Source organism: Rhinatrema bivittatum, chromosome 1, assembly GCF_901001135.1.
Source record: "Rhinatrema bivittatum chromosome 1, aRhiBiv1.1, whole genome shotgun sequence".
In the NCBI taxonomy this organism is placed as follows: Eukaryota; Metazoa; Chordata; class Amphibia; order Gymnophiona; family Rhinatrematidae; genus Rhinatrema; species Rhinatrema bivittatum.
Window position 1 is genome coordinate 517,463,040 of NC_042615.1, and position 72,089 is coordinate 517,535,128.

General features: G+C 44.1%; 1 protein-coding gene across 5 annotated transcripts; it reads left to right on the plus strand.

The window, feature by feature from the left end:
* Positions 1-26,680: 26,680 nt before the first annotated feature.
* ZFAND5 (zinc finger AN1-type containing 5) lies at positions 26,681-58,908 on the plus strand. Of its 5 annotated transcripts, none has more exons than XM_029612417.1 (6): positions 26,681-26,864; positions 31,377-31,534; positions 32,416-32,527; positions 33,002-33,099; positions 56,623-56,748; positions 57,241-58,908. In XM_029612417.1, exons 2-6 carry the CDS (start codon positions 31,384-31,386, stop codon positions 57,387-57,389), a joined length of 636 nt encoding a protein of 211 aa, XP_029468277.1. In that variant the 5' UTR covers positions 26,681-26,864; positions 31,377-31,383; the 3' UTR covers positions 57,390-58,908. The 5 variants fall into 5 exon arrangements, with proteins under 5 accessions (XP_029468277.1, XP_029468264.1, XP_029468256.1 ...); XM_029612404.1 differs by having other exon boundaries at positions 26,688-26,913; XM_029612396.1 differs by having other exon boundaries at positions 26,690-27,210.
* Positions 58,909-72,089: the final 13,181 nt, after the last annotated feature.

Genomic DNA, 72,089 nt, shown 5'->3' on the forward strand with positions numbered 1-72,089 from the left:
TGGTCGGCCCCTGTCACATGGTAGGAGCACAGGAGCCGACCAATGGCACCGGTAGCCCCTGTGACATCGTAAGGGCAAAGGGCCATTGGAGCCATTTTGATTCGTAGCAGGCCCGACACCCCAACGGCCCGGAGGGAGAGATCGCTCTCGAGACCCCGCTGCCTACTGCGGACCTCGCCCGCTATAAGCTGAGACCCCCACCTAGATCTGCCAGCTCCGGCACCCAAAGGCTCAACCTGAGGAGAACGAGGGCTGGTATAGGTGAAGGCCCTGATGGGTCTCTGCTTCGCCTGGATTTGCCTGCCAATGGTGGGAACCTACAGGTAGAGCCTGCAGGTAGAGCCAATCCTGCCTCGGCTCAAGGGTCCACAGATACATCATATTTGTTTAATATTTCTGTCATTTCTTTGTCTCTCTCCACACATTGCTCCCCTTCACCTTTCAATGTCATTCATTATACCACTTCGGGCCTTCCTTCTTTCTCTGATATATCTGAAAAAATGTTTTTCTGGCTCAAAACATGCCAAAGAGTTACTTTGGCAATCCTTTCTTCCATTTGATCTTTTGCTTTCCTGATTTCTTTCTTCGTCTCCCTGAGTTTCACCAAGTATTCTTTTCTGTGTTCTTCTTTTGGGGATCCTTTATACGTCTTCAATGCTTTCTTTTTGCCTGAATTTTTTCAACCACCTCCTTTGAGAACGTAATCGGATTCTTTTTGTTTACTTTTTTAACATATAGTTCTGTGCTTTGTAATAACTCCTTTTAATTTGACCCTCTGTTGTTCCACCTCACCCATTATCTCCCAGTAACAGTCTCATTTTGACAAAGCCCATATTTTTGAAATTCAAAACTCGGGTCTTTGTGTGACTTCTCTGCATCTTATTTGTGATATCAAACCATACAGTCTGATGATCACTGGAGCTCAGGTGGGCATCAACCTGGACATTAGAGACATTATCCACATTTGTGAGCATCAGATCGAGAATCACGCCCTTCCTTGTGAGTTCCATTACCATTTGTTTGAGCAGAGCCCCTTGAAGGGTATCCACTATCTCTCTACTTCTTGCAGATTCCGCAGAAGGGATATTAAAATCTCCAACAAGCAACATGGTCTCCCTTCTTTCCAACTTTTTGGATGTCTTCAACAGATCTTTGTCCAGTTCTTCTGTCTGAGTCAGAGGTCTGTAGTCCACACCAATGTATATAGAAGCACCATTTTCTTTATTTAGGACAGTCCAAAATCCTTCTTCCCTGTCCCACATCACTTGCATTTCAATTGCTTGGATATTTTATTTATTTATTTATTTATTTATTAACTTTTATTTACCGACATTCGTGCAGCACATCATGCCGGTTTACAATGAACTCAGGTGGAAAATACAGTGTAACGATAAAACAATATTTATAATAATGATAGTAAAATAAATAACTGGCAATAACAATTAACAATGTGGGGATGGGGAAGAGAGGAGAACAAAGGCAGATAGAGAGATGAGAAGTAAAGGAATGAAAACTATAGGAATAGAGGGAAACTATGTACAGATGACAAAGAACTACTTCTCCCCTTTTTCTGTCCTCTCCGTCCTTCCTTATCAAGTTAAAGCCCAGGATGGCCGTATACCAATCATGAGAATTGGTGAACCATGTTTCTGTAACAGCACAGATTTCAAAGTCTTCCTCCATCATCAAGGCCTGCAGATCTGGGATTTTATTGCCCAGACTACAAGCATTTGTGGTCATAGCTTTCCAACCTTTCTTCCTTGGCATGCTACTCTTCCTAGTCATCTTTGAGCTGATCGATTTTATTTTCTTCTCCCAATTTCTGTATTTCTTGGAGTGACATGGCAATTTCATTGGCCACCTCCTGCCACTCCTGCCTTCTAGTTTAAATGTCTGATCATATATGACCTAAATTCCTCACTTAGCCAAGAACAAATGTAGTCACTTAGCCAAGATCAAATGTAGTCCATCCTTACCATATAACCTTTTACTGTTCCAAATATGGCCCCAGCTTCCAATGTATCCAAAACCACTTTCTTTACACCATGTTTTGAGCCAGAAATTTAAGTTACATATATGGCAGAGCCTTTCCTTCCCCTTTCCATGACCAATCCAATTCTGAAAAATCCATGCTATACTGAGGTTTCAACTTATCTTACAACTGTGCAGGATGACTTTCTTAAGCATCCACTGGTCTTTTGGTTCCATATTCTCTTCTGTTGCCCTTCTGTTCTGTCGCCATCACAGAACATGCTGTATGACAACACTGGTGTAGGAGCTGCAATCACTGTTGTGGAGTGACAGCACAGAGAAAAACAAATAACAAACAATTGTGAATTTTCCACAAAAGAAGTAGTGGGATTGACTACATTACAAGTCCTGGACCTTTCTGTCAGCACGCTACTGCTCTGCTGCAATCCCTGCTCTGGCTGCTGTAAAATCTCCATGGTGGCACTACAAGCACATTCAAAACTCATGGGTCAGCACTTTCTGATCACACTCAGGCCTCAGCAAAAAAATTGTAATTATAGTAATGGCAACAGGAAAGTTTTAAGGAGAAGCAAGGAAAAACTATGGACCTCACATACATACCAACTTTACGGGACAAGGCACGCCAAGAAAAATGTAATGGCTCCTATCATGAAAAGGCCAAAGGCTCCTTGAAAGATTACCTTAGATTCAGAGAAACTAGATTTTCATGATTCATGAGAGAGAAAGAGAGATTTTTGAAAATCAAAAGTTTTTAAGTTATTGTTGACAGAAGGAAACCCAAAATAAGATTTAATTTAATTAGGTATTTCTATTCTATTTTTACAATGGCCATTCAAGTTCAAGGAGTATTAGAACAATAGCATAAACATCACATAAAAATAATCTTAATTCAACATAAACATCCAATACAAACCAACCTACATAACAACGCATCGGTAGTAATTCACTAATGCGCTCCTAATTTCTTATCAAGGAGTTCTTGCTGCTACCAATTTATCAAGAGGCTCTTGCCACCTCAGTGCCACTGGGTGAGACACTTTTGTGTTCATAGTATAATTTAACAAGAGGCTCCTGAGAGCCCCCAAAAACCCCTCCAGCACATCACTGCAGTACATACACCCCCTATAAGTGTGAATACATAACCCCCCTTTATGACAGTCCAGGTCAGACTTGCCTGGGCTATCCCTTCTTGAGAGCTTTGAGCTAGTGGACGCCCAGCCTTGTGCCTCACTAATCGCTAGAGGCATGGTGAACTGGCCAGGTAAAGCACTTCCTGTCATCTCTTACTGCATAATTATTAGTGGATATGATGTCATTTTATTATTCATAGATGGGCAGTGGTCATTTCAGGGCTTGAAATCACAGGATTTCTGTAGCTGCCTCCTATGTAATCAGGTTTTAATCTGAGATATGTATAGATAGTTTTTAGTAATGTTTCGTATTGCATTTTATGATTTATTTGTAAAACTGCCTTGGAATGTTTATAGAAAAAAAAAATGGTGGTATAAAAATTATTAAATAATGAGCAAATAAATAAACTTTCATTTGATGGTATTTTACTTCCAAAAATATGTAAGAACTTCCTACAATTAGAGGATAGAAGTATGTGATTTCCAAAGCTTATTATTTTCTCTTTAAAATCTGAATCGTGATTTGATTTATATTCTGCTTTTCTTGGTATTATTTTCCTTCCAAAAGCATGAGAATATTTCCAAATTTACAAACATAGGATAATTATTTTTACTGAAAAATCTTAAAATGTAACTGGCTGTATGAGGGACCTTGAATATTCCCTTATGTTCCATGCACCTGGGTGACTACCTCCTCCTGCTTTCTGCCTGCATGCCTTAGCATGCGCACCCTTCTCATGGTGCCTCCAGCTAGTCCATTTCCCCTGATGCCTCTAGTAGCAGCAGCATAAGACTAGTAGAGAGAAGCAGGACAATGGAAAGCAGAGAATGGAACAAGGGAGAGAACAGTGAAAATGAGGGGGAAAGGACCATGTGGATGAGAGAGAGGAGTAAGTGAGGCCTGGGATAAAGAGTGTTGGGGGGGGGGGGGGAGAAGGGCAAAGGGACACAGAAGAAGAGGGGTGATACAGTGGCAAGGGAGGGGAGATAAAAAAAAAGGGGAAAAGAGGAGTTATGAAGTGAGCATACTGTCTGTGCATAAATCTTCACAGAATAACAAAGAACTGAGGGACAAAGACCCAAACCTCAGGTCCACTACATGCAGAGCCCAGGGGAAAGAGAGAAACTGAACATAATAAGAAAGGAAGGAAAACCATCAAGAAATTGGCAACTTAACTGAGAAGACAGAAATAGATGAGGGGTGAGAAATTAAACATTGAAGAAAATCAAATAACCAACTAAGGTAACAAAGGTTAAGGAAATATTCCATTTTGGCAAGCTCTAGGCATTATGAACCTATCTCTTTGCCGATATCATTTTAGCAAATTTCAGAAACTTGAAAAATACCATTAATTTTGATGTAGGTGCCTCTCCGTCTCTGCGTGAGCTGTCCAGACTATGGAATCATGCCTTAATAAACCCCTAGCCTAGGTTAATTGGTCATAGGAAGGGTAATTCCCAAAGGCATTTCTACAGGTAAAAACAATGCTTTACCAGAAGAAATGGGCTTGATGTAAAATGGCCTGATGACATTCGAGTAAACTTACGGACCTAAGCCATCTATCTCCATAGGTTTACCCGGCCGGAGCAGAGGCATTCCTGGGGGCAGAGCTGGGAAGGGTTTTGTACTTATGCGCATACTTTGAGAGTTTTAAAAGTAGGCATGCAAATTTCCTCAACAATTTATTGCGAACAAATTAGCAGGTGCAATTGTATATGAATAGTTTTTGATGGGATAATTTCCATCATGAACATATGCACGTACATTTGCTTTGAAAATTAGTGGAACTTTGAGTGTATTTGCCAGCTTTCCTATGTTGGGGCTGTTACAAAATTATCCCCCTTACAGAGCAATTTTCAAAGCCATTTATTCAGATTAAAAAATAAAATGTTCTTGCCCAGATTAAATCAGCTGTTTGAAAACCTCCCATCCTCAAAACACAGACTTTTATCCGCCTTAAGATGAGGCGCTCCTGGTGCGTGTTTAGGTCTGTGGAGGACAAGCATGGGCACAGATAGCATATTAAAATCTATGCATGTACTTTTCCACCAAAATTCTTACCCCACAACAAAAAGCAGGTGCACGTGTCTGCGTTTACTTTCAAAGTGAACGCCTTCATGTTCTTTCCCTTTGAAAACTGGTGTAGACCGTGGGTAAAAAGCATATGAGGACTTTGCACTAGGCAGAATGTTTGAAAATAACTCTCTTTTGTTTTAACTTGACTTTTACTTTTTTAAAATTTGACCCACACGTTTTATTGCCCCCGGGATATTGGCCCACTTGAAAAAATTATGAACTCTAGATAGGAAATCACTTTTTATTGCTGCTCATCAATGGAATCCCTGCCATCAATTGGGTACTTGATTGGCTGATATGTATTTATGGTTTATTTAGGTTTTTTAAACCATCACATCAGTAGAAACCATCACAACGGTGTACAAAAATTAAAACAGGAGAAATAGATAACAATTAAAGAATATAACAGCTAATATTACAAAGTGGAAATAATTAAGATATAGCTGTTAAATTAGTCTAAGATAATAAAATCATAAGAATGATAAAACAATGAAACAATAACACACTACTAAAAAAAAGGGGAAGCACAGGGTCTAAATAATAATAAAATAAAATAAAACACGAGCTAGAGGTCTGCTCTTGGTTACCCACTTTCTGCATAGGTGCACGTAAAGAGCCATGTTTTTAAATCAGCTTTAAATTTCTTGGAATCAGATTGTAGCCGTACCTGGGGTGGAAGGGTATTCCAGAGCTTGGGTCCTGCGATGGAAATTGCCCTCTTACTTCACACAGTCTTGCTGTTTTTATTGTGGGTATTGATAATAAGCCTTTGTTGGCAGATCTTAAATTTTTTTGGGGAACATGTAGCCTGATTGCAGTGTTAAGCCATTCTGTTTTATGTCCGTATGTGAGATTGTGGAGTATACAAACCGTTTTGTAGAATATACATGATGTTATGGGGAGCCAATGTAAGGAGATCAGAATAGGGGTGATGTGATCACATCTTCTTACTCCGGTTAGAACCCTAGCAGCAGAGTTCTGCAATCCTTGAAGCGGTCTTATTGTACTTTGAGGGAGGCCAAGCAAAAAAGCATTACAATAGTCGATGTTCGAAAAGATAAGGGATTGTAGGACAGTCCTAAAGTCTTTAGGTTCTAACAGAGGTTTCAATCTTCTTAATGTAAGGAGTTTGAAATAATCATCCTTAAGTTTTAGATCTATGTGGTTTTCTAATCCTAATTCAGTGTCAAGTGTTATTCCTAGATCTCTTGCGAGAAATGAAGGTTTTATCTTGGAGAAGTTATCTAGAACTAAAGATGGGAGTTCGCTCCGCATACATTTGCGTTCCAGTGCGGCCAGATGAACCTTGATGGATTTGAGAGACAACCCTTTCTTCAGGCCGTCCTGCAGGAATTCCAGGATCATGGGAATTTTGACTGTCCGCGGAAGGATGTCGTGGTCTTCACACCAGGCTTCGAATATTCTCCATATTCGTATGTAAGTTAAAGATGTGGAAAACATGCATGCTCGGAGCAAGGTGTCAATTACTGCCCTTGAGTATCCGCTCTTCTTCAGGCGAGTCCTTTCAATGGCCAGACCAAAAGAGAGAATTGAGTTGGGTCTTTGTGGAGGATCGGTCCTTGCTGGAGCAGGTCCCTGTGTGGAGGTAGGCACAGGGGGTTCCCCGCCAGAAGTCTTTACATGTCTGCGTACCACGGCCTTCTTGGCCAGTCCAGGGCAACTAGCCCCCTGTGGTGTTCTATCTTGCGGAAGATACCGCCCAGTAATGGCCATGGAGGAAAGGCATACAGCAGATCTTCCTGTGGCCAGGTTTGGACAAGGGCGTCGATTCCCTGGGATTGAGGGTCTCGTCTGCGACTGAAGAAGTTGGGAACTTGGGTGTTGGACCGGGTTGCCAGAAGATCCATGGCTGGGGTTCCCCAGTGGTCTATTATCAACTGGAAGGCTGTGGTTGACAGCCTCCGTTCCCCTCAGTCTAGACTTTCTCTGCTGAGGTAATCAGCAGTGACATTGTCTTTTCCCGCGATGTGGGCTGCCGAGATCCCTTGCAGGTTTGCTTCCGCCCACGTCATTAGGGGGTCTATTTCCAGGGACACCTGTTGCCTTCTGGTTCCTCCCTGGCAGTTGATGTAGGCCACTGTTGTGGCATTGTCCGACATGACTCTGACAGCTTCTCCTCGGAATCTGTGACTGAATCGTAGGCAGGCTAGTCTGACTGCCCGGGCTTCCAGTTGGTTGATGTTCCATCCCGACTCTTCCTTGTCCCATTGCCCCTGGGCCGTCAGTTCCTGACAGTGGGCTCCCCACCCTCGTAGGCTCGCATCCGTGGTGAGCAAGACCCAGGTCGGTGGGGATAGCCTTACTTCCTTGCTCAGATGGTCTTCTTGTAGCCACCATAGGAGCTGTATCTGTACCTCCACTGGCAACTGGAGGCAGACGGTGTAGTCCTGGGACATCAGGTTCCATCGTGACAGTAGGGAACGTTGTAGTGGTCGCATGTGGGCCCTTGCCCATGGTACGACTTCTAGGGTTGATGTCATGAGTCCGAGGACTTGGAGGTAGTCCCATACCGTGGGGCGAGTGCCGTTCAACTGTTTTCTCAACTGGTCCATCAATTTCCTTCTCCTTGTAGGGGGAAGAATGACCTTGTCCTGTTGGGTACTGAACCAGACTCCCAGGTATTCCAGAGATTGGGAAGGCTGCAGACAGCTCTTGGTTGCATTGACAACCCATCCGAGGTTCTCCAGTAGATTCTTGACTCTGGTGGTCATCTGATGACTTTCCTCTGGAGATTTTGCCCTGATCAGCCAATCGTCCAGATATGGGTGTATGAGGATTCCTTCTTTCCTCAGTGTCACCGCTACTGCAACCATGATTTTGGTGAACGTCCGCGGGGCTGTAGCTAGCCCGAAGGGTAGTGCTTGGGATTGGTAGTGAGGTCCAGGATCGTGAAGCGTAGGAAGCGCTGATGATCGAGATGGACCGGGATGTGCAGATAGGTTTCTGACAGATCCAGGGAGGTCAGAAATTCTCCTGGTTGTACCGCCCTTATGACAGAGCGTAGGGTTTCCATGCAGACGTGTGGTACCCTCAGGTAGCGGTTGACCGACTTGAGGTCCAGGATGGGCCGGTATGTTCCCTCTTTCTTGTGGATGATAAAATAGATGGAATAGTGCCCAGAATTTCGTTGGTGCGTGGGCACCGGTGTTATAGCCTTTAAGGCGAGCAGTTTGGTCAGTGTGGTTTCCACTGCCGTCCTCTTGGAGGAGGAGCGGCAAGGAGATTTCACAAATTTGTCTGGAGAGATGCTGTGGAAGTCCAGAAAGTATCCCTCTAGAACAGGGGTGGGCAAGTCCGGTCCTCGAGGGCTGCAAACCAGTCGGGTTTTCAGGATACCCCTAATGAATATGCATGAAATAGATTTGCATACAACTGAGGCAGTGTGTATGCAGGTCTCTCTCATGCATATTCTTTAAGGATATCCTGAAAACCCGACTGGTTTGCAGCCCTCGAGGACCGGAATTGCCCACCCCTGCTCTAGAATGATGATTAGGACCCACTTGTCTGACATTATTTCGACCCATCTTTGGTAGAATAGGGCAAGCCTGCCCCCCTATGGCTTCTTCCTGTGGATGGGTCTGTTGATTCTCATTGTGGGGTGTGGCTAGGACCTGGACCTGAGCCAGCTCCCCTCTTGTTGTGTTTGTTCCAAAAGGCCCCTGCCTGCGGGGTGAGGTGCTTGGTATGTATTATTATACGGTCTAAAATGCTGTGATCCTCTGCCCTTGGATGTTTGGGGAGAGGGACGTTGGCTTCTTTTGTTGTTGTCCTCCGGTAACCGAGGTACCGGGGATTCACCCCATTTGTTGGCTAACTTCTCCAGTTCGCTTCTGAACAGGAGGCTTCCTTTAAAAGGCATTCTCGTGAGTTTCGTCTTGGAAGTCGCATCAGCTGACCAGCTTTGGAGCCAGAGTTGCCTTCTGGCTGCCACAATGGATGAGACGCCCCTGGCTGAGGTGACCACCAGTTCGGAAGTCACATCCATGAGGAAGGATATTGCTGGTTCTAATGTTTCAACGGGCGTGGTGATGTACCTGGCCAGTGACAAGCATGCGCGTGTCACCACGGCACAGCAGGCAGCGATCTGCAGTGACATAGCTGCTGCATCAAATGACTGTTTAAGGATGGATTCCTGATGTCTGTCTTGGGCATCCTTGAGTGCCACTCCTCCTTCGACTGGAATGGTGGTGCGCTTTGTGACAGCGCAGACCATGGCGTCCACTTTGGGAAACACAAGGAGTTCTTTGGCTGAGGGTTCCAGTGGATATAGGGCTTCAAGGGCCCGGCCTCCCTTGAAACTGGCCTCCGGAGCATTCCATTCCAGGTCGATCAGTTGTTGTACAACTTGCAGCAATGGGAAATGGCGTGAGGCCTGACGGAGCCCGACCAGAAGAGGGTTCATCTTTGGCTCCTGGCGCTTGTGCCTGGGATGGCCAGCTCCTTCAGGCTCAGGGACACGAGGTCTGGTAGCTCGTCTTTGGAGAAGAAACGCATCATGGTTCGGTATGGTTCCATTCCTGGAAGGATTTCCCCTTCCTCTAGGGAGTCTTGGTCTTCCTCCGAGGTGTCCGTGTCCCCTAAGGTTAGGCTTTTGTCCAGGGGAAGGCACGTCTCTGGGAGGCCAAGAAGGGCCTGGGAGGTTTGGGTCCTCTGGTGGAGGCTGAGGCTGTGGCTGTGTCACCGGTGGCGCCGATTGCGCCTGGACGAAGGTTTGCAGACCTTTAAAGAATTCCACCGAGGAAAAGGTTCCGGGGTCTATATTGAACCCAGTGGCGTTCCCCGAGGGCCCCGTCTGGAGGGCCGAGCTGGGCATAGAGATGTCCAGGGTACTATCAGTGGATCCGGATTCCTGTACTGGCTGGGGGGGTGGACCTTGCCCTGTTTCTCCCAGAGCCATCTCGCACTGTAGGCACAGGGCAGTATCCTCTTCATGCTACGCAGCTCTTATGTGGCAGGCTGGGCAGAGGGCTTGTGCTTTGGCTTTCTTGGCCGGTGGTGCCATGGTTTGTGCATGTAGGGGTGTTCAAACCCAGTCTGTGTGTTTATATGAATGTGCCAGGAGAATTAGATATGCACTCCGGGTGCACCAAGGGTGTGCATGCAAGCTGCGAAGGTATGCGTGCAAGCCGATATGTGCACTTACGGAGATGCACGCGCCGCTGTGTGTGCAGCCGAACTTGTGCACCCAGCGCCGTTGAGCGTGTCGCTATGCGCCCGGCACCCTCGTGCGCCCCGCTGTGCGCACGGCACCTATGCTCGCGCCGCTGTGCGCACAGCACCTATGCGCGCGCCGCTGTGCGCACAAGTATGTTATGCGCCTGACTCGCAGCTGTGCGCACGGCTCAGTTAGGCGAACAGTACAGCGATCAAGGGGGGGAAATGGCGCCGGAGACCATGCGAGCAAGATGGTGACCCCCGCAGAGGGTCTCCACGTGGGAGAACCCTTGAGGCGGATCGGGGGTCTAGCCCGGACTGGGCTGATCAACCCGATGGGACAGACCTGGCTGGCGATCTGTAGTTATCCGAGCCTCGGAGACTTAAAGTTTTCTACTTTACCTTGTTTTGGCGTTTCCCGGTCTGGAGCCAGGCGGTCTCCGGCTGCAGGGGGAAGAGGGAATTTACCTTCACCGCTGCGCTCGGTCTTGCACCCGCTACCTCTCAGCCACTCCCGTTCCTGGGGACTAAGTCTATGCCGGGAACCGGCTTACCTCTGAGGGATCTCGGAAATCACCTCAGGAATTCTCGACTGGGGGAGGGACCCTTAGGTATCACCGCAGGAGAGCAAGGTTCGTCTGTAGAGGTAAGATTATTTCTTGTTTGGAATTTTCTTCTTTGGTTTGGATTTTCAAACGCTGTGCAAGCGTGTGTATAGTCCTGAAATGCTAAGGAGATGGAGAAATACTGACGAGCAGAGCTTCCTGCATGGGTATATGTAGTGCTGACGTCAGATTGAAATCTGACTCCGTCTCCAACTGCTATCAGGAGCACACTATACCCATTGGTCCAGAGTCCATCTGCTACACGCTAGGAAATTTTAAGTTTGTGAAAGTCTGTGTGATGTTCTGTGGTGAACGGCTGAGGGGAGATATGATAGAGGTCTATAAGATAAAGAGTGGAATGGAACAAGTAAACTTTAATGTATTTACTCTTTCAAAGATTACAAAGACCAAGGGACACACAATAAAGTTGCTAGGTAAAACATTTAAAACCAATAAATGTTTTTACTCAATGCATAATTAAGCTCTAGAATTCATTGTCAGAGGATGTGGTGAAAGCTATTAGTGTAGCTGCATTTAAAAACGGTTTGGACAAGTTCCTGGAGGAAAAATGCATAAACCATTATTAAGGTGAATTTGCAGATATCCACTGCTTATTCTTGGGATAGGCAGCTTGGAATCTATCGACCCCCCTGGGATCCTACAAGGTACTTGTGACCTAGACTGGCCACTATTGGAAACAGGATAATGGATTTGACTGACCTTTGATCTGACCCAGAATGGCAAGTCTTATGTTCTTCTGACGTTAATGAATATTGCTTGTTATTGATTGCAACAGACTTTCTCATAGTTTGAAAAAAAAAACACAGATTTTTCAGAAAATGGCAACAAAGTGAAAAAAAAAGGTTTTCCTATTGCCACCTTTTTTTTAAAAAAGAATGCTTCCACCCAAAGACACCAGTGATTCCCCTACACTTTTCCAAACAATTTTTTCTCGGAAGGCTCTACCAGATATTATCAACCTCAGTTTTGAATGTGCTAGGCATTTCATTATTTTAAATAGCTGTTAATATCTAAATTAATGCCACATTAATGAATTTAGAATTTGAAAAAAACCTGTATTTCTTTGACATACTAGGTAAAAGTTCAAACCCAGGTATAAATAATTTCCAAGAATGAAACAAAGCCCTTCAGGGAAATAACTATTTCTCAATCCCTTCTTGCCTCATGTTTATCTGGTTACACTACACATGCTCTGATAATTCTCACATGTGCATGGCTGTATTCTCTGTATGCTGGTGATCAGCTAACTTTTCATTTCTAAATTTCCAAATTCTGTATATACAAATTTAGAAGTGGTCACATGTTCCTTGAAATCTATTACCTCATTTTAAAATAAAGAGCAGTTTTGGAAGTCAGCCACAGATGGATCACTCGGGTCTTGTCTACACTGCTGTTCTTGGAAGAGTTTAACAAACACAGCCAATTTAAGAGTTGCTAAAACAGAATAGGCACTGTAGGAGCACTATAGCCATTCTCCAGACCTGCTGAAAGGATGGGCTTGCAATTGCTTCAGTAGCAAAGTTACCAAATTCTCCCTCTTTGTGAGGGAGAATCACTCTGCTTTTTTTTTTTTTTTTTAATCTATAATTGTTAATACTATCCCACGGTCTTCCTCCATTCCCTGAGTTAAATGCATTTTGGTACAAGATTAAAACTTCTCCTGCTGTCTTTCACATCTTCCTTCAAAGAGCTATTAAATGCTAACATCCATGCCATAGTGAATCATTTTAGCTAAATCAGCAGTACTGGACCACCTTAGTGATTCAGTATCCATGTGTGCCCTGCCAGGAACAGAATGGTGGAAGGGCCCAAGTCAACCAAGCTCTGTCCCTTCCCCATCCTCTCCCTTTCTCCCTCTGTTCCCAAGTCTCTCTCTTCTCTTGTCCCACCCTCTCTCTCTCTCCCTCCCTTACACTGATCAGCAGAAGGAGGAAAGGAGGGGTGATGCCCTCCATCCCCTATCGCCTGGCCCAACTGCTGCTTCGAACTGCCTGGTTGTAGAGTCCATATGGTTCAGAGCAGCAAAGGTGGAGGACAGGGCCAACGCATCACCACTCTCCTCCTCCTGCCGCCGAGAAGCTCCTGCCTGCCTGACCCAGCCTCCGATCTCCCGCAGAGATTCTGCAGGAAGGGCCAGTTTTCGGTCAGGCCCTGGCCATTATGGCCCACCCCCATTCCGATACCTATGCTGAGTTGGATTCCCCCAGTTCAGGTTCTCTGCTGGAGATGCTGTGGGGACAAGGTTCATAGGCTCTTGAGGGGGAGGGAGACGGAATCATAGTCATCGCACGTTGACAAGATGCAGTGCCCAGATCTAGGGGTACATGATTCTAGGGATGCAAAAGGAGCCCTGGTGCATGGTCGTCCCCGTCCGCCCCCCCCCCCCCCTCCCGGTGAATAGTCGCCACAGTGATTGATCAAAAATAAGTTGGAGGGGGATATAAAAATGGGGAAAAATCTGTGACCGACTCCTGACACTAGATCCCAGCCCTGGTTTCAACTGAGATGGAAGCCCAGAGGAACAGGAGAAAATTGCTGGGTCACAAAAAAAAAAAAAAATCCCAATGCTGTGGGTGTCCTAAACTCAAAACTGATGTAACCAAATTGTTCTCCAGAACCACTCTCCAGATTAGACGTCAGACAGTTGGGGGTGGGAGACCATCAGTAAACATGTGTTACAAAATGGGGTTGGATATGAATTTTGACAATAGTTTTAAACTATTTATGGACTAAATGATTTATTGAATTATAATTCATATATTTGTAAGGGAACTCCCAATTTTGCCCCTTACTAATCAACAGTGGCCTCAACAGACCCTGCCCCTGTGTAGTGATGTGAGTGAATGTAGGAGTGTGATGGGTCTGCAGTTTTGATAAAATTCCTACATCCATGTAATGCAGTAGGATTTCAGGATTTGCGGGCAGAGACACCCATCTTTACACAATAGGATACTGAGTAGGTCTGCTCAAGAAGCGAGGACAAACAGAATTATTCCTGCCTTCGAAAGGTGGCTAGAACCCAGGGACAGGGTTGGCCAGCCCTACAGGGAGAAAAGTGTCTCAGGATCTAGCCTGGAAGACCGGTGTGTACAGACTAGAAGAGGAGAGGTGAAGAAGAAAACCTCATTCATTCTTGAAAAAGTACTTGGAGAAAATGAAGCTACCCAAGGGAGAAGAGGTCCAGTGGGAGTTCCTGTCTGACAGAGGAGTTAGAAGCTCCTCTGAGTGCAAAATGCTGGTGAAGGACCATCAGTATCTGTCCTGCTGTATACAGAAGAGTCCCTGCCCCTAAGAGTTGCCTGTCTTGAGGGAGGGTTGATACTGCTGAAGGAGACTGAGTTTATTTTTGTGTTGTTTTTTGGGACTTGCCTGCAGTGTGGTGCACTATTTACTACTAGTGTATCTGTTCTTTGAACTTTGTGTTTGCCCATCTTCAGTACTTGTAAAAGAACTTTATTTTATTTTGACAATAAATTTAGTCTTGAGATATGGGGCTGAACCAATGGATTGAAGACTCTGTAAGAAAAAATACTAACTGGCCTTAACTTTTTCCCCGTGGAGAAATCCTTAGTTTATAGGGCCCACTCTCATCCATGAACCTCCTTGTCAGCCCCTTGCCTAAGACCGGATCAGGAAAGGGGCTACATACTGTATTATAACATGGTTTCAGTGCTCCTTAGGTGCTGTAGCATGGAATAATAACAAAGTATTAACTCATAGGAGAGAATTGGGGGAGGCACAAACACTTCACTTATTCCCATACATTAGTACACTGGCACTGTTGTCAGCCTCACCTTTCCCCCAAATCTTACATTCTTTAGCCTTTGCGCTTCCCCCTCCCCCCCCCCCCCCCCCCAAGAAAACCTATGTATTAACAGTACAAAACTTACTTTGGTTGAGAAATGGTTTCATTTGGCTTTTTAAAAAGTGTTTGTTTTTGTATGGTTTTATAGCTCTATTTTCACCTTGGGTTTTAGTGGGAAAAGGCATTTTCTAAATAAAAAATTGTATTGTAGTGTATAAAGGAGCAGAGCTCTCCACCTCTCTTACCGTCATCCCCCCACCCAGGTTTTAAAAGTTTGAGTAATTTGGTTAATCTAAAGTAATTGTTTCTATGCATTAACATATTTGTGAGTACATTTCTGTGTATATGGATATGTATATGTGCATGACTTAAAATCAGATATGTTGTGTGTTACAAATCTAAACAGCGAGGGCCACCTGGGTTAGTAGTAAGATTTTTTTTTTTTTTTTAAAGGGGTTTGAAACTATTAAGCCTTGTCATCAATCACCAAAACTGCATCTTCTTCCGCATGGAACCTAAGTTTACGTCCAGGAGATCTCTGGAAAAAAAAACCCCCAAACCTAAAACCCACCACAAGTGCACGCACATTTCCCACAGGTAGGCTGGAGGAAGATGTCATCACCAGCATACCTGTTTCCCATGGGCAGAATTTCTGATGTGAGAGGCAGGGGCTGGGATTGGAAGGGCATTCTGAGTGGGACACGCATGGTCACTGCCAGTGAGTAACACGTCACCATGCTGAGGCTGAAAAGCAGTCGAGAGAATATTTCAGCATGAGACAGTCGATGGAGTGGGAGGCACGGGAAGAGGTGAAGCACGGCATCTCGCACGAGACATAGGCAGAAGCCAATGGACGCTAGGGTAGCGACCTTGAATTATTCCCATACATTAGTACACTGGCACTGCTGTTCACAAGGCCTATCCAAGGCCGAGGGTCATGAAGGCTGTGTTCCAGGAGTGTGGGACCTAGAGACTGGTGCGCAGAGCCCTCCAGGAAGCAACAGCGTAGGAACAAAGGCGGCATCCCAGACAAGTGCCCAGGAGCCCCACAGATGGTTTTGGGAGGTTATTTTTTCTATTTTGGGGTATTTGGTCTTTTTTTGTTGGATTTTTTTTTTCAACATCTTGTGAGACACGTGTTGCTTTATATACAGGTGAAATCCCAGTATGGGGGATAGGGGTGGGGAAGAGGAAGGTGGGGGGGGGGGGGGGGGTAAGGGGTGGTTAAGTGAAAGGTGGCTTTGGAAAGTGGCTAGACAAGTCTGAATTAAATATTTTGGTTTTATTATTTGGGGGGGGGGGGGGGGCAAGGAGAAGGAAAATGGACACGTCTTAGTTTGAGTAACCCCATCAGCTCGCCCCCCTTCCTCCAAGCAGGCAAACATCAACTTGAATTTGTGGGGGCGGTGGAGCGGCAGCCACTAAGCCTTGAGTTGTTTATGGTGGTGGGGAAAGGGGTGGAGGTTTTTGTTCTCCCGATGCTTGGCTTCCCACCCTGCCCCAGGGATGGTGGTGATGGGGGGGTGCGGGAGATGGGGAGTTCAGGCTCCGGATGGGGGCTCTCTGAGCTTCGTATAAACTGCTAATGTTCGTGCTAAAGTCCGACGGAGCCCTGCTGAAGAGAGCAGGAGGAGCCGGCGTCGTAGTAGCATAGTGGCAACAGTAATCGCTTTTGGCCAAGATTTTTCTCTTCCATTCTCCCTCCAGCCCTTCCCGACTGCCCTTTTTGGCCAAACAGGAAGCGAGGGCGCTGGGAGAGGGAGGTAGTGCTGGAAAGAACAAAGAGACCCTGGCTGAGGAGGAGGAGGTGGTGGTGGTGGTGGCGGCGGCACATCCATCCATCCACCCTCCCTCTCGCTGCTGCTGCTGCTGCTGCTGCTGCTCGGGTGTGGGAGAGGTAAGTGAAGTGCTTCCGGGTGAAGGGGAGGGACCCTAAGGTCTTTCCTCGGCGTGACGCGATGGTTTTGGAGGCCTATAGCAGAGGAAGGGGTTAAGACGGCGGCCGATTGGTTACTGTCCCCTCCCCTCCCTAAATAGGTTCTCTGCCGCTAGCTTTTGGGTTTGCCTCCTGTCACCGCTGGCAAGAACGAGAACACCACCGCTGCTGCCCGCTAGAAGTCAATACAAGAAGGCACCCACTGCTGCAGCCCGCTAGAAGTCAATACAAGAAGGCACCCACTGCTGCAGCCCGCTAGAAGTCAATACAAGAAGGCACCCACTGCTGCAGCACCTTCCCCGCCCCTTTTACTCACCTTTTCCTTTGCTCCTTCTCACATTAACCCCCCCCCCCCAAAAGCACATACACACCTTTTTTTTCTCATTTGCAGCTTCACTGGCCCAGGTCCCAGCCAGGGCACAGGAAGGAAGGACAACAAACAAAAGTCCTGCAGGCTCGAGGGCAGGAAACGACAGGGAATTAACATCTTCTAGGGTGTGAGAGGGCTGCTTCTAGTTCATTTTCTCTCACCCCCTCCTCCTCCTCTTTTCATTTTTGCCTGGGTCTCCAGTTCCCCCCCCCCCCCCCTTCCACTTAAAGAGTCTCTTCTTTTGTGCATTGATTGAGTTTGTTTCAGTTCCTTTGTTGCCTTACATCCCTCTGCTCCCATAAAGCAAGTACAGCAGGAATTAGTTGCATTCATACCGTTTAGTTCAAATGTCTTTTGGGTTTCTTTGTTACTGGATTTTCTTTGAGGGTTTTCTTTCTCCCCTTTCCCGTCTGATGCCAGTCCTCCGTTCCTGCAGTGCCCCGGCAGGTGCCATCAGTCAGGCTAATTACCAGTTTTTCTTTCCCCGGCCTTGAAAATAGGTTCCACCCCTCCCCCGTCCTTGAGTTTACGTTCCCCATCTAGACAAGAAGAGGAACACGAGTGTGTTTGGAATTTCCTTTGTGGTTTCTTTTTCTTTTCTCCCCAAGTGGCCTCAAAAGTTGAAGGCCCTTAGAGCCCCCCTAGGAAGGGTTAAACCCCCTCCTCTTCTTTTCCTCCCGAGAAAAGAGAAGGTGAAGAAATCTTCCTTCTCCATTTTCTTTTTTTTTTCTTACTTCCCTCTCCAAGGAATGTTTGCCCTTGGTTTTCCTTTTCAAGCTAAGTTCTAGGTGACATATTTTTCCAAGTTTGGTTCCCCCCACCTTCTCCATTTATATCCCCCCCCTTTTTTTATTTTATAATGGCATCCAATCAGGCCAGCAAAGGAGCGCATAACCCTGCCGTCCCCACCACTGATACTGGAACTCTTACTCCAGTGTGAAGCGACAGTTTCTACTCCCCTCTCCTTTACCGCCTATCCCCTTCACCCCCAAGCGAGTGAGATTCCCACCACTCCGGCTGCCGGGAAGGGGAAGAGAAAAAGGAAGGTGAAGTTTACTGCCTTTTCCCACCTTTCTGGAGGGCCCCAGGCACTCATCCCACCCCACCCCTCTTCTTCACACCCCTCACTGGGGGGGGGGGGGGCATTGCTACGGAGGGAAGTGTCTCCATCAGCTTTCCCCTCCCCCAAAGATGAACACCGGCTAAGGGGATCAATGGGTGCACCAGACAGGGCCAGTGCATCCTATTAGGCGAAACAGGTGGTCGCCTCGGGTGCCGACCATTAGGGGGCAATGAAGAGCAGCCATGTGGAGCGACAAGCGGAGCCTATCCCACTGCAGCAAAGATGAGTAGAAATTCAGTGGGCCATGAGCAGTGCCCATCCTGCTGGCGGCACAGAGAAGCACACACTCGGCGCGAATGAGGTAGGAGGGCCGAGACCACCGGGGGGGGGGGGGGCAAGGCAGAAGGTTCACCACCAGCCCTGCCACCAGAGGCAGCATTTCCACTGTCTGCACTACCACCAGTGCTTCCACTACTGACAATGCCAGCACTTCCACAGCCACCACCACCACCCCTCCCCCACCCAAACCTTATTACTTGGCCACAGCTGCCGCTGGGGCGAGGGCTAGAGGCCCCGACCCATCAATCCATCTGTACTTATTGGCGGTCAAATCCTCTAGCCTCAGCTTCAAGCTGCAGTGCCACATGCTGGCCTTGTCCGACTCCCTTCGCTATAGTGCTGCCCTGTCCAAGCTTGTCAGGGCCAAACAGGTAATGGTAGCGGGGAGAATGAACGGCAAGGCCATCCTTTTCGTCAGATCACTCCAGAGGGTCCACAAGGCCGTCGATGAGCTAGTGGTAAAGAGGGTGTTCCACCAAGTGGAACCAATCGTGGGGCAGGGAGCCAGGATATATTTTTTTTCAAATTTACCACCTCCTGGATGCACCCTTCAAGCTCCATCTCAATGTCCTGGAAGCGTTCGTCACCCTGTCACTGCTCTCCCAGTAGGTCACTGGGAGAGGGAGCTGCGCCACATCTCCTTCCGGAGGCAGGCCTGGGTGCACCTACCTGAGGGTGGAGGATGATCCCGTTCCAAAGGGGGAACTTCTAGATCTACTTGTCTATGGAGGAGGCTTAGTGCTTCCACTGCCATAAGCTGGGGCACTTCCAGACCATCGGCGAGAGGACGGTGAGCCTCCTCCAGGCAAGATCTGGTCCCACTCCGACCCCAAGCCCCGATGGGCCAGCCATAGCTCCCTCGGGGTGGACGGCATCAGTGCTGCCGCTCCAGGAGACCAGAAGCCACCCAGTCCACCTCACAGGAGAAACATCCCAGCCCTCCACCGGCCGAGGAGCTCCCTGCTGCCGAGACCAAAGAGGTCCTGTTGAAGCCTGATGCCCCCTTGACGGCATTGCAAAATGCCAACAAGAGGTGCAAGCAGGTGAAGCAGAAGGCTAGGGCACCAGAAGCAGACGGTGAAATGGGCAACAGATAGCAAGGTTGGCAAGGTGTTGCTGACCTCCCTTCCCCCACCCCTCATGCCCCCCACACCCTCTGAAGAGGGTGCCGGAGACATGATGGTTGTGGTGATAGCGGCAGACACTAGACCCCATGCTGGTGGCCCCAATATAGAGCAGGGACAGAGGCTGGCGAGGGCAACAAATCCTCTAGCCAGTGAAATAGGACTGCCCCCCCTCCCCCCTCTGTCCCGCCACTCTTCTCCCTCCTTCAGTCTCCACTTGTGGAGAAGGCGGCATCCTCGCACGCAGGTGAGGAGATGGAGTCGCAAGTTGCACCTCCCCCCCCCCCCCCCCCATCCCGTACAGTTCAGCTGCCCTCCTCAGGCAGCTAAGGGGAAGAAAACTAGGAAGCAGGAGGCCTGCTTCTCCTCTCCTGTCCCCCCCTGCTTCCCTTAGTTAGCAGTAGGGACCCTCACCCTGCCCGAGAGGCTGCTGAGGCACACCCTCCCCTCCCCCCCCCTTCCCGAGTCCATCACTGGCCGAAGAAGCAGTTGACGCCGTGGAGGTCATGGGCAGGGGGAGCTGGGCCTTTGGATCCTCAATCTGGTGACCAGGGTAGGGAGCGGGCCCCGGCCCTGGAGACTAGCTCCGGGGTCCCTGTGGGGCACCCTCCGAGGGTGGGTGAGGGACAGATAGGATTTCTCAACTTCCCTCCCTCCCATCTCAGAGGACGCTGCTCCCTCCATGGAAATGGCTCCTCTCCCTGCGAAGGAAGTTCCTAGCCACCCCCTTGCCCTGGATAACATCTTGACCCCTCCCCTTTCAAAGAAGGGGACCCTGCCCAGTAGGAAGTGGGCTGGTCCCCACTTCCTCTGGCCGAGGAGACAACCACCAGCTCCCTGCTCCTTAACACTGTCTGATCCAGAAAGGAACCCAATGCAGAAGATTCGCCGGTGGTTCGATGAGCCGAACTCCCCACTCGACCAAGAGAGAGACCTGATGGACCTACTTCCATCGGGAAATCCTTCCTCTAACATGGAGGAGGGGGAGATCCCCAGGGATTTGACTCCGTCAGCCACCTTTCTTCCCATCCCCATCCCTCCTCCCCCCGTCCCTCTTTTTGGTTATCCCTCCCCCACTCTGAACCCTGGAGGCCCAGCGCCACAAAAGGCAGACCACGGTTCATGAGTGTGGAAGGGAGGAGACAAAGGAAGAGCTCTCGGACCCGGAGGGCCCTTTCTCAAGGGTAGGAACAACAGGGTGTAGTCTCAGTCCCCGAGGCCGAGGTCCCGACGAGGCGGGGAGAGGCAGGAGAGTGAGTATGTTGGTGAGGCCGAGGCTGGTACAGAGCCCGGTGGCCTCTCTGCCCCCATCTCCCCCTGCGAGCTGTAATCATGGAGATGACAGTGGCAGTGCAGAACCTGGCTGGGCGATGTGAAGTGGGCAACCACGAGATTGCCCCACAAGCCGCCTTCCGCCCCAGCCGGTAGAACGGTCAAGAGACACGTGTGCTCCAGGAGGCTTTGTGAAGGGCAGACTGTGCATGTACCTGAACGCTGCTTGACAGAGAATGGTTTTGACATTTTGTTCCCTCAGCACCAATGGCTGCGGGACTGGGTTCCGTAGGCACTGTGTGCTCTCTGCCCTCAACTGCAGTGGGGTACTTGGTGTCCTTTTTACAGGACACCCACACCACCCCGGATGCCGAGACGTCCTGGCGCCTGGAGTGGAACGGCAAGATGGCCTTCAGTCACAACTTGGGAGTGGCTGGCAGAATGGCCACCTTGTTTTTGCAGGTCCTGCAGACAGAGATACTAAATGCCAAGGCTGTCATGCTGGGTAGGATGCTGAATGTGAGGTTTTGGCTCGGGGGCTGCATGGTGTGTCAACATGCACACCCCTAACCCCGAGACCAAACAGGCAGCGTTTTTTGGCCAGTTGTTGGCCTACCTTGACGGCCTGGACACGGAGGAAGAAGTGGTGCTCAGGAGTGACTTTAGCGCCACCTCGACCCGATGGATCACAATGTCCCGCAGAGGCATCCAACTGTGACCAGGAACCTCAGAGAGACACTACATCGTCTTTCCTTGATAGACATCTGGCATGAGCAGCACCTGGGGGCCCATTCAGGCTTCATCTACATAAGAGTGCAGCAGGAGCAGGTTTTCCACTCTTGGATTGACCCAATGGTATCTTTCCCGCTGGTTAATGGGCCGGACCACAGAGTGCATGGTGGAGTCGGTCCCACCTCTTCAACTACTACCTCGTGTCTCTGAGGGTGGTGCTTAGCTCTGCGTAGCCCAGGTCAACCCACTGGCACTTCAACAACTCACTCCTCATGGACAAGGGGCTGGTGGTGGTGGTCCAAGAGTTCTGGGTGGACTGGCACTGCCGGAAGGTAAACTTCTCGCTCACTCAGTGGTGGGACATGGGGAAGGTCCATCTCCGGGTTCTGTGTCAGGAGCACTCCAGGAGCGTGAATGCAAAGCAGTTCCTCATGCTCCAGTGCCTCTTGGGGGAGATGCTGGAGTTGCAGGACTACCTCCACGACATGCAGGATTGGGGAGGATACCTAGCTGTGCTCCCTGAGTATGAGGAGAAAAAGTAAGCGCTGTATATTCTCGAAGAGCTGTGAGAATGTGGGGCTCTTTGAGAAGCAGATAATATGCCTGCTATCTGTGGACAGTTCCCCCTTCACCAAGCCAGACAGGATCCAGGCGAAGGTCCGCGATTTCAACTTAGCTCTCTTCACGCCGGACCTTGATGCCTGTGAGTCCCTGTGGATGGGGTTTCTGGTGGTGAGCAAGGCCAGCTGGGCTTGACTGGACCTGCCCCTGAACCTGGGAGACCTCACCGAGGCTCTCGGGCGGATGCCAGGAGGGAATTCTCCGGGCATCAACAGTTCACCACTGAGTTTGTGAGTTTCTTTTTTGACACCCTTGCATCCGATCTCCTGCAGGTCCTAAATGAAGCCCTCGAGACCTGGGCACCTACCCCTGTCCTACCGGCATGCAGTTCTGACCCTCCTGCCCAAGGAGGGCAGCCTGCATGACCTAAAGAACTGGAAACCGTCTCCCTACTGTGCACTCACTACTGTGCACTCACTCAGGGATGGCGAACTCCAGTCCTCGAGTGCCACAAACAGGCCAGGTTTTCAGGATATCCACAATGAGCGCGCATGAGAAAGATTTGCATCCAATGGAAGCAGTGCATGCAGATCTTTCTCATGCATATTCATTGTGGATATCCTGAAAACCTGGCCTGTCTGTGGCCCTCGAGGACTGGAGTTCGCCATCCCTGCACTATAAGATCCTGGCCAGGGTGCTCTTCTTGCAGCTGGCGGCTGTGGTGGCAGAGGTGAGCCACTCGGACCAGACCTACATGATCCCCGAACGCACCATTTTCAATAACATCTTTTTGGTCCGGGATCTGATTCATTTGGCTAGTAGGTTTAGCTGTCAGTGGTCTTTTTGTCCCTTGATCAGGAAAAGGCCTTTGACAGGGTGGATCACAGGTATCTCATGGGGACTTTGCGGGTGTTTGGCTTCAAACCAGAGTTCATGAGGCACATCCGCCTCTTGTAGTTGAGAGCAGAGTACCTCGTGAAGATCAACTGGTCCCTAGTGGTGTATCAGACATTCAAACGGAGAGTGCATTGGGGGGGGCCCTCTGTCTAGCCAGGTGTACGTGCTGGCTATTGAGCCGTTCGTGTGCCTGCTGTGCAGGCGGCTCACACACCTAGTACCATAAGAGCCAGAAATATGAGTCTCCCTGTCGGCCTATGCCAGCAATGTGCTTCTCGTGGCTCAGGACCCAGCTGACTTGGAGAGGGTGTAGAATTGCCAGCAGGTCCTATTCAGTGGCATCCTCGGCCAAGATCAACTGGTCCAAGCGCGCCAGCCTTTTTGAAGAGCTGCAGAGGGTGGTGCTCTCCCTGACTGCGTGAGACAGGGAGACCCTTAGATTCCTGGGTGTTCACCTTTCCGTCATGGAAACCATGGCCCCTGTCAACTGGGTATGTAATTACACAAAGGGTACCTAAGTACAACTTTCTATAGTCTTGTCATGAAATTACACAAATCTTAGAGAGCCAAAATAAATGTATCAAACATACAAAATTTATTTATGCAAACCACCTATATATAAACCTGTGTAGACATTAAAAACTAAGCTATCACACTCACACATTCATACCCACAAGATAAAAAATATGTCTTTTTGAGATACAACGTACAAGTATAATCTCTTACTGTAAATGCATTTCACATATATTTCTTCTTCATAAACAATCAAAAATACATGTATCATATGTTACCACAATTTTTTGAACTAAGATGTTTAATTCTAAATGTCCGACAAAAGTAGATACAAGATCTCTTCGTTTCACCCCTCACAAAAGGGGCTTCCTCAGGGACCGATATGATTCATATGTTCTAATTATACTGCCGCACTGCAAAAACAAATAAGTAATTCTTGTGATATTTGTTTTTGCAGTGCGGCAGTATAATTAGAACATATGAATCATATCGGTCCCTGAGGAAGCCCCTTTTGTGAGGGGTGAAACGAAGAGATCTTGTATCTACTTTTGTCGGACATTTAGAATTAAACATCTTAGTTCAAAAAATTGTGGTAACATATGATACATGTATTTTTGATTGTTTATGAAGAAGAAATATATGTGAAATGCATTTACAGTAAGAGATTATACTTGTACGTTGTATCTCAAAAAGACATATTTTTTATCTTGTGGGTATGAATGTGTGAGTGTGATAGCTTAGTTTTTAATGTCTATACAGGTTTATATATAGGTGGTTTGCATAAATAAATTTTGTATGTTTGATACATTTATTTTGGCTCTCTAAGATTTGTGTAATTCCCTGTCAACTGGGAGCAGCTTAGAGAGAAGTTGAAACTCGCCTCAAGCCATGGAAGGGACTGCTGCGATTGGTTTCCTACCATGGTTAGGCCTTAGAGGTGAACCATCTGGTGAGCAGCATGATGTGGCACTGTCTCACCACTTTGAGCCCAACCCAGAAATTCCTTGCCCGCACCCAGATAAAGCTGTTGGAGGTTTTCTGGTGGAGTAAGAAGCACTAGGTCTCTGTGGGAGTCCTGTTTCTCCCCCTTAGAGAGAGATAATAGGGGCTTATGTGCCTTAGGAGTAAGATGCACACCTTCTGCCTCCAGGTCCCGCAGAGATTTCTGTACATAGGCCCTGCTCCGTGATGGTGCCCTCCCCCCCCCCCCCCCCCCCCCCGGCAGCTTACTTTCTCCGATAGCACAGAGAAAGGGCGGAGTAAACAGCACGCACATATAGAGAAAATCACAGCAAAAGAAATGTGCGGCATACAATATACTGGACAATAACAATGTGACAACAAAAAAAGTATTTATTTTACATATGCACACTGAATAGTGTGCAAGGCATTCAATGTATAGTAAGCAGCCTGCAGTACGACTGACAGCTGTTTGTCATAGACATAAGAGGAGTCACCCTTTGTTCCCTCTCGTAGCTGCTGGGATTCTACAAGGAGGTGTTGAAGGCCTGGAGACTCCTGGGCAAACCCCTCACTTTGGGTTTGGAGGAGCTGGGGCGCCATCCATGAAATACCAGCTGGTCACAGCTTGGTTAGAGATCTATTAGAAGTCCAGATCACCTCTATGGAGTGCCTGTATGATTGGGTTCCCAGGGCCATCTGGAAAGTGACCACTGCACTGCTTGAGAGGACACCACGGGCTGGGTGCCCAACTGATAGGGCATAGGCTGCTGGATGGTGAACCCTCTTGCACTCTACCTCCTCGGGTCCGCAGTCTTAGCAGGCTGCGGGAAACACCCTTAGTGGTCTTCCGAACCGTATCTGCTGGTGGCCCATATGGTGCACTGCCTCGCCCTCGGCTCCTGTCCCGATGCCCTGGAGGGAAGTGTTGGCATGGAGGGGAAGACAAGGGATTCTTTCTATAAGGGATTGACTCCCAGATGTGAAGGGGACTGCAGCTGGAGGCTGGTGCACGGACCCGTGGCCACTGGCAGGTTCTTAGCCAAGTTCACCCGGGCAAACCTTTCCTGTCATTTTTGTGGACAGGAGGAGGACGTCACCCACCTGAGACTGAAATGTCCCGGGTTGATTCCTTTCCTCTCCTTTACGAAGACATTATTTTTGGGTTAAATTTTACCCCTTACCACATGATCTACAGGTGCAAGGCCAGGATGGGGCCTCTGCATATGAGGAGCGTCCTGGTCAATTTTCTTCTGTCCATTGCCAAGCAGGCGATGTGGCGCTCGAAGTATGGGGCCCCGTTGGCCGTGGTAAGCAACCGAGTAAGAGCGGAGCACTTCTGTGCCAAGTCCACCGGCCAGGTGGAGGAATTTGCCTGGCAGTGGACAGGGTATTCTGCTCCCCTCCATCTTCTCCCCAGCTCTTCTTAGTCCTGAATATTTAACTTAGTTCTGTTGTATTCTTTTCCTTTCCCACTTTTTTGGGTGTTCACCCCTCTCTCTCCTTTTTATTTTTCCTCCATCCTTTGCCCCATTTGACCCCCCCCCCCCCCTTTACTTTTGAGATCATCGAACCCATTGAGGATGGTAGGAATTGTGGGGTGACCCTCCCATCCCTCTTGGGCCAGCAAACCCCCCCCCCCATCCAAGGAGAAGGAAAAATATGGAGCCCCCTTCCTTCCCTTCCCTATACTTTAGGGAATTCCTGTCCCATTGAGGCCCCCCTCCCCTCAATGTCTTACCTCCTCCCTGCCTTATATTTTAGGGGTGCTAAAAACAGGGGTGGAACTGGAGACCCCTCCGCACCCCCATTTTAGGGATAGCTTAGAATGCTCCCCCCCTCCCCCTGTGAAAAGTCAGTGGTGATTTGGGAAAGGGAGGCCACATAAACACACACAGCCTAGATAGGGTTTTTATTTATTTATTTAGTTTTGTTTGCCTGAGTTTCAAAGCCATGTGCACGAAGCACGTGGCATCACTTCAGACGCTTGTTCAATGTCCCTAAGCGGACGCAGTTCCCTTTTTTTCCTCGTCCGCTGCTTCTTTAAGAGGCGCCAGAGAGAGGTTGCAACACCAGAGGGGGGCGGGGCCACGGCCGCCCCCACCCTCAAATTCAAAGCTTTGAAATAGAGCAGCGGGGAGGAGAGTTTCGCTGACGTCACGCAGACCGACCGCCCGCCCTTATCCGACTCCCTGCCGAGGCAGAAAAAGCACAGAGTCGCGAGAAGATTTCTGCACGAGACCGTCGGTGGAGTGGGAGGCACAGCGAGAGGCGAAGTGCGGCGCACGAGACGTAGGCAGCAGTCAACGGCCGCTGGTGTAGCGACCTTGCCTCTATTCTCGTACGTTCGGTGCGGTGGCAGCGCCGTTCGCAAGGCCTGACCGAGGCCGAGGGTTACAAAAGGCTGCGCCCGGCGAGTGCGGGACAGAGAGAGAGAGAGAGAGATTGGCGCGCGGAGCCCGCCAGGAAGTGACAGCGCAGGAACAAAGGCGGTAGCCCGGAAAAGTCCCCAGGAGCCCCCCAGTCGACGGGCACTTCTAGTTTTGGGGGTTTCGTTTTTCTATTTTATGGTATTTTGTTGGTTTTTGTTTTTTTTTCTTTCTTTGTTGGATTTGATTTTCGACGTACTGTGAGACACGTAAGTTGCTTTATATACCGGTGAATTCCCAGTATCGGGGGGGGGGGGGGGGAAGAGAAGGTATATGTGTGAGGAGGGAGGAGGTGGGTGGGTTAAGTGAAAGGCTTCTGAAAGTGGCTCGTTCTTTGCTGGCTGGAGGAGTCTGAGTTTATGTTGGCTTTATTTTTTGTGGAAGTCTTCTGGGGCCCAGGAAGAAGGAAAATAGATGCGTTTTTAGTTCTAGTAAACCCCCCCTTCTCTCCCCTCCCCGCCACCCCCCAAACCTTCCTCCAAGTAGGCAAACAACGTGGACTTGTGGGGGCGGTGGAGCGGAGGCCGCCGAGTCTCGTATTTATGTTGGTGGGGGAAGGAGGGTGGAAGCTTTTGCTTGGCTCCCTTTTGCCTTGGGGATGGAGGGGGTTCAGGCTCCGGATGGAGTTCCCCTGGCTTCCTGTAAGTGCTTTGTCCGTGCTAAAGTCCGACGGAGCCCTGTTGAAGAGGAGGAGCCGGTGTAGTAGCAGCATGGTGGTGGTGGTGGTAGTCGCTTTGTGGCCAGGGTTTTCCTCTTCCATTCTCCTCCTCTTCCTCCCTCCCCCCCCAACTCTTCCCGATTGCCTTTTTGGCCAAACAGGAAGCGAAGGCGCTGGGAGGGGAGGTAGTATTGGAAAGAACAAAGAGATCCTGGCTGAGGTGGCGGCGGCGGCGTGTTCTCCCTCCCTCCCTCCCTCCCTCCCTTTTACCGCTGCCGCCGGGCTGTGGGAGAGGTGAGCGAGGTTGAGGATGTATAGTGCTTGCCCTGTTTCCGGGGGGGGGGGGGGGGGGAGGCTGGGGGAGATGGCTAAGGCCTTTCCTCGGCGTGACTCGGTGGTTTTGGAGGCCTATGTGAGGGGGGGGGGGGGGGAGGAAGGAGGGAGGGTTAAGACGGTGGCCGGCTGGTTACTGTCTGCTAGCCAGAGCAAGACGTTGCTAATTATAAGAGAATTTCCGCCCCCCCCCCCCCCTCTTTATTACTGCAGCGGTTTTCCTGCTCTCTGGCCTTTGTTCCGCTCTCGCTGGTTTTGTTAGCCCTGATTTGAGCCACGTTTTACCTACCGGATTGTTTTCGCTATTGGCTTGTCCTCTCGTATACCATTTTAGGATTTATTTTTCCGAATCAGCCCCTGGCTGACTCTTCTCCCCCCCCCCCAGTGTTTTGTTTTCTCTGTGGCAGAGATGGGCTTATGACGACTTTTTTTTTTTTTTTTTTTTTAATGAATGTGATGGTGGATCACTCGGCCAATTCCACCCATCGTAATTCGCATCGTTTTTAATACTGGTTTAGGCTGGAGTCTCACCTCCACCGATCATGTAAGTTGTTCTAGGGCAGATACATAATTCGTTCCCGATAAGGAAGAACTGCAATAGTGATTGCAAAGTTAACTGTAATCTGCAAGACTGATGCATTCAGAGGCTGGCTATCCATGTGAAGCAGTTACGAACCCCTTGCGTACTTGTTTAACTTGTCTGACCAGTTGAGGCTGGATTGTTTGAAGCAATCGAGTTGCTATGCCGAACGTAAAGCAATCTTTCACGAGAGCAAGCGGTATCGCTTCCAGTGCCCTGGCTGTTAAAAGTTGCCCTAAAGTACAGGAGTGTTTTGTGATACGCTTTTAGGATACCGTATGTGGGCCCCACATAAGTTTTATATGCCTTTCCAGTAAAGGTTTGTGTTTAAAGACCTTAACAGCTGCCATTTCATCTTCGGCCTCCTATCATCTCCAGCTGTTCTGCTTCTTCATGCTAAGTGAACAGAGCTTTGTTTAAGAAGATTAAAGTGTGGGAGCTTTACAGATTGTTTTAACGCCTTTCACACAAGGAAAACTAGACAGGTTGCCTTTCCTCTTAGAATAGGTTTGTGTGTTCTGCTTTAATTTAATGGGCTCTTTAGGAGTTGGTAGCATCTGAGCTATAAATAGAAGCTGATTTCAGAGGCCCCTGTTGACAAGGTTTTGTATGTCTGAGTCTCTGGCTTAGCCTGTCACATTGCAGCCTTGTGACAGGCGGAAGCCAATGCACCCGCCCATGTGACCTAAGCTTCTGAGAAACATTGAAGCAAGGATACATGTGATGGTATTACAAGCTAGCTTTCTATAATGGGGTAAACTACTAAAGATGTGAATTTTTTTTTTTTTAAAGATCATCTCCTTGTTAGTGTATAGCAAGCCCCAAAGATATCTTCAAGATTGTCAAATGCATGCATTCAGTGCAAGTATACTAATTTTCATATTTTTTTCTCTACTGATCAATATCTTTCAGCTGGTAGGAAGTGTTGGATATGGAATTCTAAAATTAAGTTAAGGCTTAACCTGCAGTGTTTGTCATGCCTGTGCCCTTCCCTTAAAGGAAGTGGTAGGTGATATCTTGGACTTCACACAGACAAATGGGGAAGTGACTAGCTTTCAGCAAAGTCATCAACATTGGAGAAGAATAACTTGTTCTTACAATAAGTAGAGTTGTGCATATCTTTGTCATTGGTTGGAATGTATTATATACAGAGTTATGAAGGCAATATGTTAATTTTGAAGGAAGGCTAAAACAATTTCAGTAAAAGTACCTGAAGGTGGATATAAAACATAGCTAGCTCCTTCCTGGGTAAACGTCATTTGTGTTTACACATGAGCTAGAATTGAAATGTAAGCTGAGAACAGTTGACTTAGATTTTTCTTTTGGTTACTTTATCCTTCATAAAACTGTGGTGATTAGAATTTAAAATATAAGGGAAGTACGTGCCTTGTTTGTGATGGACCTTGCGGGTGGGCTTTTTTTCTTATTGAGACCTTTTTGGATGACATGTTCCATTATACTTAGTTGGACTCTTAGTTCTGGTCTTTAAGTGCTGCAGTCCAATCTTAATTTAAAGATAGGCAAATATACAAATTAACTTTTTCAATAAAATGGATAGTCATGTTGGATATCATAAAAATTATGCACTTACTACTTTTTGAGAACTTTAGTTAAAACTAACCTTGACTTAAGAGTTCATGCCCAATTTTTAGCTTATAGCAGGTCACAATTGTTTGCCTGTTGGACCATCAAATATTTCATACTTGTTAAACTCTTTGAAGTGACCACTGCTAGAGAAAACAATGAATGCTCTTATGTGTATTTGCTGTTTTCAGGTAGTTCTGGAGTAATGCAACTTTCAGCTGGAATTCTGTAAAGCTTTTCAAAACGGGTGGTTTAAAAACAAAATGCATCTTACCTGAGCTCTAATTCTTATTGCTCCTTCATCTTCCTTCCATACTACTAGAATGCTGCTTAGGGGATGCCTGAGTGACACAATGTAACCTTTCAAAAGTGGAGAGACATGCCAATATCCTTCTGTAGTAAGCAGGCCACTACTGTAGCAACAACTTTCCCTTCCACAGGCCAGAGCATGCCCCATCTAGTGTTCTGTTTCCATTGGACAGGGGATCCAAACTTGCTGAGCCCATGGTTGGCCCATGCAGATTCTTAAGAATTGAATTACAAATGGAACTGATTTGGTGATAAATACCAGTCTTGAAATGCTGCTCCATATGTTGTCATTCAGCTTATCAGGTTACAGGCCAAGGAGACTTTGTAGAACTTCAGCTTTGACAGCTAAGAGCATATAAGTCTTTTATTTAGGAAATGGAAATTGGCATTAGCTACTCCTTTGTCAGTGTTTGTACAGGCCCTGGTAGTCTCCTGTGTCCCAACAAAACTTATAATTGACTTTTTTTGAGGTGGTGCCTGAGCTTTCAACCATAGTTTGAACAGAGGTCAGTTGTCAGATTGTGACAATTTGGATGATGAATGAATAACACTAACTGTTAATAGGAATGAATTTGTGACTTCTGGAATAGAAAATAGTCTAATAACTGATGCAATATTCAGTGTTTAATGAGAAGTGATTCTATTTAGGATACTCACTGATCTAAAGTTGCTATAATTTCATCCTGTGACAATGAAATTCTTAAACTCTAAGGCCTGCAGAAATAGATGTACAAAATATCAATATTCACCACTGAAACCATTTGATACACAGCTGGGGCCTGTTAGGAATGATATCATTTCTTTCTAGAACAAAGATACCAAGGACTATATTGTACAAAAGAAGGTCAGTGATTGATTTTGGTGATATGCCAGCCACTAATGTAGATTTTCTTCTGTTTTTTTATTTATAGTACCAGTATGGCTCAGGAGACAAACCAGACCCCAGGGCCTATGCTCTGTAACACAGGATGTGGGTTTTATGGGAATCCTAGAACAAATGGAATGTGTTCAGTTTGCTACAAAGAACATCTTCAGAGGCAACAAAATAGTGGCAGAATCAGCCCAATGGGTAAGTTCATATTTGGCAAGGTGTGTAGTGTAAGATCAGCTGACATGCAGAGATGTGGAAATGAGTCATTTGGTTGAAGATTGAAAGATGTAATAGAAAAGGTATTGCTGGATATATTGGTCTGTAAATTGTGCTTTTTAAGTCTTATTTGCATTACTCAACCTTTTGACCATGGTAACTTTTTTTTTTTTAAGATTATATAAAATCTCATTTAGGACCAGATTTACTGAGGGGTGGGATTTTTTTATTCTGTCTATGGGGAAATGGGCTTAATAAATCAGGCCCCCAAATTGCATGTCCAGTCATTTTCAACATTTTTCATTAAAAGCCAGTTAAAATCTACCAACAAAAATGTAACTTATGAATAGCACACATGGAACAAGACTGCTGTGCATTTCATTGGTAGGGGAGTTTTTTGGGACTTCAGGGAGAAACACCTTAAAATATACTTCATTGGCCTCCTTATTTTCTGTTCATCTCCATAAAGAACATCCCTGTTTTAGCTTTAATTTTTTTTTCTGGTTTTGTGACTTTTTAGGACAGTTAGACTATTTAAATTTTCCATAAAGGAGGCTGATTGGCATAGGATTGTAGTACTTTATTACCTTCAGTTTGGCAGTGACCATACTTACCATCACTAGCCATTTGATTGTATGAAAACTAGTTTAGTCCCTCTTGAATAGGTCTTAACACGACTATCTCAGTCACCAACTAGCAAAAACTTAAAATGGGTAGTGTCACAATCCTGGATGTAAAACTTGAGAATTAACTGCATCAGAATATTAACTTTATTTTTAGCTAGTTCATACTGATTGCATAAATCAAATATGGAGACATGTAATGCAGTGTTAGTAAGTGGTCTTCAATTTCCTATTGCATAGGAACAGCCAGTGGTACAAACAGCCCTACCTCAGATCCTTCATCTGTGCAGAGAGTAGATGCTAGCTTAAGCAACTGTGAAGGTGCTGCTGGCAGCACATCTGACAAATCAAGGTAAGGCATAGAAAATGTTTCACTAAAGTGGTAGATGTTATAGAAAGCTAGTGAGACTTTGGCAGTGGCAGTTGGTGTTCAGATAAAAGCTATGACCAGCTTTTTCTACTCCAGTAGGTAGAAAATAGGTATAGAAAGGCTATTTTCCATGACTGAAATCTTGTGAGCCATATACACGAATCACTTTTCATATGGAAACTACTGCATGCTGGTTTGGTTTTGATCTTTAGCTGTTTATCACTTTTCACAACTTGCCCCCTCCCTCACCATTGCAGGATTGCTAGAATTGTAAACTATCTTATTAGCAAAGTAGTATTTTTCACCACCATTTCATTTTACTTTCAAGACATGCTATGGCAGCTAGGGCCTCCCATAGATGTAATTGAAGACAATGTTTGCTAATTTAGTTAGTGATTAGTGTTTAATGTTGCAAATGAAACTAGTGAATTGTTTGCTGTTTCTAATTGCAAACAGAAATGTGCCTGTGGCCGCCTTGCCTGTAACGCAGCAAATGACAGAAATGAGCATTTCAAGGGAAGAAAAAGTAACACCAAAAACAGAAGCAGAGCCAGGTATTGTATACTGTCGCCAAATAAAATGTTGAGTCAAGCAACTAGGTGAGCAGAATAGAATGTCTACAAAATTTGTGTGGGCTTTTAACACTTTGAGACCAGTAGCTTACTGCTGGTAGTTTGGGGGGGGGGGGGGAGGGGGAAATTCTAGGACTAACTTGCTAGGGATGAGATGCACTGCCGCATACTGTACCCTCCCAGTTTCTTTTGGGAAGGGGTGGCTGAAATTGCTTTTCTTACCATGAGTGTGTAGTCCTTGCTACTCCTGCACTCATCACTTCCAACTCAAGTGCAATTCACTCTGTTTTCATGCTTCATTATGCTGTCCTGCCAGGAACCTTAGGATGCCACTCACAGAAAAATTTTCATTCCCTGGCTATATGGCTGTGATATGTGATCTGCAAAAAGTCGGGACAGCTTTAGGCTGATTTTTTTTTTTTTAATGCTCTTGTGTGCCACATACCTGCTGGCCTTTAGTTTCCTTTCCCTCTCTCCTTCTAGGAGAGGGACTGTTGCCATTTTAGTGTTCAGTCTGGGCTTGTTTTATTTGTTTCTCTTGATCCTGTCATCTTTACCATGCCAGTATAACAAGTGTTTAGCACTCATTGCATTATGCCTTCAGAGGCTAGGGTTGCATATATTCCTCTATGTATAGCTAGATGAAGCAAGCTTCAGGCAAAGATGGAAGAATCAGACTGCTGTTCAGGTTTAGGCAAATATTCTTGAATCATTTCTGATACTTAGCCCTAATCATTTAGCTTCTGTTAAGTGCAGTTTGTACCAAAATCACACATGATCAGAGTAAGAACACCATAATGTGATTCATATTGATGTGGCATCTCATGTAATACAACTGCATGTAAATGTATTAAAAGCCTTAGAAATCTGGTGAGCTGGGAGAAATTGATTTTCTTGTGTTGGAATCAGCCAAGGAGGTGAGGTTGGACCCTCATAGATATTCTAAGTACCACTTACATGGTAGAAAACATCCTACTAGCTGCCTGCTGGACCTCCACAAGTGGTCCATGGATCAGAATGTAGTAACATGATCTATCTTAACTAGAAACTACCTGCATTGTATTAAATTGTAATAGTCCTGATCCAGAAGGTACTAGTGTTCTGCTTCAGGAAAAGATCAGGAGACAGACTAGCAGCCCTGTTTTCATTGTGGGATAGGTCTTTGTGGTTTTTCCCCCATATGTCTAGTAACCAAAAATTGGTAAAGCTCAATGATAAGTATCTGGTTCTGTATTGGCTAAGTCAAATGTGGTTGCTGCCTACTGGAGATGTTCATCTTGGAACATATGGGCCAAGATCTTCTCTAAGCTTAACTCGGCACCAAGGTTTATTACTTATTCCAATATTCCTGTTGCTGTGCGGGCTTATCAGAGCTATAGATTGGTAGCTCATAAATAGCTTTGATCTGTGCTTAAGAAGGTCTACTAGGTTATATGGCATTAAGCAATCTTTTTTTTTTTCCACTTTGGCATGAGGGAAAACTCATAGACCACCCTCCATTGTTAACACAATGCTTGGTTACCTCCACTTTCCCATGTTGGGTCCATGGCAGTATATGTGTTTGCAACTACCTTTCATATGTGGTCTATCACCATCCTAGGTTTGGACTGTCTATGCCACAAACATGCCTTCTTGGAGTTGTCTAACTATACCATACTCCTAGGATCCATTTCTGTTGGTTTTCATGTTCTATAGTTACATAGAAAAGGAATCCAAGATGAAGTTCCCTTAGTGAAAAATATTGCTGGAATTTTTTTTTGCCGTTGGGTTTAACTTATTTTCTTGATATGGGAAGAGCATTCTTGTCAGTCCACTCACTTGATTTTGTAGCTGCTAGTTGGAGAAATTTTGTGTAATTATTTATCAATATAGTGAACTCCTGTTGGGTGTTTTTACACCAGTTTTAAAGATTTTTTTAAAATACAAGTAGTGATGTGGTACACACACAACCTCCACCATGATGACTTTACTAGAAAGCACAAGCATCCTATGATAGTTATACAAGCAATAGCTTATTGCATTCCTATTTATTTGGAACAGTTATGTGAGCAATTACCTATTCTATTCTTTTCATGTTCGATAGTCTGTAGCTAGCCTTTTGTGACCATGTTCTTAACAGCCTTTATGCCATGTTTTAGGAAAAGTGAAGCAGCAAGCTGTGAACCAGGGAAGCCAGGGTTCAAATCCTGCTGATACTCCTTGTGACCTCGGGCAAGTCACTCTGCCCTCCGTTGCCTCAGGGCCTGACTTTATTAAGAATTTTTTCCCATTCTGTATCTATGAGAAAAATGTTTAGTAAATGAGGCCCTTAGATTGAAATCTCTCAGGGATAGGGAAATATCTACATAACCTGCATGAAATTTGCTTTAAGCATCACTAAAAGCAGAATATAAGTGAAAATCTGCATCTTTACCTTTATTGGTTTTTATACCAATGTTCAAAATAAAGTATCACATCAGTGTATAAATTAACTAATCATTTCTCTTTAGGCATTTAAAACATCCAATTAAAGAATATTCAATCAAATACAATAAGAGCAAATAAAACAGCAATAAAAGACAAAAGATACAACAGTTATAAAAAAATAAAATATGGTAAACCACATTTCTATAATCTTAAAGGCTAAAAAACTTTGTAAAACAAAATTGGGAGCTCAATATCTGGCGATTCTTAACGGAAGGCCTGTTAATGCCTTTTTTTAAATGTTTGCATGTTTGGCTCAAGTCATAGCTCTTGTGGAAGGGAGTTCCGGAACAGTGGGCCAGCAATGGAAAGTGCTCGCTCACGCACTGAATTCAAGTGTGCCAATTTGGGTGATGGTACCAGTAAGAAGCCATTGTTGGCAGATCTGGTGGTTCTTTGTGGAACATGGAAATGTAAAGATGCAGTGAGCCATTCCAATTTATTAGTGTTTTGTGAATAATGGATAATGCTTTATATACCTGATGAATTTCATTCAGACTGAAGATGAATACCTATAGTATTTTTAAAGTTAAGGTTAAAGAGAAAAATTGAGGATAGGAAATGGTGCAGTGATTCTGAGCAATTAAACATCTAATGATGGAGGATATAAGATCAAATAAACTAGAGTAAAAAGTCACTAGGACTAGATGGTTCCACCTCAAGAGTCCTGAAAACTGGAACATTAAATTTTAAACCTGTTACTAATCTGTAATGCAGGGGCAAGCAATTCTGGTCTGGGAGTACCATAAACAGGTCTGTGTTCAGGATATCCACAAGGAATGCCGTATATACTCTCGTATAAGCCTATCCACATATAAGCTAACCTTTTGTTTTTTAACCACCAAACCATGAAAATTTAGCACTGATCTGCAGATTAACCTAGCTTAGCTTTTCAGGCATATTTTGGAGCCTAAAATTCTAGGCTTATACTTAAACACCTCATGCATCCTGTATATACTTGCTTATAATGAAGGCAGTGCATACAAATATACCTTGTACATATTCATTGTAACCTTTTGCTTGAAGTGACTCTGGGGGTGGGGAGTTTACTTACTGTTTCACCCCTCTTTTTTTTTTTTTTTAAAGATTATTTTACGCTTTTAAACAAGGGGACATGCTATGAATGGATGCTTTGCTATAAGCAGAATATAAAACAAATGAAACTAACATCCAGATTTAAAATGGAAGTACTTTCTTACTCAGCACATAATTTAGCTGTGGAATCTGTTGCTAGAGGACATTGTCAAAGCATTAGCATAGTGGTGTTTGGGGAAAAAAAAGGTTTGAACAGGTTCTGGAGGAAAAGGCCATAACATCTAATAGCCAGGTAGATTAGAGAGAGCCATTGCTACCTCCTAAGAGTAACAAGATATATTTTTTGGGAATCTGCTAGGTATGTTACCCAGACTCTCCACTGTTGACAGAATATGGGCTCAATGAACCCTGATCTGACCTAGCATGTCTGCTAAAATTCCACTGCTTCAATAATCCTGAAGCCCCAATAGAATGAAATAGCTTTACATTATGTACATATATAATAATTGAATAGGTTAATTGAAGACCACCTTCCTTGGGTGAGTACTACAGAATTAATCCATGTTCCTGAATTAAATCTGACTGACACATGCAAGTAAGGCAAGAATAGTCTAAATTGTCATGCCCTTAAATGGGAAGTTAAGGTGCTAAAGGCCATCTAGATAAGGGGGGATGGGGGAATTTTTTTAAATGCTGTTTTAGACAACTGAGCACTGGTACAATTTAAAGATATTTATTTGGAGGTAGACTGAGACTGGTAAAGGTTAATGCTTAGTCTTATATGGCCTCAAATCTTAGTGACAAATTTAGCAGGTGTAAACTTTTTTTTTTGCCCCTACAATGGATGTTGTCCGTCCTTTTCTTGTATAAAACATTTTCTACTATTGGGTTTTGTAAACTTGTAGTTTTTGTGCTCATGCAATAAAGAGCCCTATTGTGTGGTGCCAACTTCTGATTACTAGGTTCTTCAACAATTTTAACTGCCATATCATGTAGGGGTTCTACTTTTTGTAAAGCTGCAGAAATCCTCCCAGTTGTACTTTTTTTTTTTCACCCAAATAGGTGAATTCATCTTTGTGTCTTAATGTCTTCACAAGATGTAGGTGCAGGCTTATCAAATGTGGTCAGTTCACTGCTCAAAACATTTTTTACTTTAATTTCTGCTCAGATGGCTTATGTAGTCATTCTTTCCTGCTTAAATCACAGTAGGCTAGCCATAGCCTACTGTGATTTAAGACACTTTCACTCTAAACCCGTGGTTTCTAAACCTGTCCTATTGATTCCACAGCCTGTTGGATTTTCAGGATATCCAGGACTAGCAGATGCTGAATTTTTAGCTTCCTATCTGACTTGCCCCTTTAACTGTTTTCTAAGACCTGACATTGAGTTCATTTGAGATTAAGCAGGCTTTCCCATAGCTGTAAAATGGGCATCGTCCTAAGTACAACACCCCAAACACTTATGTATATTGACCTAACATACAGATTTCATGCATATTCATCATGGATATCCTGAAAACCGAACTGGCTGTGGGCTCACCAGGTCATGTTTGAGAACATACCTTTTTCGTCCAGAGAGGGTAAACAAGTGATTAGAAGACTTGACTTTGAACTTCGTATATTAAACCTAATAAGGGAGGTACAGAATTAAGATTCTCCCATTGTTGCACATGGGCTTATAAGCATTTTAGAAAGTGTAGCCTCAACCTGGCATAAAAGCCCAAAATACGCTTGAGTATTGGACTGGTATGAATACATAAATTTCCAGCAAAGATAGGTGAGGTATATAAAACATCTTTATTTGGAATCTTCTATGATTGAGACTGACAGCTTATACACTGCTATTACTAAACAATTGTGTAGTGCCAGAAGGTGTATAGAGCAGTGTGGTATAGCAGAGATTATTTTGCTTTGTGACGCTTACTCTCCTTGACAAAACCTTTTTTGGACAAAGCAACTTTAGATCAAGACTCTGCTATTTAAAGAAGTCAGTATGGGTGCAGGTCCAGTTAGGTCATGCACCATTTGCTTAAAGTTGCATGCAAATATGGCTCCTGTATGTGATTTAATCAAGATGCTTGGGAAGCCCTATAGTAACGGGAGGTTTTTATTAGCAAGAGTATTGGAGCGAAACTGTGGTTAGGGTAGGCAAGGACTATTGGCATTACTGCAGATAAGAACATAAATTGCCATGCTGATTCAGACCAAGGGTCCATCAAGCCCAGCATGCTGTTCCAACAGGGGCCAAACCAGGCCACAAGAACTTGGCAAGTATCCAAACACGGTCTATCCCATGCTACTGATGCAATTAATAGCAGTGGCTATTCCCTAAGTCAACTTGATTAATAGCAGTTAATGGACTTCTCCTCCAAGAACTTATCCAAACCTTTTTAAACACAGCTACACTAATTGCACTAACCACATCCCCTGGCAACAAATTCCAGAGCTTAATTGTGTGAGTGAAAACGATTTTTCTATGATTAGTCTTAAATGTGCTACTTGCTAACTTCATAGAGTGCCCCTAGTCCTTCTATTATCCAAAAATGTAAATAAGATTCACATCTACTCGTTCAAGACGTTGCATGATTTTAAAGACTTATTATATCCCCCTCAGCTGTATCTTCTCAAAGCTGAACAGCCCTAAACTCTTTAGCCTTTCCTCATAGGGGAGCTGTTCCATCCCCCCCCTTTTGGTTGCCCTTCTCTGTACCTTCTCCTTCGCAACTATCTTTTTTGAGATGCAGCGACCAGAATTGTACACAATATTCAAGGTGCAGTTTCACCATGGAGGGATAGAGGCATTATGACATTTTCCATTTTGACCATTCCTTTCCTAATTCCTAACATTGTTTGCTTTTTTTGACTGCTGCAGCACACTGAGCCGACTATTTCAAAGTATTATCCACTGTCTAGATCTCTTTCCTGGGTGGTAGCTCCTAATATGGAACCTAACATCGCTTTGGTACATCCCACTGTCTGGACTGATCCGGGTACGTACAGGGAAAAGAAAATTATTCCTTACCTGCTAATTTTCGTTCTGTAGTACCACGGATCAGTCCAGACACCCTCCCTAAGGTTTTGGAGGATGGGGGGTTGGCTATCCCTGCTTTAATGTTCTTCACTTACTGCTCTGTTCTTTCCAAGTCGGTCAGACTGGAATCAGTTGGTTTTGCAAGTTTCCTTACCAATTTATACAACTGGTTGCATTCCTGTCTACCATGTTGGTTGGGTAGTTTCCTTTCCTTGATCCATCCAGATCTATTTTGTGTTCATGCTTGGATATGCTCTATATACTGAGGTTTTTCCAGAGGGTGCACTGGTGTATAAGGGACCGCCTTCTGAAGTTTGTTCTGACTCCATCTGCTGGACTGGGGACATAACCCACTGTCTGGACCAGAGGTGGGCAATTAATTTTCCCATGGGGCCGCATGAGAAATTGGGATGGTTTTAGAGGGCCGGACTAATATAATTAACTCAGTTCTCAATAGCCCTACTTATGAAAAGACAGCAGTTTACCACCAATGTATGTCCTCTGAGAAAACACAACAAATAAGACCGATACAAACGCGTACATGCTAGCAAAATATCTCATCTCTGTAACAGACACAGAACCGACCTAACATACTCCCAGAATCTGTAGTAATGCACATAAACTAATCCACACACAGTTACACCTGTATTATGGAATACACTCAAACAGGAGCAACCCTATCTATGAAAAGGCAACACTACAAATATTACATCAGACCCTAAACACCAATACACCTCTTATTAGGAAAACAGAACTAACAAGCAGCTATAGATCCCCAAACAGAAATAATTGTAAAACTATACTAATAAGCAGAATAAATGTTTCTAAACAGCTATGAACAGAATAACATCCAACAATTAAAAACTCATAAAAACTATTAAACATTCTCCAAACACCAATAAAATATTTCAAAAAAGCAGACATCACACAATTAAAATGGCAGTCAAGAAAAATAAACTTAAAGCCACCTTTACTTACCCCCTCCAGCAGCTCTCCTACTCCCCTTCCCTGCAGGCCGTGGCACACACCAGAAGCAGCAGTAGAAGCTAAGCTCTATACTTATGGTCCTCTTCCTTAGTGCCCAAGTCTCTCTCACACACACCATACCAGTCATGCCCCCATGACCAGTTTCTGTCTCTCACACACCAATCATCTCCCAAACAGTCTTTGGCACACACACACCAGTCACCTTCCTGAACAGTTTCTCTCATGCCATACACACACACAGGCTTCCCACTCCCGTGTTCTACTTGCATATATGGTCTTCTCACTCTCATAATCACTTTCTCTGTCTCTCTCTCACACACACACACTCACTCACCAGTCTCTCACTCCCATGCTTGTTCTCTCCACATGCACAGGCTTCTCATTCCCAAAATCACTTTCTTTCTCTCTCACACACACACACACACCAGTCTCTCACTCCCATGTTCTCTTTCAGATATACAGGCTTCTCCCTCCCATGCTGTGTCTCACACACACCCAGGTTTCTCACTCTCTTCACATGCACAGGCTTCTCATTCCCATAATCACTTTCTCTGTTACACACACACCAGTCTCTCTCATTTCCATGCTCACTCTCCACGTGCACAGGCTTCTCATTCCCTGAATCACATTCTCTCACATTCACACACACCAGTCTTTTTCTCTCACACAACCAGTCACCTTACCAAGCAGTCTCTCTCTCATGCATGCACACTCACCCAGGTTTCTCACTCCCACAACTCCAGGCTTCTTATGCTCATGCTTTCCCACATATCAAGACTTCTCACTTCCATGCTTTTTCTCTCACACACACATCAGTCACCTCCCTGAGCAATCACTTTCATTGTCTCTCACATACACACACACATCAGCTCTCTGACCACTCAATCACACACAGGCTGGCTGGCTGCTTCTCACTCTCTTACTCACTTCCTCTTCCCCCTACATATGTCACGGAGTTTTTTGCCGGTCCAGGGCGCGCGCTCCCGGTCTCTCCCGCTGCCGTTGCCGCTGGGCTGTCAGCACGTTAAAGCCCAGTGGGAACGGCAGCGGTGTTGGAAGAAGCTATGGCACCCGCGGCTGGACTTTTTCTTCTTCCCGCGCCTGCCCCCCCCCTTCCCGTGACCCGAAACAGGAAGTGATACACGGAGCGGTGCGCAGGAAGGAGAAAGAGCCGTGCCGCGTCGGCTGCAGCATCGGCCCCCGAGCAATTGAACCAGCCGGCAATCGAGAAGAGTCAGCAGCATGAGCCTCCCGCGGCCGAAGGGATTCTTCTTTCTTGGCCTGCGGGGGCTCATGCTGCTGACTCCTTTCTCGATTGCCGGCTGGTTCAATTGCTCGGGGGCCGATGCTGCAGCCGACGCGGCACGGCTCTTTCTCCTTCCCGCGCACCGCTCCGTGTATCACTTCCTGTTTCGGGTCACGGGAAGGGGGGGGGGGCAGGCGTGGGAAGAAGAAAAAGGCCAGCCGCGGGTGCCATAGCTTCTTCCAACACCGCTGCCATTTCCACTGGGCTTGAACGTGCTGACAGCCCAGCGGCAAAGGCAGCGGGAGAGACCAGGAGCGCGCGCCGCGGACCGGCAAAAAACTCCGTGACACATGTAGGAAAGAAACTCGAGCGAAGGCACGCTGTCCGATTGGCCGGTGCTGGGCAAGGCTTGCCCAGCACCGGCCAATCGGACAGCGTGCCTTCACTCGAGTCACTCCCTCCTCCCCCCCCCCCCCCCCCCCCCCCCCCCCCCCCCCCCCCAGATGCTGTAAAAAAAAACAAAACAAAAAACCAGTTCATTCTCCGCTCCCTCGCTCCCCGATTGGCCGGCCAATCGGGGAGCGAGGGAGCGGAGAATGAACTGCTGCCTTCCCTCTGCAAGGGAAGGCAGCAGTGCCTCATTCCCCGTCTGCTCTCAGCAGTGGGCGGGCCGGATTCAGCCCGCGGGCCGCCCCTTGCCCAGGTCTGGTCTGGACTGATCCGTGGTACTACAGGAATGAAAATTAGCAGGTAAAATGTATTCCTTATCTTCCCTAAGAGCCCCTTTAACCCCTCGGTCATCTAACTGTCCAAGTGACTCTTACAAGTTTCTTACTTGGGATATATTCTAAAGTTTTGTGTTTTTTTTTTTTTTTTATATTTTGAGTTTTTACCTCTATGGCCAACTTCATTTCAAATTCTCTCCACCTTTCTTATCAATATTTTACACTTAGGAAAAAGCAAAAGCATGGTAAAGTTATTTTCTTCAGATGGATCCTTCCAATTTTTGAAGGATGTTTTTTGGCTAAAATAGCCTCTCTCTCCTCACCTTTTAACCATGCCAGCAATTGTTTTGCCTGCCTTCCACCTTTTGTAATGCATGGAATACATCTGGACTGAACATAAGAAATTGCCATGCTGGGTCAGACCAAGGGTCCATCAAGCCCAGCATCCTGTTTCCAACAGAGGCCAAAACCAGGCCATAAGAACCTGGCAATTACCCAAACACTAAGACAATCCCATGCTACTGATGCAATTAATAGCAGTGGCTATTCCCTAAGTAAAATTGATTAATAGCCATTAATGGACTTCTCCTCCAACAACTTATCCAAACCTTTCTTGAACCCAGCTACACTAACTGCACTAACCACATCTTCTGGCAACAAATTCCAGAGCTTTATTGTGCGTCGAGTGAAAGATTTTCTCAGATTAGTCTTAAATGTGCTACTTGCTAACTTCATGGAATGCACCCTAGTCCTTCGATTATTCGAAAGTGAAAATAACTGAGTCGCATCTACTCGTTCAAGACCTCTCATGATCTTAGACCTCTATCATATCCCCCCTCAGCTGTCTCTTCTCCAAGCTGAACAGCCCTAACCTCTTCAGCCTTTCCTCATAGGGAAGCTGTTCCATCCCCTATATCATTTTGGTTGCCCTTCTTTGTACCTTCTCCATCACAACTATCTTTTTTGAGATGCGGTGACCAGAATTGTACACAGTATTCAAGGTGTGGTCTCACCATAGAGCGATATAGAGGCATTATGACATTTTCCATTCTACTAAGATTCCCTTCTTAATTCCTAACATTCTATTTGCTTTTTTGACTGCTGCAGCACACTGAGCCGACTATTTCAAAGTACTATGCACTATGATGCCCAGATCTTTTTCCTGGGTGCTAGCTCCTAATATGGAACCAAACATTGTGTAACTACAGCAATGGCATATTTTTCCCTATATGCAACACCTTGCACTTGTCCACATTAAATTTCATCTGCCATTGGATGCCCAATCTCTGAATAATTTTGTATCATCCACAAATTTGATAACCTCACTCGTTGTATTCCTTTCCAGATCTTTATATATCCCTGAGGCACTCCACTGTTTACCCTTTTCCCATGACTTTTTAGTTTTCATAGAAGCCTCTCATGAGGGACTTCGTCAAATGCCTTCTGAAAATCCAAATACACTATATTTACTAGTTCACCTTTATCCACATGTTTATTAACCCCTTAAAAAAAAATGCCGCAGATATTAGGCAAGACTTCCCTTGGGTAAATCCATGTTGACTATGTTCCATTAAATCATGTCTTTCTATATGCTCTATGATTTTGATCTTGAGAAGTTTCCACTATTTTTCCCGGCACTGAAGTCAGGCTCACTGGTCTATAGTTACCGGATCGCCCCTGGAGCCTTTTTTTAAGTATTGGTTACATTGGCCAGTCTTCAGGTACAATGGATGATTTTTTTTAATTCTTTATCAATTTTTAAGATATACAAGCATAGAACTTGATTCAGAAATTTGGGTGGAAACATTAGACAATTATACTATTCAAATATTGAAACATTTACAATCAGTCTAAGTGTGTCTATTTTTACACCTCTATACTAAGTCCTCTATAATGGGGAAAGAAGAGTAAAGAAATTTTGCCAAGGCATATTCTTATTTCACAACTAAAACAAGGAAATACCAGACAATCATGACAAGGTTTCCTATTAAACAATAGTTTATCACTGAGGTATTTTATCTGTACTATTCAGGGAATGATCTTTTTGTTTATCTAGCAAGATTTTCTTCAACTGTGAGGGTTGATAGAAACAAAATTTAACCTTTTGGCATTCTATGCAACATTTACAAGGAAAAACTTCAATTTATATGAAGCTCCCAATTTTAACACTTCAGCTCTTAAACTAAGAAATTCTTTCCGCCTTTTTTGGGTTTCTTTAGTTACATCCGGATACATTCTAACAGATAATTGATAAAACTTCTCCAATATTCCTGAAAGTTTCTGAACCCACTCCTTGTCAGTATTCAAAAGAAATTACCAAAGTAGCACATTGTATTAACTCTAGATTTGTTGATTCCAATATCAGTAACATTTAATGGGATTGATGGTGATGACCCTTTATCATTTTCACTTAAATTTTTCCATTGAGGAATATAGTAAATTTGAGTTAGTGGGGGTAAGGTTTGCTGGGGAATTTTTAATACTTCCATAGCATATTTATTCCAAAGCTCTCTAGCAGAGAGGTGTGGGATTTTTGGGAAATTCACCAATCTTAAGTTTTTGTTCCTTTGTTGATTTTCCAACCCCTCTATTTTTCTAGTAAGATATTGATTTTCCTTTATCATTAACTCATTTAGATGTTTTAGTTTCTTTAGTTCACCAGTATTTTTTTCTATAACCTGATCTTTTTCCATCATCCATTATCTTATTGATTTTAATATCCATTTCCTCCATATTACTCATAATTGGGTTCAATTGTGTAACATTCTTGTTTACTATTACCAAGGTTTCCCAGAGTTTCTAAAGAGATAATTTGAGGCCTTTCTATAGATATTGTTTCGATTTTTCCTCTTTTAAAGTTCTGCTCCTGAAGAGACACAGAAATCTCAGTTGATTTCCCCTCTGGTGTACTAGAAAAACTAGTTTGTCCTGCCAGTGACTCTGAAGTTAACCCCGGACCATTCCCCCAACTCGCCCACTTCTATAGGCTGTGGGTTGTCCATATTCAGGTCTGTTCTTGCGTTCGCAGGATTCACCGGGGGATCCTAACTTCCGGGGAGAAAGAAGTCTCAATTTCACGAAATTTTGCTGTGCCTTCCTGCAAAATTTCAAGTGAATCATCACCCGGATGAAGGGATACCTTTCTGATATGGGCGTCCATTGGGCCCAATACCGGACTAGCCAAGTTATCATCCACAAGCCGCTCCCTTGCCCTTCTTTTCCGGGCCGAGTGAGGCATTATCTTTTTTAGGAAAATAAAGAAAACAAACAGTACTTATCTTGGCTAGGCTGATCAACTTTCTCTTGATTCCCCTTGGAGAAGGAGAGGTAATTGATTTACGTTTCTAGAATATCTGTCCAAGTTTGTCTGCCAGGCAAAGCCAAATGAGGCGCGCCCCCCTTGGGCGCGTGCTGTGTCGGCTGCGCGCCGCAAGGGACCTGATTTTATTAGGCCACTTCCTGGGTCCCGCCCTCCATGTCGAGGAACGTAGTGAAGTCACCGTCTGGGCAAGAAGCAGCTCACCCCGGGTAATTCAGGAAATGCAAAGCAGGCAATCGTTCCCTCTCGATCTCCTACAATGGATGATTTTAATGATAGGTTACAAATTTTAACTAATAGATCAGAAATTTCATTTTTGAGTTCCTTCAGAACCCTAGGATGCATACCATCCGGTCCAGGTGATTTGCTACTCTTTAGTTTGTCAATCTGGCCTACTACATCTTCCAGGTTCACAGTGATTTCGTTCAGTTCGTCTGAGTCATCACCCCTGAAAACCATCTCCGGAACTGGTATCTCCCCAACATCCTCATTAGTAAACATGGAGGCAAAGAATTCATTTAGTCTTTCTGCAATGGCCTTATCTTCCCTAAGAGCCCGTTTAACCCCTCTGTCATCTAATGGTCCAACCGACTCCCTCACAGGTTTCTTGCTTTGGATATATTTAAAGTTTTTATTACGAGTTTTTGCCTCTATGGCCAATTTCATTTCAAATTCTCTCTTCGCCTGTCTTATCAATGTTTTACACTTGGGATAAAACATAAGCATTGTCAAGCTATTTTCTTCAGATGGATCCTTCTTCCAATTTTTGAAGGATGTTTTTTGGCTAAAATAGCCTCTTTCACCTCACCTTTTAACCATGACTCTAATCGTTTTGCCTGCCTTCCACCTTAATGTGCGGAATACATATGGACTGCGCCTCTAGGATTATTTTTAAACAATGTCCATGCCTATTGAACACTTAACCTTTGCAGCTGCACCTTTCAGTTTTTTTTCTAACTATTTTCCTCATTTTATCAAAGTTTCCCTTTTTAAAATTTAGTTAGAGCTGCAGATTTACTTATTGTCCCCCTTCCAGTTATTAGTTTAAATTTGATCATGTTATGATCACTGTTGCCAAGTGGCCCTACCACAGTTCTCTCACCAAATCTTGCGTTCCACTAAGAATTAAATCTAAAATAGCTCCCTCTCTTGTTGGTTCCTGAACCAGTTGCTCCATGAAGCAAACATTTATTACATCCAGGAACTTTGTCTCTAGCAAGTCCTGATGTTACATTTACCCAGTCAGTATTGGGGTAAATGAAATCTCCCATTATTGCACTGCATTTGCTTCCCTGATTTCTCTTCGCATTTCATCATCTGTCTGACCATTTTGTCCAGGTGGACGGTAGTATACTCCTATCACTATATTCTTACCCAACACACATGGGATTTCTACCCATATAGATTCTACTGAGCATTTAATCTCTTGTATGATCTTTATCCTGTTGGACTCTATACCCTCCTGGACATAAAGTGCCACACCCCCACCAAGTTGATCCTCCCTATCATTGCAATATAATTTGTATCCTGATATAGCACTGTCCCATTGGTTATCCTCCTTCCACAAGTCTCTATGATGCCAATTAATGTCAATCTCATCATTTGCTGCTATACACTTTAACTCTCCCACCTTACTACTTAGACTTCTGGCATTGGCATACAGACATTTCAAAGTGTGGTTTTTGCTTGTTTTAACAACCTGCTTTTCAGTAGTTTGGGATAATTCAGAAATCATTAGCTTCGGTGATTTTTTTGCATATAGTTCATATGCCTGTTTGCATTTAATGGAACCTCTCTGTTGGGATGCCCTAACTCTCCTGTTTCATTAGTATCCTTCAGGGATACATTTCTCCGAACCATGCACTGCTGAGTGACTGTCGGCTTCCCCCTTTTTCTAGTTTAAAAGCTGCTCTTTCTCCTTTTTGAAAGTTAGTGCCGCCAGCTTGGTTCACCTCTGGTTAAGGTGGAGCCCATCCTTTTGGAAAAGTCTCCCCTTTCCCCAAAAGTTTCCCCAGTTCCTTACAAAGCTGAATCCCTCTCCCCTGCACCATCGTCTCATCCACGCATTGAAACTCTGGAGCGCTCTCTGCCTCTGGGGACCTGCATGTGGAACAGGAAGCATTTCAGAGAATGCCACCCTGGAGGTTCTGGATTTCAGCTTCCTACCTAAAATCCTAAATTTGGCTTCCAGAACCTCTCTCCCACATTTTCCTATGTCATTGGTGCCCACATGTACCACGACAACCGGCTCCTCCCAGCACTGTCTATAATCCTATCTAGGTGACGCGTGAGGTCTGCCACCTTTGCACCAGGCAGGCAAGTTACCAGGTGGTCTTCACGTCCACCAGCCACCCTGCTATCTAGACTTCTAATAATCGAATCACCAACTATGATGGCCGGCTTAACCCTTCCCTCCTGGGCAGTAGCCCTGGGAGATTTCCTCAGAGCGAGAGGACAATACATCACCTGGAGAGCAGGTCCTTGCTACTGGATCACTTCCTGCTACACCAGGGTGATGTTCTCCTATTGGGAGACCTTTCTGATCAAAGGCAGCACTGGGGCTGCCAGAATGGATTTGGGACTTGGCTACTATGTCCCTGAAGGTCTCGTCTATGTACCTTTCAGTCTCCCTCAGCTCCTCCAAGTTTGCTACTCTAGCCTCCAGAGATCGGGCTCTCAGCCTTCCCTGAGAGCCAGGAGCTCTTTGCACCAAGTACACACATACAATCTTTCACCGGGTAAAAAATCATACATGTGACACTCAATGCAAAAGACTGGAAAGTCCCCCTCTTGCTGCTGGACTGCTGCCTTCATCTTAGTTTTATTGAGTTCCTAGTTAAGTTTAGGATACTAAGGGAGTTGGAATGAGTACTTTACTAAATTCACCTGTAAATTTAATTAATCAGCTAGTGTCCTACAAGGGGATGATTAAACTTTCAATAAGGGCTGGTACAATCTTATGTTTTAGATAAGACCCTGAGATTTTTAATGAGTGTCTTGTGCCTAAAAATCAAGGATTGAGTGGGTGGGAAAGACACACTAGAATTAACTATCTCTGGCTTGCTTTTTACCTCAGACACACACAAACTTTAAAGAATATATTCCTTAATTTCACCTTTCACCAAACGTTTTTATAAGCCCAAAAATTTCTGAAAACTATACTTACCAATCCTCTTAAACCACGGTTAAATTAATCTTCACTCAGTTAATGGAAGGATTTGAGAATCGCACGCCGTTAGGCGCGTGCTTCCGGTCCCCCTCTACTGCAGACCGTGCGGGGCCTCTGGAAGCTGGGCTGTGGAAGTCAATCCCTGGATCGCTTGCGGTGACCTCTGGACTCCTCTCCCGGGGGATGCTGGGAGCAGTATGCAGATGAGCCTTCGGTCCTCTACTGTGCATCTAGGATTGTTTAAAAATACAATGTCCATGCCTGTTGAATACTTAACCTTTCAGGGTTTTTTCTAACTACTTTCCTCATTTTATCAAATTATCTTTTGAAAATTTAGTGTTAAGAGCTTTAGATTTACTTATTGTCCCCCCTTCCAGTTGTGTTAAATTTGATCGTTATGATCCCTATTGCAAAGTGGCCCCACCACAGTTCTCTCCCCAAATCCTGTGTTCCACTAAGAATTAAATCTAAAATAGCTCCCCCTCTCATTGGTTCATGAGCCAATTGCTCCATAAAGCAGTCATTTATTACATCCAGGAACTTTGTCTCCATCACAGCATAGACATACACAGGAGATACTCCCTGTCTGCAGAGTCCACGCTGGCCAGAACACACAAACTGTGTCCAAACTAAGGAGTTAGTTAAACAAGGAAATGATTGGGGAGAGGCAGGCTAGGAATTGAAAACAGAGCACAGATAATAGCAACTTGCCTAAGGAACAGAATTCAGAAAATGTGAGGTAATCAGGAGCTATATAGTGAAGACACTTGTACATAAGTACAAGTCATGTGTCAAGAAACATTAAGACAGGCCAAGAGAATTTGAAATGAAGTTGGCCATAGAGGCAAAAACTCATAATATATTTAAAAAAAGGTTTTAATGCAGGAAACCTGCAAGGGCTCAGACTGTTAGATGATTGAGGGGTTAAAGGGCTCTTAGGGAAGATAAAGCCATCACAGACTAAATTAATTTGCTTCCATGTTTACCAGTGAGGATGTTGAAGATACTGGTTCTGGAGGCAAGGATGGAGATTTGGATGAACTGAACCAAATCACAGTAAACCTGGAAGATGTAGTAAGCCAGATTGACAAACTAAAGAAGAGTAAATCACATGGATTGGATGGTATACACCCCAGGGTTCTGAAAGAACTCGAAGGAAACTTCAGATTTAACAGTAAAAACTTTGCATCCTATCACTAATAAAAAATAAATAAATAAATAACCAGTACAGATTTACCCAAGGGGAAGTCTTGCCTCACAAATCTGTTTTTTTGAAGGGGATTTTAAACTAAAGGGAACCAGTCCCTATAGTGTGTTTGGATTTTCAGAAGGCATTTGACAAACTCCCTCATGAGTATGGGATAGGAGGTGATCTTTCATGGATTGCAAACTGGTTAAAAGACAGGAAACAGACTAAATGGTCCTTGGGTTGTGATATATTCTAATTTTAAAGGCAGTTTTTAGAATTGTTTCCTTTTGTTATTAGAGTAACTGATATTAAGAATTTAATCTAAAGTTTGACATTTTTTAGTCATTTTTTTGAATTGTAAATTGTATTTTCCAATGGATTTTGCTTATAGTATTCTGTTGCCTTGTAAACAGATATGAAGTCAACACGAATGTCTGTATATAAGTGAATAAATTTAATTGCAGGAGGACCTTGTGAGACTGGAAAGAATGAGCATCCAAATGGCATATGAAGTTTAATGTGGTCAAGTGCAAGGTGATGCATATAGGGAAAAATAACCCATGCTGTAGTTTCAGTGTTGGGTTCCACATTTAGGTTTTACCATCCAGGAAAAAGATCAGGTGTCATAGTGGATAATACTTTGAAATTGCTGCTCAGTGTGCTGCAATGGTCAAAACTGCAAACAATATTAGGAAGGGAATGGTGAATAAAACACAGAATGTCATACTGACTTTGTATCTCTCCATGGTGAGACTGCATTGTGCAATTCTGGTTGCGATGTTTCAAAAAAGATATAGTTGCCCTGGAGAAAGTACAAAAGGGTGACCAAAATGATAAAGGATGTGGAACAGCTCCCCTATGAGGAAAGGTTAAAGTGGTTATGGCTTTTTTTTTTTTAAGACAGCTGAGGGCGGGTATGCTGGAGGTCTATAAAATCATGAGGACTAGAGCTATTTAAATGTGAATGTTGTTTACTCTTTCAGATACTGGAAGAACTATTGTGCATTCTATGAAGGTAGCACATCTAAAACCTGAATTTTCACTCTGTGCACAACTATGCTCTGGAATCTGTTGCTAGAGGATGTGGTTAGGGTAGTTAGTGTAACTGGGTTTAAAGACTTGGCTACATTCCTGGAGGAGAAGTCCATAAATTGCTATTAGATTAATGGAATATTGCTATTGCTAACAGTAGCACGAGATTTATTACTGTTTGGCTACTTGCCAGGTACTTGCAACCTGGATTGGCCACTGTTGGAAACAGTATGCTGGGCTTAATTATGGCAGTTCTTATGTTAAGTGCAAATAAAAAGTGAATTGGAAGATTACTAGCAAATATAGTGACTTGAGAAGGCGGGGGGGATTATATATAGTCAGTGATTTCAACTGTATGGCTTATCTTTAGATATTTGAATGGACTATACAGGGGAGAGATGGTTCGCAGTTTGTAGTAGTCTAAGCAGGAGTGGCTGTTCTCAGCTTCCTGACTGAATGCATTCTCTTCCAATACTTCCTAAGATGCATTCATCCTGTCATCAATTTTGACTAAATTCTGTGCTTCTATTGCTCACACTTCCTCCTCCTCTTCCCCCCCCCCCCCCCCCCCAAAAAAAAAAAAAGCAGAGATTCACCTCCATGCCAAGTATCTTTATTTTGCATGCTGACAGCCCAGACCACTTTGTATCAGAAGTCTGTATTTCAGTAGAAGTTGCTTGTGGGCTTTCTTTTCGTTCTGACAAAAATTTTCTTGGCAGTTGTCTGAAGTCTTTCTTGGTCTAGCTGACTGTGGCTTGGTATTAACAGAACCTATAACTTTCCACTTGTTCAGTTTGAACAGTGCTGATTGGCATTTTCAAATCTTTGGATTTTTTTTCCCCCTCAGGGGGCAAGCAGGATGGTGGTAGTCACATATGAGTAAAATTGGATGGAGCCCGGCATGGAAAACATGTCAAAGTTCTAGAAACTTTGACAGTCTCTCTGAACATACTGAGCATGCATTATACTATGCATCCTCACTAGGTTCCCTTCAGTCTCCTCTTCTGCAGAGCAGCTGCCTCACAATCAAGTGAGCCTTGCTCTTTTTGGACCTACTTGATCTGCTGGAAACATTTCACACAGTTTTCTTCACTGTTTTTCTTCTCTGCCTCCTGCAATTGAAGCTGGGTCCCCTTCTAGCTCCCTAGATATGGTTTTTGGTAAGTTCCTGTTAATCTAGATACCCCTGGGGCACCAGTGCAGTCTGTGCCCACTGGTCATAGATTTCAACATATCCCTCTTTTTGTCCTGTCATTTCCGCCTCCAGTTTTAAGTGGTGTCTGCATAAGGACTGTATCACCCATGATAGATGTATCCTCTGCTTGGGGACATTGCATGATATCCAGGGTTGCAGCAAGTGTGCCCAGATGACCCTTAAGGGGGATGCAAGATACAAGTGAATAAGATGGCTCTTCAGGTCAGAAGACTGAGCCAGAGTCATGGAGCCAAACCGATGGACATCGGGGCTCTTCTGTTGATGCTGTCAGCTGATAGGGTTGCTGGAGACCGGCCATCATCAAGCTCCTCCAGGCCAAGGACATCTGGTTCCTAGTCTTCAGCCTCATCACCAGGGAAAGACCCATAACAAGCATAGAGGGAAGCCGAAAAAGCATAGACATCGATCACATTGATACACAGGGCTGGGCACTGAGACGAGCTAGCTCACATGGTGATGCCCCAAGAAGAGCCAACCCTCCAGCGATGCCAGGGGTGTGCAACAGACTTCATTGGTCCCAATACTAGCCATTGATCCTCCTCTAGTTTCCAAAGAGAAACTGATTATACCTCCATCCCAGTCAGTTCTGGCATCAACAATGTTTGAGGAGCTTGAGAGGCATGTGCTGCTGGCACTCGAGAGGGCAATGCAGAGCATTGGTGCTTCAGCACAGATGGTGTAGTCACTCTTGGAGCCACAGCTGGAATCACTGCTTGTGCTAATTGAGGTTACAGACCTACCCACTGTCTCTTCCTGGGATGGCATTGATGTCTAAGGCACCGCCAACTCCCCCCTACTGATCTGGTGGTCTTGGACAGTTCTTCAGAGGAAGCTCCACCCAAGCCAGCTGAGAGGCCTGTGATCCTCCCCATCCAGTTCTGCTGGTGCTTGTATCACTGGGCAAAGGCTGAGCACCCAGGGCCTCATCACCAGTCTGACAGTGGGGATGAGAGTACCTATGACCCCTGGGGTATGACTCAATAGTGATATCGCATGATGTCTCTGGTCTCCCCTCAGATTCTTCTCCAGAGAAGCAAAGGAAGTCCCTGCCTTCGCAGGCTTTTAGGTTGATGGCTGAGGCCATCCCCTTTCAGTTATTACAAAATGTGCTAGATTTCCTCCAGTTTGTGGCAATCCCAGTGCATGCGATCCTTAGAGCTGCTGTTGATGTGGGAACATCCCCTCCATGCATCCCATGAACAAGGTGAATGCAGTCTATCTTGTCCAGAAGGCTCCTGGGTTCAACAAGCATCAGCTGGTCCACTATCAGAGCCAAGTGTTTCAGGACCCATTCTTCAGCGCCCCTGGTGAAGGATCACAGTGATAGATGTCTTGTGAGGAAGGTTTTCCAAAGGGCTATACTCACTGCCCACATAGAGCCCCCTACCGGTTTTACATGAGCCAATACTGATGGGAGATGGCCGAGCAGTTGCCACAGCAGCAGGCAGCACATTCCTCTTGCTGGTGCATAAGGGCCTGGAGTGTGGGAAAGTACAAGGTCTGCGTAACCTACGATGTGTTTGAAATAGCATAGAGGTTCTCTGCAGCAGGAATCGATGCCCACTGAATGGCATGGCTGCAGGCCTCTGATCTCTGACCAGAGATACAGGAAAGACTTGCTGATGTTCCGTGCACTGGAGAGAATCTTTTCTGAGATGAACAAAAGGATGTGGTGGTGCAGCTTCGGGTCCAACATGAGGCACTTTAGCAACTCTCCGCTAGCACTCCTGACCCACCGTCCTCATCTAGGAGGTTTGCGAGATCAGAGCAGAAGTCTTTTGCCAAAGGAAGTATTTTCCTCTGCCTTCTTGCTTCCATTTTCAACATCAGTTTTCACAGCTATCCCAGGCAGCAAAGAGCTCCAAAGCCCCATTTGGTGCCTCAGTCAATTCTAGGGATGGTATTTTGACTGCAGCATAGCCCATTTACCTATACCCAGGGCAATGGATCTGCCAGTCGGGGGAAGATGGCAGTACTTTGCAAGTGAGTGGACTAGTGTAACCTCGGACCAGTGGGTTCTTTCCATCATCCATCACAAGTACCGATTGAACTTATTGGATGCCTCGCCAAACTGTCCTCCAAACCAGATTTGGAGTCCTATAGAGCACCAGGGGATACTGCTAATAGAGCTCTCCTCTTAACAACCAGAGCTGTCGAACTTGTTCCTCCAGGGCACAAAGGGTGTAGATTTTATACCACGTACTTCTGATTCCAAAGAATAAAGGAGGACTCTGTCCTGGCCTTGAGAGAATCATCAAAAGTTCAAGATTTCCCAGAGCCACCTAGATTCTTTCTGAAGATTGGGCTGGTTATTCTCCCTTTAATCTGAAGGACATACACTCACATTGAGAGATTCCCCAGTCACCAGGAATATCTCCAATTCATGATGGGCAAATGCACTTCCAGTATCGAGTGTTGCTGTTTGGGCTTGCAACAGCCCTGTGTATCTCTAAAAATTGCCTGGCCATGGTGGCAACACATCTTCAGAGCCTGGGAGTACATATTTTCCCTTTCGATGATTGGCTAGTCAAGAGCACCTCTTGGGAGGGGGCTGTCAGGTTCATGCACTCGACCACCCAGGTATTGGAGTCACTAGGGTTCGTTATCAAGTACCCAAAGTCCCATCTCAGCCAGTCACCTCAATTTGTGCTCTGTAGGAGCCCTTCTAGACACAGCTCAGGCCAAGGCCTTTCTGCCTCAAAGGGCCATCAACCTGATGACCTTCATGACAGATTCAAAGCTGGCACATGTAGATGTTAGACCACATGGCCGCAACAGTTCACATTACTCCCTTAGCACATTTGTACATGCGAAAGGCCTAATGGATCATGAGGTTGTAGTGGCATCAGGCCATGCAGAGCTTCCAGTTCTGCAACACTCACCTTGCCCTTCCGGGACTTGTCCTGGTGGCAAGTAATTTCAAATCTGGAACGAGGGATCTCTTTTCAAAGTCCCCCTATCCAAATTGTCCTAACTACGAATAGATCCACCCTGGGTTGGGGAGCTTGTGTAGATGGGCTCAGCACTCTGGTATCTGGTCTGCCCAGGGGCATTGTTGCCAAATCAATTTCCTGGAGCTTCAGGCAATCAGGTATGGGCTTTCAGAGATTGCTGTCCAGCAAAGTTGTCTGATTCAAACAACCAAGTAGCAATGTGGTATGTCGTCAGGCAGGTACAGGATTGTGCCTTCTCTGTCAGGGAGTGGTTTAGATGTGGTCATGGGCCTTGTCTCATGGGATGGCATTTGCGCACAGACTTGAGTCGTGTCTCCAGATACATGATTTTTGGACTAAGGGGTTGCGGATCAGATCTTTTGCCTCGAGGGAAGCCCAGACATGGATCTCATCTTAGCATCTTGGAACAAGAAGGTTCTCAGTTCTGCTCCCTTTACAAGAAAGTGGCAAACCAACCTCTGATGCCCTCAACTGACATTGGGGTGAGGGTCTTCTGTACACATCCTCTGATTCCACTAGTAGCAAAGAATCTCTTGAAGCTTTGTGAGGGGAAGGGAACTGAAGCTCATAGCCACTTATGGGGTATTGTGTGTAGACTGAGGGGAAAATGCATCACTTTAGAATAAGGTTGTAACACAAAATGTGTGAGGAAAGATGTTTGAATACTTTCTGAATGTACTGTGTATATAAAATATACACACAGCCTACAACACTAAACATAAAATATTGCAATGTTTATGTAAAGGCATATGGAGTGAAGGGAGTTAAGGTGAGGATACTTAATTTTGATTTAGATAAGGTGAATTTTGTTCAGTTACTATGCATGTTTCCTTGTCCCAGAAGGGTTTACAATCCAAACTTTTATACCTAAGGCAATGGAGTGATTTACCCAAGGTCCAAAGTGTTTTGGTGGGATTTAAACCTTGCCTTCCCGATTCTTAGCCTGCTGCTCTAATTATTAAGCTACCCCTACTCATGCAGTATATTGTGAAACTGAATCAGTATATGAAGTGTATAATGAAATTAAGCTAAAGCATGTGTATAGTGTTATATGCTTTTTATGTAAGATGCCAGTCTCCATATTCTGTTATCTTTCAGATAGCTGCAAACTTTTTATACTGTGACTTATCTTTTTACTAGTTGTTACTCAGCCAGCCCCATCAGTTTCCCAACCTATCCCTGCTCAGCATGATGAAAAAGCTACAGAATTGCCCAAACCAAAGAAGAACAGATGTTTCATGTGCAGGAAGAAGATAGGCCTTACAGGTAGGGGCAAGATATGGTGCTCTTCTTTAGTCTGCTTATAAAATGGGTTTTAAATATCAATACTGCTGCTCTTTCTATTGAAGATTCCAGTTGCAGTTAAATGGATCATTAAGACCCCCTCTTTCCTCTTATTTCATGGAGGGAGATAAAAGTATTTAACAATTCTCCTTCCTTGCTTCTCCCACCTTTTGTGAATTGTAAATTGGGATGCTTCTGTGGATTATCAGGTCATGTAGTCACACTGCAAGTAATATAAAATAGAGAAATGGACAAGTAGGCATTTTTTTATAATGCAGGTTTCTCTAGAAAAGAGAAACATTTGTGACCTAGGAATATGTCCAAAAGAGCAAGGTTAGTCAACAGGTGGTAAATGCTAGATTTGAAAAATCCAGTTGGGTCTTGCTATAATTGCTTATTTTAAATGAGTAATACTGACTGAAATTGCAGCTTTCCAGAATAGATACTTGAAAATGTATTTCTTTTTCTTTCAAGGATTTGACTGCCGATGTGGAAATTTATTTTGTGGACTTCACCGTTACTCTGACAAGCACAACTGCCCATATGATTACAAAGCAGAAGCTGCAGCAAAAATCAGGAAAGAGAACCCAGTTGTGGTGGCTGAAAAAATCCAGAGAATATAAACAAATAACAATTCTGTTTGCAAAGAGACTGATTTTTTTTTTGGTTTTTATTTTAATATCTTAGGAAACATTAAAGAGCGGATGCATGACCATTTTTCCTTTGATGTTCTCCAGGTTTTAATTTTTAGTGTTGTCTGTCTTCTGTTTTGACATTTTTAGGATGTTTGAGTGTTACAGGCAGAATTGGATAGATACAGCCATTTTCAAATGTTTGCCTCCTGCCCCCCCACCCCCCAAGATTAACAATTGGATAGCAATGACCTTAAGCATAGACAAGAGTGTATAGATTGGTGAAAATATTTAGTGGTTCATATGTGCCAAAAAATGCATAGTCTGCATGTGCATTGGGAATGTGAGCGGTGTGTTTGGCTTGTGCTGTGTGCCTGTACAAAATGATACAGCAGAAGAATGGCAGTCTCACTATAGTTGCACTTTCTCCTGTCCAGTTTCCAAGAATGAGTCATCAAAAGCAGAATGAATTATGCAGGCAATCCCCACTGGCTTTAAGATATGCATTGGTGCCATATTGAAGACATGCTTGTTTTTTGTTTGTGCCAAATGCAGCCAAGATGCACTATTGGTTTGACTGCATTTGAAAAGGGCAAAGTTAGGAATTCAGTGACATCTTTTGAGGCATGTCTGTTTTTGGTTTTTTTATTTCAAAATTCAGGTTTGTTCTTGCCAAGGGGGCTTGTCTCGGACTTTGCATAGCTAAAAATTCTGCAAATTTAATTTTTTTTGCTTTACAAAAGGAAGTTGCAAATACTTTGACAGACTTGCCACAGCCACTCTCAACGTGCATCTGGATCAAAGTATTTTGCATGGTTTTGTTTTCTTAAAGTTCATGATGGATGATTTATTAAAAAATTTTCAGCATATACTTTAAATTTTGGAAGTTTTAAAAAGTCTAACCTAGGTTTGCATGTGAATCCATATCTAACCTGGCTGCTAACTTTCTGAAGTGGTACCAGGAACTACTCTTGGCGGGCTGATTAATCGCATTTAATTGTACTTGGGTGTAGGACTAGTGCTCTTGGGTGTATTGCATGGGCTGCATTGTCAACATTTGTACAAAAACAATTTTAGAAAAGGCAGTATACTTCACTGATGCTTGTCTGGTAATCACTTCTGTGTTATAATGGAAGGTTTTCTTGTGATATATGGAACTTGTGTTTCTTTTTTTTTATATATATATACACAGATATATATAAACAAGTACTGATTAGAGTAGTGGTGTGGTGATGCCTGTTCTCTTCTGTAAATATTTAGATATGTACACAAGGCTTCATGTTAAGACTTCACTCTGTGTTCTGTCCCTGTTTTCTTTCTTCTTCCCCACCCCAAAGCATCAGCCTCTTGCTTTACTTATGTACTTCAATTTTGACTTCATAGATATGCAGATTGTGTACAGATAGTTCATATTTATGTATTGCACATTATCATGCTATTTAGCATTTATGCTATATTGTATTATGTAAATAATAAAAATTATGTACAGAGGTAATATTTATACTTGTGATCATACTGTAGTCTCAGACTTATTTTTAGCTGGGAATGTGTTCAGCACAAACTTGCTCTTCTGTAGTGTAAGTGTGCAAATTGACATGGATATGTGATGACTTGGTAGGACACCTTTGTAACAAACTACACAATTAGTAAATACTTAAGAGATTAAATTAGGTAACTATATGGGTGACTCATGTTGCTAAGTATTTTTTATTTTTTTTTTTTAAGTAAAACAGCTCAAATTCCATTTTGAGTTGCAGCTGGATCAAACCTGAATTGTTAGCTTTGAAAATCCTCACTATTTATGCAGTATATAGTGTTGCACATGTAAATTGCCCTTTTTCAAGACAGCTAATAGTACAATGTTCACAACACACTAGCTACATTTAAGAGATGCTCTTAGGGGTGTGTCTGGTCAGGAAGAAAATCATTTAGATAGCATTTTCAACTCTGCATGTTTCCATGGAAAAGTAGACATTAAAGGCAGGTGTGAACATGTTTGGTAGTTCTAGACCCATGACAAATATCAAAGCAAAAGTACATGCATCCGTCTCTCTGAAAATTGGTGCAGTTTGGTTTTAAAAAAAAAAGCATATCTATGGTCTGTCAGTGCAAAGGTTGCTCCCATTCTAATAACTTGTCTGGCTATCAACTTGTAACACTTTCCAGATACATTTATAAGTTACTAAAAACTTAGTACTTTTTTCCTTCAGGGGGAAATATTTTACGAATTTATGGTTGAGTAAAGTGAGGCACAAGACAATGGGAACTTGACAGGGCATGCAGTGTCAGTTAAAAAAACAAAAAACAAAATTGAACTCTAGTTTCAGTAGTTTTTCACATGATTTAGTCTAGCAGTTAAAGATGGCCAGATACACCAGTCGCTCAGACACTGCGGCACTCAAGGAACTTGTTGGGGTGAATTATAATGCTCAAACCTTTTTGGCTTCTTCCACATTTAGTGATCTAACATGGGGTGAGCAGGGGGAATCCACTGAGCAGTGTGAACCTGAGTATTATAGAAGACTACAATAAATCTAAGTAGTCCAATTATAAACTGAGGATTACAATTTATATACATTGACAACCTGGAGAAGACAGGAACTGTTCCCTTACAAAAAATGTTTTCTAATTATACCAGAGTACTATTGCACAAGCATGGTAATTATGATAAATTTTGAACTGGATGTATTGTTACCATGCCACATGCAATATAATTGCTGAAGGGAAAGTTGACTGTTAAGATTAGGTATAAATAGCCTGTCTAATTTTATATTGGAGCCTGGCAGAGGGCCAGAAGATCAAAACCAGGTAGAACAAATCTAATTTGTAATTAGATGATGCTTTTGGAAGCCTGTTCAGTGTTGAGGTTCCTGGAGAGTTCATGCCTCGGCAATCACTTAGTTCTATGCTTAGTTATGTTTGGAGTATGTCTAACTTTGGTTTTAGGTACTTATAACATGCTAATGTTATGGGGGAAGGGGGGAATTCGGAAGTCTTCCTCATTTCGGACTTTCAGCGCAATAGTGTTATGATCGTTAAGTTGTAACTAGCAGGGGATTTTTCACCTGTTCTAAATCCATCCCCCCTGCTCTGTAGCTCAGTCATTACAGTGACAATCCAAAGCTGGTATCTATGCAGTGGGGTTGCTCTAGTTATCACCAGCAACTCCAACCTTATCTGACCTAGTAGTCAGAGTCCTGCCTCACTAATTGAACTCAGATAATCTAGAGGGCAGAACCACTGAACTGCCTGGCCAGTCCTACAGATTGTTACTTACTGCTTGGAGAATTGTATGGTTCTGTCCTGTGAATTTCATCACTAATCTAGAAATGGGTAATAAAATCAGGAGGATGTTGATGACATTACCACTCCAGAAGTATTCTTTGATTTTAAGCAAGTAATGCAAGTTTGATCAAGTTGACACACCATTCAGAGTACATGTGTGGTTGGGGCTTGTGCAGGCCCAGCCATGCGCATAGCCCTAGATCTGCACACAAGTGCTGGACCAGAAGAAAGGGGTGGGCTGGGACTGCCATTAGACAATGTCCTGGGGAAGCATGCACTGGCAGCCAGCTGGCACATGGAGTTTACTTTATTTTTTTTCAAATTGGGGATAGGTTTAGGTGTTGAGAGGGAGAAAGGATAGGGTTAGGAAAGGTCCCTCCCAGTCTGCTACTTAATTGGAGCAGCAAAAAGGCTGATCATGTTGCCAAGTGTAACTTGATTGAATAATCCCCCCCATGCACATGAATGGGTGAAGCCTTGGCTACAGGCTGCTCCCCATGTGAGGACTAGCATCCTGTTTGCCCTGGGCGAAAGCAGAGTTGCTTACCTAAAATAGGTGTTCTCCAAGGACAGCAGGATGTTAGTCCTCACAAAACCTGCCTGCCACCCCATGTAGTTGAGTTTCTCCTATTTTTATTTTATTGCAATTCTGTTACGAGATTGAAGAGGGACCCCCATGTGGACGCATGGTATACGGCATGCTGGGCCTGCTTCGTGTGCCTAGTCAGTTTCTAGAAACTTTGACAATTTCATATCTGATGTCACCCAGAGCATATAGAAAGACCTGGTTTATTTAACAGCTTTTATATACTGTCATTAAGTGGGATCATCAACGGTTTACAATTCATACACTGTGACATAACATAAATATTAATCAGATAAAATACATCCAATTACTCAAAACCTAATAACATTTTATAAAATTAATGAGCATAAAACAATGTAAAATACACAACTACTAAAATCCTAAAGAAAAAATAAACAAATACCTACACTAAGAATCTCCTTTCTCAGTGGTAAAAGCCTGTGTATATAGCCATGTTTTTCAAGCCCTTCTTAAATTGCCTGAGGTCATGTTGAAGTCTGAGTTTTACGGGCATGGAATTCCAAATTTTAGACCCAGGGAGTGAGATTGCGCTCTCTAACCTGAGTTAAAGGTACTGTTTTTTTACTGATATCAATAATAGGCCTTTATTTGTGGACCTTAGATTCCTATGGGGTGTGTGAAGACAAATTGTATTAAGGCAGTCTGCATGCTATTCGTATATTAATTTGTGAAGCATATTGAGTTATACTGTATTCAGTATTTAGTTGGAAGCCTATGTAATTCTGCTAACATTGGTGTGATGTGGTCCTTTTTTTTTTATACCAGTTAATACCCTTGCTGCTGCATTCTGCAAAATTTGGAGTGGTGTGATAGTACAGGTTGGTAAGCCAAGTAATAGTGTTGCAGTAATCAGTACTTGCAAAAATTAAGGACTGTAAAATAGTTCTAAAATTATTTAATAATGGCTTAAGTTTTAATACCATTAATTTTCCATATCCTTTTACTTTAAGTGCTATGTTTTAAGTTTGCAATCAATTATGACTCCAAGGTCACGCATGTTAGTTTAACTGTAAGATTATCAATTTTATTGGTGTATGAATGATATTTGAGGACTTTCTAGATGAATAAATTCAGTTTTGTAAATGTTTATATTATATCCAGATACATTGCTGCAAGTTTGAGTGTTCTCAATGGTGTCTGTTATTGGTAAAATTATTTGGATATCTGCATACAGATAATGAATCACTCAGCCCTGCTAAAAGATGGCATAAAGGCAGCGTATATATATGTTGAAAAGCGTGGCTGATAGGGCGGAGCCCTGCGGGACTCCTTCTTTTAATGCAATTTTTTTTTTCAGAAATCGTATTAATTTACACCTGAAAATCAATTCTTCAAGTAAGATTTAAACCATTGGAGGGTAGTTTCAAGTCCTATTTCATCTAGCCTTTATCATGGTTCACTGTCGCATGCAGCCAAGAAGTCGCGTAAAATTACTAAGTAATGCCATCCATTATCAAAGCCTCTAAGTATTGTTTCAGTTGTTTCTGTACTGAAATGCTTTCGGAAACCGTGTTGTGATGGATATATAATATTAGCTTCCAGATCTGTTAATTGTTTGAACTGGGTTTTTTTTTCCAATTAATTTGTCGAGGAAAGCTAAGTTAGAGACTGGCCTGTAATTATTTAGCACTGTCGAATCCAAACTTTTTTCTTTTTTTAATTGGTTTTATTATGGCCCCTTTTAAATATCAGAAAATAATCCTTCCTTTAAAGATAGATTTGATATTGGCTATATAGGGTGCAACAATATGAGCTAAAGGTTTTAAGAGCTAATGTTGGTATAGCATCAATAAGATTTGCAGGGTTTAGATTTTGTATCAAGCCTTCTGTCTCAGGGATAGAGACTTCATTGAATTGAGTCCCATTTAGTTAATTCTCTAGAGCACATCTTAATCTTTTTGTTTTTCTTTATTTGTAATACCTACTAGTAAATTATCAATGTTATCCTTAGCAAGGTTTTTATTTCATTACAGCGATTTTCTGGGAGGTCATGAGGTGTGTGGGCATAGTCTTGAGTAAGTTTCTCTACTATATTGAATAGTGTCTTAGGGTTGTGAGCAAACTTATTAATTTTAGAACTAATCTTTTCTTAATTTTTATAGTAAGCAAGAAAAGAGCAATAGCTGGCTAATGTTTTCAATGGTTTTATTTTTTCTTTTTTTCTTAAGATTTGTTTAGCTTTCCTTATACCAGGGCTGCTGGTTTTTTTGAACCTGAAACAGTTTTTATTGGATTTATCCTATCTGCTATATTTGTCATATTAAGCCATGCACCAGCTGCATCATTTAAGAACATAAGAAAATGCCATACTGGGTCAGACCAAGGGTCCATCAAGCCCAGCATCCTGTTTCCAACAGTGGCCAATCCAGGCCATAAGAACCTGGCTATTACCTGGCAATTACCCAAAAATGATATACCTAATACACTGATTTTCTCCTGGATTTCATCTTCTAATTCATCAGTTTTAAATGGAGGCAAAATTTAAATTTAATGGGTTGCTTGACTTCTGTATCTGAGCTATTGACTAGTTAGCTTAGTGTGAATTAAGAAATGGTCTGACCATGAAATTGGTAGGTATGTAAGCTTGTATTGTTTTTGAATTAAGGGTCCAGTGTATGACCTGCTCTGTGTGGCTTCAGTAGTGATTAAGTCAAAACCTAAAGCTGAGAGTGCTTCTATAAGTGTGTGAGGAATTGGAAAGAGGTTAACATCCATGTGAAAGTTAAAAAAATTTCTGAAAGTAAAATGTGCAGCTTGGCTGCACATTTTGCTTTCTGAATTGTGTGGGAATACCTAATAGGGCCATAAACATGCATTTGCATGTTGCGGGCGCTACTAGATTCGAGGGGGTTGGACGCGCGTTTTTGACGCACTATTACCTCTTACTGAATAACGGGTAAAGCTAGTTCATTTTTTCATTTAATAAAATTTATTAATCGCCTAACACTGTTAGGCCTAGGCGATATACAAAATGCACACACAAAAACTAAAACAAAATACATAAACATACAAGATAGTTTCATAGTGTGTCAAAACGCATGTCCAATCGCGGGTTAACAGTGCACTCCGCCGGAGCGCACTGTACTGTATCGGCCTGATAGTTGTAGATTAAGTGCATCAAAGCAATTTCATAATTTTAAGAAATGTTGAGAAGTTTAAAAAGGTTCTCTTTTTTACAATGAGCATAAGTCCCTCTGCGATGTTCTCTTGGTATCGAAGGTCTTAATTTCCTAGTGCAATTTGATCTGATAACAGTCTGTATTCTTTAACCATGTTTCAGTAATTGCAAGGTTGTCTTTGTCTTGTAGTAAATTTGAGATAACTGGCCACTTTTTTGCAATTGTACATTTTACTAGGAGAAATGATATTAACTGAAAGCAGGTCTTCTAGTGTTGATGGATATTAAGTTACTCATATTTTCCTTAGTGGGATTCCCTATCTTTATTTTACTTCAGTAGTGATTACTGTATATTCCTTGATTTATCCATATCTGGATTGGCATGGCAGATTATTGCATGACATTTTTCAATTGCTTACTTCAATGTAGTAGATGATGAAGGGGTGTACAAAGGGGCCTGCCAGTCCAGCGGTCACTCTCTGAGGTAGGCAGGCAATGGGGAGCCTGCCTGGTTTAATGGAGCCAGTCAATATGGATTTACCCAAGGGAAGTTTTGCCTCAAATCTTCATTTTTTTGAAGGAGGTTAATAAATGTGGATAGATGAAACAGATGTAGTGTATTTGGATTTTCAGATGGTGTCTGACAAAGTCCTTCATGAGAGGCTTCTAAGAACTAAAAAGTCATGGGATAGGAGGCAATGTCCTTTTGTGTACAAACTGGTTAAAAGACAGGAAACATGAATAGGATTAAATGGTCAATTTTCTCAGTAGAAAAGGGTAAACAAAAGGGATCTGTACTTGGACCAGTGCTTTTTAAGATATAACCCTTTCTAGATCATTTATAAATAAGTGAGGTGATCAAATTTGCAGATGACACTATTGATATTTTTAAATCACATAGCAGTCCTATATGTTTAAATGTCACTGTTTATTTTCCAACAGATGCAGTCATTGTATAACAAGTGTAACAATGATTAAGAGATACATCACCAATCCTAATTTATACCTACATCCAGGCTGCACTTCAGCTGGGAAGCCCCGGGACAGCTTTTGCTATGAGTCTCACCCACAGGTGACGCTTCTGACAAAAAACCCCTAGCCTCCCTCTTTTATAGAGTAACAAACAATTAATGTAACTATGTTCATAATAGTGCTGTTGTCAAAAGAATATTCTAGTGTTCTATCCCAGGGTGTGGACCAGGCACCCAGAGAATAGTTAAACAGAACAAGCCAAGAATGAAATGTGTAACTATTGTGATCATTCATTGGTCATGGTGGGGCAGAAGGACTGGTTGGTCTTGTCTGGGCAGAAGCAAGAGTCATCCTTATGAACATATTTACCATTCTCTGTCCTTCTGGAAGTCAATGCAATACAAACTTATTCAGAGTAGTTAAATCACAAGCTGATTTGCAGGAGGATCTTGTGAGATTGGAAGATTGGGCATCCAAATGGCAGATGAAATTTCATGTGGACAAGTGCAGGTGATGTATATAGAGAAAAGTAACCCATGCTGTAGTTACACCATGTTAGGTTCCATATTAGGAGCTGCCACCCAGAAAAAAGATCTAGGTCTCATTGTAGATAATTAAAATCATCTGTGTGCTGCAGGAGATAGAAAAACAAATATTAGGAATCATTAGGAAGGGAATGGTGAATAAAACATAAAATGTCATGTCTCTGTATTGCTCTAGGGTGAGACTGTACCTTGAGTACTGTATACAATTCTGGTTGCATCTCAAAGATAGTTGCACTGGAGAAGATACAGAGAAGGGTAACAAATGATAAAGGGGATGGTACAGCTCCCCTATGAGGAAAGGCTAAAGGGATTAGGACTCTTCAGCTTGGAGAAGAGATAGCTGAGGGGGGATATGATAGAAGTCTTTAAGATCATGAGAGGTCTCTAACAGGTAAATGTAAATTGATCTACTCTTTCAGATAATAGGACTAGGGGGCACTCCATGAAGTTAGCATGTGGCACATTTAAAACTAATTGGAGAATTCTTTTTCACTCCACACACAATTAAGCTCTGGAATTTGCCAGCATTGTGTATAGTGTAGCTGGGTTTAAAAAAGGTTTGGATAAGTTCTTGGAGGAGAAGTCTAACTGCTATTAATCAAATTGACTTAAGGCCAAATTTTCAAAATTGCACGGTTCCCAGCATGCGCACATGGATGCACTGATTTTAGAATGTCAGCACGTGTTATAAAAGGTTTTCCACATGTACATCTGTGCTGCATTTTAATGTCCGTGTCACTGTGGTGTGAGTAGGGCTTCCCAAATTCCTTATACCTCTACCTAACCTTCCTACTTTCCCCTCTCCTCCCTGACCCCTAACCCCTTCTTACCTACTCTTTTTTTTTTTTTTTTTTTTTTTTTTTTTTAAAGAACAGAGACCTTAAGCACAAGATGTCAGACCAAGGGTCTATCAAGCCCAGTATCCTGTTTCCAAGAGTAGCTAATCCAAGTGGAAAGTACCCAAACATTAGATCACAAACTAATATTGCTTATTAATTACCATCATACAGTTTATGGACTTATCAACATTTTTAAACCCAGTTACACTAACTGCTGTAACCACATCCTCTGGCAATTCCAGAGCTTAATTATGCATTGAATGAAAGAATTTTCTTTGATCTGTTGTAAATGAGCTACTTGCTAACTACAGGGTGTGCCCCATGGTTCTATTATCTGAGAGTAAATAACCAATTTACATTAACTTCAAGTCCTTTCATGAATTTGTGGACTTCTATCATATCCCTCCTCAGTCGTGTCTTCTCCAACCTGAACAGCCCTAACTTTATCCTTTCCTCATAGGGCAGCTGTTCAATTCCCCTTTCATCATCCTTCTCTGCACTTTCGCCAGTGAAGCTATATCCTTTTTGAGATATGTTGACCAGAACTGCACACGGTATTCAAGGTGCAGTCTCACCATGGAGCGATAGAGGCATTTTGACATCCTCCATTTTATTTTACATTCCCTTCTTAATTACTGAACTGCATCAAATTACTGTGAACCTGCAAGTGGTAGGCTGGATTGACAAACTAAAGAGTAGCAAATCACCTGACCCATCATTAAAATCATCCATTGTACCTGAAGTGGAGGGTGGCCAATGTAACCCCAATATTTAAAAAGGGCTCCAGGGATGATTTTTGCCAGTGCTGGCAAAAATCGTGGAAACTATTCTAAAGATCAAAATCATAGAGCATATAGAAAGATATGGTTTAATGGAACAGTCAACATGGATTTACCCAAGGGAAAGCCTAACCAATCTGCTTCATTATTTTGAAGGGGGTTGTTAAACATGTGGCTGTAGTGTATTTGGATTTTCAGAAGGCGTTTGACAAAGTCCCTCATGAGAGGCTTCTAAGAACTAAAAAGTCATGGGATAGGGGGTGATATGCTTTCATGGATTACAAACTAGTTAAGACAGGAAACAGAAGGATTAAATAGTTCCTTTTCTCAGTGGAAAAGGGTAATCAGTGGAGTGCCTCAGGGATCTGTACTTGGACTGGTGCTTTTCAATATATTTATAAATGATCTGGAAAGGAATACAAGTGAGGTTATCAAACTTTCGGATGATACAAAATTATTCAGAGTAGCTAAATCACAAGTGGATTGTGATACATTACAGGAGGACCTTGTGAAACTGGAAGATTGGACATCCAAATGGCAGATGAAATTTAATGTGGACAAGTGCAAGGTGTTGCATATAGGGAAAAATAACCCTTGCTGTACTTAAACAATGTTGGGTTCCATATTAGGAACTACCACCCAGGAAAAAGATCTAGGCATCATAGTGGTTAATACTTTGAAATCGTCAGCTCAGTGTGCAGCAGCAGTCAATAAAGCAAACAATGTTAGGAATTTTTAGGAAGGGAATGATTAATAAAACGGAAAATGTCATAATTCCTCCGTATTGCTCCATGGTAAGACCACACCTTGACTATGGTCGCCACCTCTCAAAAAAGATAATAGTTGTGATGGAGAAGGTACGGAGAAGGGCAACCAAACTGATAAAGAAGATGGAACATTTCCCTTTTGAGGAAAGGCTAAAGAGGTTAGGGCTGTTCAGCTTGGAGAAGACTGCTGAGGGTGGATATGATAGAGGTCTGGAATGGGTAAATGTTAATCAGTTATTTCTTTTGGATAATAGGACTAGGGGGCACTCTGAGGGGCTGATGTAATACAGTGCACTAAGTTGAGGGCACTGTTTAACCCACAGTTGGACGTGGGATGTATAGGCTTTACCTAATTCCCTTATGCAATAAGGGGATTAGCACCTCCACAATGCATGTCCAATGTGGAGTGAAATGGCGTTCATCACATGAAAATGCATGTGAATGAGGTTATTAGCTATTCATTCCCAATGCAAAAAAAAAAAAGTAAGCAGGTGTTAATTGCTGAGTGCTCCTAAAAGAAGTTAGGGCTGTTCAGCTTGGAGGAGAAACATCTGAGGGGGGGGGGATATGATAGAGGTCTTTAAAATCATGAGATGTCTTGAACGAGTAGATGTGAATTGGTTATTTACACTTTTGGATAATAGAAGGACTAGGGGGCACTCCATGATGTTAGCAAGTAGCACATTTAAGACTAATTGTGTTGAGTGAAATAATTTTCTCCAAAGCTCTGGAATTTGTTGCCAGAGGATGTGGTTAGTGCAGTTAGTGTAGCTGGGTTCAAAAAAGGTTTGGATAAGTTCTTGGAGGAGAAGTCCATTAATGGCTATTAATCAAGTTTACTTAGGGAATAGCAACTGCTATTAATTGCATCACTAGCATGGGATCTTCTTAGTGTTTGGGTAATTGCCAGGTTTTTGTGGCCTGGTTTGGCCTCTGTTGGAAACAGGATGCTGTGCTTGATGGACCCTTGGTCTGACCCAGCATGGCAATTTCTTATGTTCTAACATTCTATTTGCTTTTTTTGATTGCCACACCACACTGTATAATATATTATCCCAGGACAAGCAGGATGCTAGTCCTCACATATGGGTGACGTCAGTAACTGAGCCCTAGTGCGGGAAAACTTCTGTCAAAGTTTCTAGAAACTTTTGACTGGCAGCCTGAGGCTACTGGGCATGCCCAGCATGCCATGATATTCTCTGCCACAGGGGTCTCACTTCAGTCTTCGTTTTTCCGCGCAGCTGGACAGCAGCACGGATATCGGAGCCCTCTGAGTTACCTCAGTGTTACAATTCTAATATATACTTCTCTCCATTAGGGGTCTCAAATTTTTCCTATATCACCGGCTGGTGAATTATTTCGGTTTTTAAAAAAAAAACGAAAATTCAATTCCTGTCATCGACGGCCGTCGATGTCAAGATGTCCTCAAGGTTCAAAAAATGCCCAAATTGTAACCGCACAATGTCGGTTAGCGATCCGCACGAAGAGTGCGTTCGATGTCTCAGAGAAAAACATGACATTTCATCGTGTGAGAAATGTCAAGAGATGACGCCAAAAGGCCGTAAGCTCCGCCAGGAGAAGATCCAGCAGCTATTCAGCTTACAACTGACTCCTTCTCCAGCAACTTCTTTGAAATCTTCGCCATCCAGAGTATCGAAAAAGGTACTGTTAAAAAAAAGCGCCGAACAGACGGTTCCGGAGATAAATCCTCCCCTACCCCGTCGACATCGTCGATACGCTCGGCAGTAGACGTCCGGCCTAAACACAAACATCGCCACAGACATGCCCTGACCTCACCGTTGGCACTTGACCGAGGAGAAACCGTTACCAAAACGGCCTAAACTTACTATACCCTCGGTGCCTGAAGGGCCTACTCCGATGTCACTTCCACAGCATACGGAGGCATCGACACTTCCACCGGCACCTCCTTCATCGATGCCACAGGACATCGCAGCCTACATAAGAGGCAGTTTTACAAGCGATTAAGGAACAACTACCGGCACCGATGCTTAACATCGACTTCACCGATGCCAGTACAATCAGTACCGAAGTCTCTTCCATTGAGCGATTCCGGGACATTTCCCGACGCCGGGTATCGACCCAATGCCGGGCACGAGCCCGATGCCAGCCATTGCCTCGACAACGGAGGCTTACTCGACATCGGCCACCGGATCTATTCCACTCATTGCCATGTCGACAACAAACACAGCACCGCAAGGCTCCGTCCGGTTTCCGGACTCCTTCCTTCCTCCAGTGCGAATGACGGCATTCACCTCGATACCCTCATCGATGCCTGTTTTTTCATCCAGTATACCATCGATGCTTCCTGCTCGTTTTTATCGGGCATCGCCGTATACACCCACCATGGGTACCGGGCAGTCATCGAGAGACAAGACACTGATGTCAGCGATGACAAAGACCAAATCTACGATGCTGCTTTCCTCTATAGAGGATCCATCATCTGAAGCAAGATTATATTTGATACTTCAGAAAAAATATCAGGATCTTCTGGATTCTCTACCTTCAAACCCGGTGGAAGAGGAGGCTTCTCCACAAGAACCCATTCCAGGACCTTCTGGTGTACCTCCTCCACATCCAGCTAAAAAATCAGGTCCTCATACTCCAGAATATGATTCCTGGAGCGACACACAATCTGACACCTCAGAAACCTTCATGTCTGACCCGTCTCCTCCTCAACCAAGAAAAAAATAAAAATAAATAATAAAAAAAAAAAAGCAGTCTCCACCAGAAGCCCTTTCTCCTCTTTTTTATCCAAGAGATGGCCGACTCTATTCCATTTAAATTAGAATCTGAGCAGGATCTCCGTCACCAAACTCTTGAGGTGCTACAATTCGTAGATCCCCCGCAAGCAAGTCATGGCAATACCTATCCATGATATTCTCCTTCAACTTCAACAAAGAATGTGGGAACATCCTTGCTCTGTTCTTCCCATCAATAAAAGAATGGACTCCACCTATTTAGTCCAACCTGCACCGGGGTTCCAGAAATCCCAACTACCGCATTCTTCTGTGGTGGTAGAATCAGCACCGAAAAAAGCAAAAAGATCAAGAGTGCACTCCTCTAATCCTCCAGGGAAGGATAATAGGTTCTTGGACACATTTGGAAGAAAAGTTTTTCAAGGTGCAATCCTCAATCCTAAGATTGCAGCCTACCAATTGTACATCACACAGCACCAAAGGAACCTCTGGAAGCAGATGGAGGAGTTTCTACCATCCTTGCCCCAAGAATTCAGAGAGCCAGCGCAACATCTCATCCAAAAAGCTTTTGAAGCCGGCAAACATGAAGTAAGGGCCGCCTATGACTCATTTGAGACAGCCTCAAGAGTGGCAGCTTCTGGCATAAGTGCTCGCAGATGGGCCTGGTTAAAAGCATCAGACCTCAGAACAGAGGTCCAAGAAAAGTTAGTAGACCTACCCTGTGCAGGGGATAACTTATTTGGCACTAAAGTTCAAGAAGCGGTCTCCCAACTTAAAGAGCATACGGAGACCTTAAGGCAGTTATCTTCCATGCCTCATGATACCACTACCCACGCTGTACCTCGTACCCAGCGAAGGGATATTCGCAGGCCCTATTGCCGTCCTAAAAGATACTATCCACCGGCAACAAGGCCTCGCCAACCAAGATCCCAGAACAGGCCACAACCTCGCCAACAAAGAACAACCAGACCTGCACCTCCTGCTCAAACAGGTCCCACAGCTGGTTTTTGAAAACATCTCCAGAGAACCCAGCCAATCTCTGAATCCTCACCCCCACTTACC

Excerpts from the sequence above, each read along its gene's own strand:
- ZFAND5 (XM_029612417.1), top strand. The coding sequence starts at position 31,384 with ATGGCTCAGGAGACAAACCAGACCCCAGGGCCTATGCTCTGTAACACA. Across the intron at positions 32,528-33,001 it reads AGCACATCTGACAAATCAAG|AAATGTGCCTGTGGCCGCCT; the intron begins GTAAGGCATAGA and ends AATTGCAAACAG. Across the intron at positions 56,749-57,240 it reads GAAGAAGATAGGCCTTACAG|GATTTGACTGCCGATGTGGA; the intron begins GTAGGGGCAAGA and ends TTTTCTTTCAAG.